A 72,089-nucleotide genomic window follows, 5' to 3' on the forward strand; every position below is an offset into this window, starting at 1 on the left:
ATCACTCAAGCTAACAGACAAAATCTCCTGGGGCTGGCTGAAGTATGCTTACCAACCTCCCCCTGGCCCAGCCGCTCGAGGGAAACAAAGGCCTGCACTTTCCTAGAAGTGGGTCGGAGGGTGTAGCCCTCTGTTAATTAATGAGGGAGAAGGATTAATGCATCTCTAGCGGCTGGGGGTCTGTAGTGCTGGCACCCAGGAGCACAGAGTTCGGTCAGTTTATTCCCTGCTTCCAGGAGAATTCTCCTGGTCATGGACCTGGCATAACAGGAGCAATCGGAAGGGAAACAACAGATAGAGCCAAACCAGAAAGCAGCACATCCTGTTCCCATTTCAAACCGGATTGTTTTCAAATTTATCTCCTGGCTTCTGCAAGGGAAAAACTGGACCGTCAGAGAGCGTGGAACCAGGCAACTCCAGTCCCCCTCATGCAATCAGTTAGGTCATGAGCAAAGGAAACGGGATGAGGTTACACTCTGAACTGCCTTGTACTTTTGGTGGTTATGTGGGGTTGGTATTGAGGGCTGGCCAGCAAAGTGTGGCAGGGAATCCACCTTCCTAGCTGAGCTCCAGATGAAAGGAAGTTTGTTGGAAGGTGGCTGGGATATCTCTCCAGAGCCAGATGTGGCTTTAGGAGAGAGCTAAGTTCTCTTCCTGGCTCTGATATGCTGGGTGACCTTTTACAAGTCAATTTGCCTCTATTTCCCTTCCTATATCTCATCCATTCAAGGGCCTAGGCAGTTTCTCACTAGTGCCTAGTGCGATAGGACCTTGGTCTCGGTTGGGGCGGCTGTAATAGAAAAACTAATAATAATGCTTGATCAAAGGTGTCCAGTTTTCCTTTTAGAAAATCTATTTTGTATATTTGAGAATGAACATTAGTATTTTCCATGCTGACCGCCCGATACTTAGAATGACCTAAGGCTGATCTTCAGAAGAAGAAGTGTGCATCTGATCAGAGTGCAAAATTACCCCAATTGTGTGGTTGCCACCTCAGGAGTTGTGCATGCACACAACTAATTTGTTGCACAGCTGGTCTTTTGCATGTGTGGTTGTTCTGATGGCCTGAGTAATTATAATGGACAAGTATTTGTGCACTTAACCTTCTAAAAATCAGCCCCTCTGTGCCCCTCGTACAGAACGGGTTACAGCAGTGACACAAGGGAAATGGAAGGAGTCTAAATTCTCTTCTCATCTCGCTCAGCAAGGCTGTCTTTTATTCCTGCTCCTTTCAAGGTGATGGAGGGTCACTGGGTTTTGTTAGCATGGAAACTTATGCACCTTCCAGTGCGTAAACAACACACTCCACCTCTCACCAGACATCTTGGAATAACTGTTTTCTGAAGTGATCTCTTAAGAACATGCACTTGGATTGCAAGTGTCCTCTGACTGGCCAGCTCTTCCTTTGTTGGAAAGGCTGTATTATCCTCGCTTCCAGCCAAAACAAACTCAAGTTTATTTTTCTGTCGCTGGGGATTTAGTTACAGTCTTTTGGAAGAATAAACTAAAAAGGGGCTGGGGGGGAGATCTGTTAGTCTTGGAAACTCTCACTAGCTGCGTGAGAGGGGAAGTCCTGCCTGCCTGTTACCACGACAATGAGGAGTGTGTCAGGGTTTCCAGTATAAACATCGTTTTCCCAGGATTGTAACACTGACTGCTGGCCCCCAAAGGGTCGAGGTTCGGTGTGAACAAGTCCCAGTATGTCCGGAGAGCTCCCAAGCATCCATCCTCCCTCCAGCTTCTCTGACTCTTTTCCTCTTTCCCAAACCAACTTCATCTATCTTCATTACTGATTACCCTAGACCTCAGTTCCATCTGTTCCTCTCTAGCCCTCAGCCCCTCCTCTACAGCCAGCCCCACCCACTCCTTAGGGATGTTTCCCCAGGAAACTGTTCCGACGTCAGACACTGTCTTCTCCATTTGTCCCATATCTTCTACGGATAATCCTCTCAGAATACATAGGCCTTGGAACTTGGCAGAGATGAAAAGAGCAGGGAGCTCCCATAGAGATAGCCAGAACAGCTGATATGGATTTACAGACAGAGCAGACGATGGGGAAGGGGCTAGACTGAGGATTAGGAAAAGTGGGGATATTTTATCGTTTTAATTATCTTGGTGGTTTGTATTACGCTAACACTGAGATCAGGATCCCATTGTGCTAGACAATGTGTAGCTCATGAGGGTCACTCCCTGCCCTGAAAGTTCTCAATCTAAGACAGGGAGATTTCTATTTCTATTTTGGCTCTTATACCATGTTCAGTCATCACCGTAGTACTGAGCACTTTCTATTAGCGCATCGACATTGTGATTAAGTAACTCGCTTAAGAGAGTCGGTGGCGGAGCCCACAGAACCCAGGTCTCCTGTGGCCTCATCCAGTGCTTTAACCACAAGATCCCCATCCTGCCTCCCAAATCTTAAAAAGAGGTTCAAGATTTGGACTTGTGCCTTTATTTCATACAATAAAGATCTAATAAATGAGCCACTTCAGGGTTCCCAAACATGAGGGTGATGTTCCATCTGTTCATTTCCCAGCAATTTTTTTAAGAGAGTGGTACAAGAACCAATGACATTTGGAAGCCACTAATCTAGCCTATCTCCCCCAACCAGGATAGGATCATTCCCTAGTGTATGTTTACTAGTGTTTTATCCAGACTGATTTTAAATGAGCCAAGCAGTGGGGCTGCCACTACTTTCCTATCCCGATCCTCAGCTCCCTAGTTTATAGCTTGCCTGTAAAAGTGCACTCGGAGCTGAAACTTGGCAGATGCAGGGGAAAGTTCTTATCTCAATGCCTGGGGAAGTTACACAAGTCAATCCTGTGGCACTCGGATGAGAAAAGCACACCCTAGAGAAATGAATAATTGAAGGCAGACCCTAAATATTAATAAGATACAAGAAGAAGTGGAGACTTTCTTTAGCTCTGCACTTAACCAAGCCGACTGCCTGGATTGTGAGGGAGACACTCACACCCACTAGATGAGCTCTTTAAACCTGTCCTGAAAAATGTGTGCGCTCTCAACAAACACTGCTTCACTAATTTTCTAGTCAAACCTCAACAGCAACGCTGATGCTTGACAGTGAGACGTGATCCCAATCCAAATGGCAGCTCGGGATGCTCTCTGTGTCCCCTGCCGCATACAAAACACAGACCAATCAGTGTTGGTGAAAGAAAACCAGAAACTTTAGCAGAGAGTCTGGGATGTGGCAGCCACAGTGCGAGAAGCAGCGAAAATCAGCCACTTGGTATCTGCAGCAAAGCTGTTTATTGTGGCATCCTTATGCAAAACGCCTGAGTTAATTTGAATAACCAAATTGATGTGGGCTGCACAGATACTGCTGCTGGGTGTAATTAAGAGGGAGCTGAGGGATGCTGTGATTTATTAGTAAGTGCCCACAATTTAACTCCTCCAGTCTCCATCTCTAGAGAGTGTGAAGACAAAATGAATCCAATGGGCCATCTCACGGCATCAGTTTTTAAGCAGGCTTCCCTTTGCAATGGATTGCATGATAGGGCCCAAAGTGTGTGTGTAACCCAGAACTGGGAGAATGCAGGTCTTTTTCCCCCCCAGTGGCTGGTCCACCTAAGTGGTCTAGGTCTCTGCTCCAGGTTCTAGTTTAGGGCACTTATTGTTTTAGCTCAAAAAGGAGCAGTATGTGCTCTTGGTTCTGAAAGCGCAGGGTTCAGATGCCACTGTCAGCCACATCTGGGTTGGTTACATTTACAATGAGCCTGTTGATTGTTAAAACAGGATTTCAAGCTCCCTGCAAAATCAACCAGCCTGAGCCCACTCAAGCTAGTCTGCACCGTAAAAGGGGACACTGTCAAAAGAAAAATCACATGTTGAAACAAACAATTCCTCCTCTGCATTTTAACGGCACTTTAGACCGTTAACATGAAAGAAATCGTTTTATAAAAGCTAATTTTCTATATAATCCCTTTATTCGTTTGTTTCCTATTTGCATTTCACCCTTTTGGTACCACAAGACCAGAAGAGTCAATTTCCTCTCTCACTACATTCAGGCTGACTTCCTATTTAACATCTATTAGCATCTAACATCTATTAGGTCCAACAGACAGAGCACCGAGCTAGGAGTCAGGACATCTGAGGTCTAATCTTGACTCCGCTACTAACCTGCTGTGTGACACTGTGTAAGTCACTTCACTTCTCTTTGCCTCTGTTTCCTCTTCCACCATGTCTCTGCCTTTAGATTGTCCGATCTTCAGGACAGGGACTGTCTCTTACTGTGTGTTTATACGGCACTTGTAAGACAGTGCTGATCTCAGCTGAAGTTTCTATGTATGTTTATAATGCTAATAAGAATTGGAATATAGTGTTCTTGGGGTGGGGTTCCCAGCTTTAGATGGGAATCTTTACTCAGTTAATATAAGAAAGTTTGCCACTGTTATTTTTATTAATATATCTTGCAGTGGACCCTCGCTCTCCCGCTCGGAGGGAGGCCACTCGGCCTCACTACACACCTCTATTCACATCTGCATAAGGAGCTTCCATGAACGGGGGTTACACCTGGAATCTCCAGCTCCAAACCACAAACTTTCACCACATGAACCAAGGGAGTAATTCTATTAGCTGGTAGCAGTAGTAGTTTCTTATCATCTATAGTGACCAAGAACTAGCTGGGGCTTCAACACACTTGGCCAGCGTGTTACATTTATTTTTGTACCATCCTGATACGGGAAGAAAAGAAAAACGATGTTTGTGGCCTAAACAGTGTTGAGTATCACTTTAATAAATAACTCCCTTCAAATTCCCAGCAATGGCCGACAACCTGTAGAGCAGAAAATGTTAAGCCAAGCTGAACCAGGCAGATTCTGCCTCTGCAGAGCCTGACATTTCTGTACACTGATGTGGGCTATAGCTCAGTGAACTAAAACTGGACGTGACCCACGGCCTAATGTTTTGCAGAAGGTCGAGCTTTTTCTTATTAAATTCATACGTTGGGTGTGGAGAGATCAGCAAGTTATGCATTGGCCGCCGCCTCGCAACGTGATTAATCGGAAAGGCCTCGCTCCAGGGGGATCGGTACAGCAGGATTCCAGCTGGAAGAACTGCTGGCAGTTTGCGCAAATCACACTAAACCGAGATCCATCTGCTTAGAGCTGCTCCCTCTGTCAATCAGAGCGGTCAGTGCTACGGGGCTCCTATAACGACAGCGTAGGAGGGATGGCAGTTAGAGAGGGAACAGGCCATGAAGGGCCTGTCCATTACCTAACCCCCTTACTAGGATCTGCCCATCTCCCTACTCATTCACCCCCATTTCCCATAATCCCACAGTCAGTCCCCAATCCCACAAGACCTCTGTCAGAGTCCAAAACGACTGACAACATTGTGGCTTCTGAGGCAGTCAGCGTACTGCCCTTGGTGCTGGTGAGAAGGGAGGGAGTCTGCTGGGGCTATGTGATCTCAAGTCCTTGTTTGTTGAACAGCAGGACTGGGGAGAAACTGGTTACTACCCTGCCCGCCATGCTCCTGGCAGTGGCTCCAACTGCGGCTGCTGAGTCTCTTCAGCATGCTGGGAACATCCCTCCTGGGAGAATTCCAGAGAGAGATTCCGACCAGATGGTGCTCCTGGGAAGGGAATAGCTATTGGTGCATGTGCCCTCAAAGTCCTAGCTCCATAGGTTGATGCAGGTCAGTTAACTCACCACCACCACTCCTCCTAGCAGCTACTACTGCTGAGTCTTGCCTTCCTGGAGGACACCGGGTTGTAACTGATTAGCTAGGTTCATCCAAATCAAACACACAACACCCACCTGTTCAATAACAGTTGAACATACCTATAGACCTGTGTTACATTTCTTCTACCAAGAAGCTAATTCAAGGCTCAAAGCTGCATCTGATCTGTAATTACAACTTGGTTAGTGAACCACATATTCATAAGCAGTACTGCCAACACTCAAAAATCACAAATCAGGCCCCCAGCAATCATGAGATTGCTTTAACAATCATGAGATTATTTTTAAAATAATAATGATTGGACTCTTTTTCTTTGCCTTCCAGTTTCTGAGCCTGTAGGATGCACTTGCTTCAAGTTTTCAAGCTTTTCTCTGCAACTAGGGTTAGAAACTCAGTTTCTCTGTTTGTTTGATAAAAGCTGAGATTATTTTCACACAAGTTCTTGATTTCTGCACCCACAACTTTAAGGAAAACTAAATATCACAAGTCCTGTGATAAAATCAGGAGAGCTGGCAACCTCAGAAGACAAGAAGTTGGTAGGAGCTCACATTTGTTTTCCAACAGACACCCCAGTTACATTTCACATGTACAGTTAGGTTACAGACTTGTAGACATGCATCTGAAGAAGTGAGGTTCTTACCCACGAAAGCTTATGCTCCCAATACTTCTGTTAGTCTTAAAGGTGCCACAGGACCCTCTGTTGCTTTTTACAGACTTGTAGACATGTAGCTCATTAGTTTTACAGCCATGTGCTATACATTTTCTATAAGACTTTCATTCAGCTAACCTCTTCTGCTCCAGAGAGAGGAACAATGGCAGATCTTAGACACTTGGGTGGATAGATAGCTATGTACAGGTTTCACTTCATTCAGCACTGAAAAGCAGCCATCTATGTGGTGGAACATGACAGCTATTTATTGGTAGCAGCACAACAATACACAGTGACCACAAGGGAGCACTTTTATTAGGCAACATACTGTCTTGAGACCACCTTAAAATATCCCCACCCTTACTCTGTTCTGATCTGCTCCCTTGCTATTAAAAGACCATTCCTATTGAGCAATCAATTTTGCTGGGCCCTTGCCTGGTTAGTTAAGACAGTTTATGTGTTATGTACACACACACACACACACACACACAAAGAGTCTTCCTCAGTGTGTGCTGATTGTTTCCACATATATACAGAGGCCTCCTCTGCTGGACCATGATCTTTTTACCACGGCTAGGATCACCTTCTACCTTGTATCTTGTCCAAGCTTGGATGAGCCATTTCCAGTATCCTGCAGAGAACACTTGTGAACCATTAAAGTATCCCACAATTAACATCAGCACTGGTGCAATGTCATTGTGTTAGGCCTTTTGTATCCTGACTGTCAAAGGGTGGACTGGTCAGTTCCCTTTAAGAGGGAATGGTCCAGCCCACCTGTGCCTCATTAATTGCCTTGTGATGGGGCCTGATAGAGGCCAGATGATCTCTATAAAGAGCCAGAGGGGAAGCTGTGGCAGAGTAAGCTATAGAGAGCAGAAGGCTGCAGGAGAGGTTGAGGCTTCATGAACCAAAAGACTCCAGCCAGGGAGGGCAGGGAGTGGCTGGCCAAAAGCAGGGAGGAATCCCTCGGGCAGCTTTTGGTTTGAAGTCTATAAATACATTTAACACAGAAGGGAAATGTTTTAAGGGCTCTGGACTGATGGAATTTATTGAACGAATCCTGAATAGGGACACCTGAGGCAGGGAGCCCCCCAGCCACTGTTACAACAATGGTCCAAGGCCCTGGAGTGAAACCGCATTGTAGTGTGAGAGTAGGTTAGGACATCATGGTCCAGATATACGATGTGGGGCCCAGTCCCACAAACACCCCACTACCCTGCACAATGCTCGCTATCATGAGATTTCAGTGGTATGGTGAAAAGCAGGACATGTCTGTAAGACTGGGCAGCTGGGCCCAGGAGCGCCTGGCGGCGGAAGGTCCCGCCCCGAAATGCCGCCCCCCAAATCGCGGCCGCCTAATGGGTTGCGCCGGCCCTGGCTGGGCCCATAGAGAGGCAGCACACCTAAAAGTTCACTTGGTACTAATGACTGCCAGCAAATCCCCTGAAAGCCGTGTGATCCGTGCACTAGGATTTAAGGGAGTAAAGCACATTTCAACAGCTGACCCACTTTCTTATCAAAGCCCATCTGCGGTTAACATTGAAACAAAGAGTGCCATCTGCTGACTAAATTACTTCATTATCTAGTGCAGACCTAGGCGAGAGTTCTGGCTATTTATAACGGGTGATTCAGAAACCATCGTGCTCTATTGTCACATTTTTTTTAAAGAATTCCATTTGTTAGTTTCATTTCTGGAGTAATTCAAACATCAGAAGGATCTTGGGCTATCGAATATTTAGGGAGTTATAGTGGTAGATTCTTTGCCTTTTTAAGCAAATAAGGAAGGCGTGGCTCACGGATGAGTGAATTGAGACTGCAGATATTTTTCTCTCCTTGGGTTGAGGATGATTTTATGGCTTCATTTTAAACACCTGACGGAAATGCCTGTTATTTAATGGAGTTGGATTGCAAAGACCAACGCTAACTCAGAAAATCAAATCAGTGCATAGGTGCTGCCAAAAACAAATAGTTGTTTATTTTTGTTGTTCTTCTGTAACATGAGTGAGGTGAGTGTTGTCATAAAGTTACAGGTCCTTATATTCTGGGGGGGGGTTTTGCATATACGTGGTTGTAAGTAACACTAGAAAATGGTTTACAAACTCAAACCTTGTCTACACTGGGGTTTAGTCCTGATTTCAGCCATCGGTGATCAGCTACTTGCGTAACTGCTTCAGTTCAGAACCCTAATGTAAGGATAAGACTTCTCTGCCAGAGCCCAGGGGAAGCTGCACCACTGCACATCACAGCGTTCCTTGTCTACACTTGGGTTGTGCCCCAGCTGCCGAAATCTGAGCTAAGCTACACCACAGACAAGGCCAAAAGCCACACTGCTGATTCCGTCAGGTGGGTGAGGAAGCCTGGGACCGTCTTTCAAAAGTAATTCTATCAGCACCTTGCCACAACAGTGCCTGGCTAGACACAGACTGTGTCCCCACAGACATTACTGATGTCTCAATGCAGTCACACAGTATGTCCTTACTGATCCATAGCCTTCTACGTAAGCTCGTTGGTGAACTGCATACATGTAACATAACACTTAGATAGTAAGCTCCTTGTGTTTGTACAGCACCTAGCACCATGGGGTCCTGGTCCATGATAAATAAATAAAAATAATAAGGATCAAAATTGACCTTTGGCTCCAAAAAAAAAAAAAACATAGTCCTTTAACTGAGATAAGGTTGCAGCTCTACTACACTTTTAATAGGGACGCTGACAGCCTGAAGACGAGCTCTGTGTAAGTTTGAAAGCTTGTCTCGCTCACCAACAGAAGTTGGCCCACAAACATATATTACTTCCCCCCAACTTGTCTCTCTAATCTCCGGGGACAGACACAGCTACAACTACCCTGCATGGCCACACTTTTGACATTCCATTCAACAGAGGGGAATGGTGCACATGACCACATACACACACCCACACCCCAGTTCACTGCAATGTCCTAGATATCACCATATCCCAACAGTCAATGAATGTCTTAATTCTTCATTAACATGCGCGTGACGTGACTTTGATTTTTCCCATCTACAATGTTTTGGGTGTTTTTTTTTTCAAAATCCTTAACAATTTTCCCTACAGTTCTTCACTATGCATCTTACAGTCCTGGCCCTTTAAAATTCCTCCCATCTGGCAGGGTGAATTCCACTGAATAACACTGAGTTCCTGTAAAAACAGGAGGCATTTTAAAGAGCCAGGACTGTATTAAACTCTTGCCTCCTGGACTACTATAAAATGAGTCCTTGTTTTTTATGCCAAAGTTTGCAAGAGAGAAATGTCTTGGCTGTTTTTTAGTCTGTGTGCGTCTGCTGCATGCCAAATTTAGAATAATTTTAACAAGCTGGCTAGAAGAAAACAAATGGCTCTCGATCTGAGCAGCCTGCTGTTCTTGCGGGCATCCCCAGAGAAGACGGAAAGCCGAGACGATAGCTCCTTATTTTAATTGTTGCATTAAAATCCTTCCAGGCCAGTACACAACTGTTAATAGGCAACTTAATTAAACATCAACCCAGTTCATTTTTATGCTCTCTAGAGGCTCTTGTTTCATGTTTCTCTTATTACTACAGTAACTTCTATTAAAACCAAAGCCATGGGGAGTTTTGTCCTTATCATGTACAACACGCTTAGGAGCTACCAATGGGCATCTTCATTTAACTACCTCAGCACATTCCCCAGCCTCTTCCTGCCCTGCGAGCAAGGCAATGTGCCTGATTTCATACACAGCACTACACTGTCTTGCCCTTAGACCCTCGTGAAAAAGCCCTGGTCTAGGCTTCCAGAGAGTTGGGTTCAATCTCTGGCTCAGCCGCAGACTCACTGTATGACCCTGGCCAAGTCACCCTGTGCTTCGGTTCCCTGTTTGTAAGATGGAGGTAATACTCTTGGCGGGGGAATTGTGAGGATAAAAATCCATTGATGATTATGAGGTGCTCATGTACTATGGTGAATTGGGCCATGTAAGCACCAACCTAGAATGTGCCACTGCTCGTTATACTGGGTTCATTAGTGTATTTAAATAAAAAAACTGAAACCACCCCGCTCAAGTCTACAGTGCTCCTGTTATCCACTGGTCCCCGCTCTCCCAGTGCCATGGAAACCCTGTGCATCAGCACCTCCTCATTCAACCCCCTGCTAACAACCGACAAGAAGTGGGATGCTTCAAAAACAGTCCCTGTGGTGTGCCCTTTATATGGGAAGCCCCTGACAGCTCCATGTAATTTAGAGAGGGAATTTGCCCCATATGAAAGCAACAAGTTATGATCACCTTTGGGCTAGTCCCTAGGAGAGGTTCAGTAGTCAGTAAAATGGTCAGGCAGAGCAACTGTTGTATATAAAGTGGGGAAGCCAGCTTCTCCATCTTGCCTCAGTTCTCTGGAATGATGCCATTTTGTAGCCCGGCTCTCCAACTGTATAGGGTGTTCTCAGCTAATTTATCTTTTTCAGCCTAAATGCCAAACTCACTTAGGTGGATTTGCCAAGGAGCTCCTAAATCCCACCGTTCTTGGACGCATTTGGCTTTTTGAGGCCTGGTCGGCTTAAATCAAGACTAGGGCCAATTGCTGCCTTGGGGGAAGTGACAGATTTAATAGTCGCGTGAGCAAATATTGGAGTTCCCATTGCAGGTGAGTTATGAGCCATTTAAGCTCCAAAACAACTGAATTTCGCCCCTGCCAGGGACACTTAAGATAAGACTGAGCAGAGGGCAAGATTTCATAGGAGACAGCTACTCAAACACTTACAGGCTGTCGGAGCTCTCTGCCTGTGATAAATGAACACGAAGCTTCCGACTCAAGGAGAAATGGTCTATTTGTCTGAAAAACCTTGGCTAGCAATGGGCATGCTGCCACTACTCAGTGCCCAAGCTCCGGTCATGATTTTTGATTGAGCAGAGACCCCTCTGGGGATTTTCCTAGGTGAAAAATAAGCACCGGCTCCTCTCGTAACATTTTCACTGGAAGGGCAACGAAAAACTTTATGGCCCCCAAATGCAGTTGGAGAATGCCTCCAGCTTGCTAATATTCTTACTACTCCAGTAGCACTACTTGTATACACAGGGCGCCAATGCCTCAGCTGATGTAAAGTGGGATTGTGCCATTGAGATGGTGTTGCCCCAGTTTACACCAGCTGAAGAGCTGGCCCCAAAAGCTTGAGTCGTACGATGCTATCGATGGCTAAGCAAAACTACCCATTGACTTCAATGGGTGTGACACTGAGATGCCCTCAATGCCAAATGGTAGAGGGCTCCCTCCCCCCCGAATACTGTAACTCACATCAGGCCCAACACACTTATAGGGCTTGTCTACATTACCCGCTGGATCGACAGGCAGCGATCGATCCAGTGGGGGTTGATTTATCGCATCTAGTCTAGACGCGATAAAATCGACCGCCGAGCACTCTCCCGTAGACTCCGGTACTCCACCAGAGTGAAAGGAGCAGGCGGAGTCGACGGGGGAGCGTCAGCCATCGACTTACCGCAGTGAAGACACCGCGGTAAGTAGATCTAAGTACATCGACTTCAGCTATGTTATTCACGTAGCTGAAGTTGCGTAACTTAGATCGATTCCCCACCCCCCACCCCCCAGTGTAGACCAGGCCATAGCCCCAACACGCTTTTGCCATAATATGTAGCTCCAAGGTGTCGTGTAAGGTACCATGTGTAAACTGGGGACACGCTGGTCCCAGAAGTCATTGCGTGCTGTATGTACTTGTTGTGTACAAAGAGCTACAGATGTGTGCTGGAAATATGTTTGAAAAATGCGTTTGGGCAGCAGTGCATAAAGCCAGCCGACCCTAGACAAAGGAATGTGTATTTACCTGTCTGACCAGCTTGACTACTGGCAGAGGATAATGAAAGTGCATTTACATAAAGCCATCAAGCTAAACACACAGGGAAGATGCTGGCTAATATACTGATTATGTATTAGTTATAGTGATGAATCAGAAAAGCCAATTAACACTCCGTAGTTCAGCAGGGTTCTGCCTGGTGATCAGACCCAACAGTATTTGAGTTATGACGAGGACCCTGTGTGCACAAGAGAGACAATCACACTTAGGAAATCGGTTCTGGCCTTGTAATAGTTTTATTAGCACAGGTAGCAAAAGCACAAACATACCAACCCAGAAAAGTAGACAGAGATAATACAGAATGGTCAAAATGTCCCACCTCTGAGCATCCATGTACTCACACCAGCCCTTGTGGAAAAACCTGATGTGTTAGTCATCATTCTCAGCACCACCAGCAGTCGGCATCCTGGCGTCTCCCCAGGCACGCTGGTTAGGACACAGCTTTTATAATGTGTTACACTGACCCCCACTATGCCAAATGTATAGTCAGTCCCTTTGCCCTCTCTGCATTTCATCACCCGACTAGTGTTGGGGTGACCTTCTCCCATAGGTAAGGATACGATTCTGTCATGGAGGTCACGGATTCCATGCCTTTCCAGGCCCTCCGTGACTTCTTCTGGAGCAGGGCGGGAGCAGCTGTCAATCCCGGGGCCGACAGAGCACTGGCCCCAGGGCTGAAGCAGCAGCTGGGGGTGAGTCAGCATTCCTGGGGCTGGAGCAACAGTGGCCAGCCCCTGCCATAGAAGCAGCAGGACTGGAGCAGCTGCAAGCCCCCAGCAGGGCTCTATTTGTCTCCCCCCCCCCCCCCCCCCCCCCCCCCCCCCCGCTTCCCAAGATATTTTTAGTAAAAATCGGGGACAGATTACGGGCTTCTGTGAATTTTTTATTGCCCACGACCTGTCCCTGACTTTTACTAAAAATACCCATGTCAGAATCTTAACCTTACCCAGAGGTTACTGGGCCTTTCACCTCAAGTTTATTAGCATATACAGTAGTTAGTTACTATGTCATGCTTGTGGTCACACATCTGCTGATGTTCCTAACTTAACACAGCTACCGCTGATACCAAATGACAACTTGTGGTTACTGGTCAGCGGTTTAGCAACACTTACTTATAACCTCACACCGTGCTATAGAGTCAAATATGAGTTACTCATGTCAAGTCATTAGGCCTTTGTCCTTAGTTAGTTTGGCTAAGCTATTGTCTTTACAGGCTTGGGACCCATAGGCTTTTTGCATTACTGCCTTAGGGTACGTCTACACTACGAGATTAATTCGAATTTAGATAATTCGAATTTGGGAAACAGATTGTATAAATTCGATTGTGCGCGGCCACACTAAGCACATTAATTCGGTTTTTAACCACATTAATTCGGTGGTGTGCGGCCACACTACCCCATTAATTTTAACCACATTAATTCGGTGGTGTGTGGCCACACTACCCCTAATTCGAATTAACAAAATCGATTTTGGTGCTACTCCGCTCGTCAGGGTGGAGTACAGAAATCGATTTTAAGTGCCCTTTAATTCGAAGTAACTGGCTCCGTTGTGTGGACGGGTTAAGGATTAATTCGGATTAACGCAGCTAAATCCGAATTAAAGTCATAGTGTAGACCAGGCCTTAATCTGTACCTATATCTTACCTATTTATACCTAGGTTTAAGTGAGTTTAACACTCACTCTAGGGGACAGAATCTGCACCCTAGGAAGCCTTCCTGACTCTTGCAGCAGAGACACTGGATTTTGGGTAATATAAGGAGAGCAAAAGGACCTTTTAGTTATACAGCACTGAGGGGACACTGAGTCTATGAAAGTTGGATCTCCTAGACTGGCAGGCTAGGGCTACTGGTAACTTGATGTCAGTAAGAAAACTGCTTAGGCAAAGATTGTAACTTGCTAAGATAAAATTTTAATCACTAGAGAGTGTGCTTTGGTTGATTTTTAACCATACCTGTCTTTTATTCTTGCTTGGTATCACCTAAATCTCTGTTATTTGTTAACAAACTGATTCTTATTTTATTACAAAACCATCTCAGTGTTGTGCATTAGAACATGCGAGTCTTCAGCTAACCTTATAGGCTGATGAGTGCTCTGTCTCTTTGGATGCAGCAAACTTAATCATTTCTGTGCACGTTCAGTGAGAAGGACTGGACGCTGCAGGGAGACATCTCTGGGGAACTCTGGCTCACTGATTATTACCGGCAAGGCCAGGTTTAGACTGACAGAGTCTTGAAGAGTTTGCTGGCAAGGCAGATAGGCTGGTGTGTCAGGGAGCTGACACAGAGTTTAGCAGCAACAAAGTGCTCCCTTGAGATGGTAGAGGGGTAACATAGTGGCTCTCACAGTTCTGGGTGTCCTGAGCATGACGTCACAGCGGGGAGTCAACATGGAGATATACCTATCTCATAGAACTGGAAGGGACCTCGAAAGGTCATTGAGTCAAGCCCCCCTGCCTTCACTAGCAGGACCAAGTACTGATTTTGCCCCAGATCCCTAAGGGGCCCCTCTCAAGGACTGAACTCACAACTCTGGGTTTAGCAGGCCAATGCTCAAACCACTGAGCAATCCCTCCCCCATATATAATGATATCATCAGAACAGCAGGTTTCTTCCTGCCATAACTCTTGCAGTAACATGCTGGACTAGAACAGAAGTTGGCCTTGTGGCACCATCTTAAATGATCATATGCCCAACGTGGTAGAAAATGCATTCAGAAATAGAGCTGGTTGAAAATTTGCCATCAAATTTTTCTACCAAAATTAGCCTTTTTCCCACCTCCCCATGGAAAATTTTCCAATGAAATAAAAATTTCCATTTGAAATTTTCATTTTTGGGAAGGTTTTTTGATAGACAAACAAAAAAACTGTTTTTAATTGTTTTTCAGAGTTTGGGGGAGGGCTCTTGCCTTTTCTCTTCTTTCCCTCTGTTTCCCACTCCCTGCTCTTCCTTTTTTCATTGTGACACTGGCAAGGGGAGGAGAGGCAGAAACTGACAAGCAAAAACCAGAAAAATTTTCACTTTTGAGTTTTCTCTGAAAAGTTGGGGGGAAATTGTGGGAACTTTAAGGAAAAAACCCTAGTGTTTAAAAATTTCTCCATGAAAAGCCAATTGGCATTTTTCTACCAGCTCCAGCTAGAAGACTTCACTTCTCCCTGCTGTCACCTACTTTTGGTATCTAACAGAGACCCATGTGGGTCACGCAAGAGGGACAATTTCCCATCAATGCAGGACAGGGGACATGCCTCACTCTTGGCTACTATATTTAACCTGTGGTAGTCTGCTATCAGTGTCTGTCTTTCTACTCATGGAGCAGAAGAGACAAAGTAAAGAAGAATGTGATCAACTGAAGCCAAGGAGTTGGCAGGAAGTAGCTAATGCAGATTGGAATCTGAGCAGGACTCCAAGGCCTTGAAAAGCCTTATTTTTGGGAGGTTTAGCAATTACAAGTGCTTAGGATCTTCATTTTACATCTCAGTCTTTAGTCCTTCAGCAGCAGCCTGTCTCCATACTGGCTCAGTGTATGATACCTAATTCAGCTATCAAGGTCATTGCTTTCTACCGCTGGGATTTCCCTAAAAGTGTCTCATCCAACTATTGACCCTGCTTAGTTTCTGGGATCAGACAAGATCACAACCTGAGGCAGTACGGCTGCTGGCATGGAACTGGTCCCTCTCTGATCATTCATTCCCAGCTGTCCACAAGTTAATTTGGATGGCAATTAACACAGATTCATCTCCACGTGATGATTTGTTGAGAAAGCACTTGTACGAACATTGAGCATGTCCTATCACATGTCAGGTATTTGGCAAAGAAGCACCCAGTAAAGGGAAGCAAGACATTTCTCACCCAGGATTATAACTACACTAAAACTGTGCACACAAGAAAAAAAATAACACTGATTTGCACTGAAATATTATCACAACCTTACAGGGACACAATCAAGATAAAAGAAATACTTCGAAAAAAACCACTCATCTGAGTTTTTATGCCTTGGATAAAGTGAATTTAAAAATCTGCGTGGCCGGCTTTTTCAATGTTTGTTTTTCACTTTTGTTTTTTTCCTCAGCTTGGATTGTGTAATGATGAGACTGGTTGGTTTCATTGCCTATTTCTAGTCAGTTTCACTTGCAGGTTCTCAGGCACCTGCACCGCATTTCGGTTTCCAGCACTGCTGGGGAATATTTAAACAAGCTTTATGCCATTTAGTGTGGCTTAATTACTGTTTTCACCTTCAAAAACATTACAGAAATACATTTGAGTTACGAGGGCTTGGCAGCATCTCGTCAGCATCAGACATACTGCCTGGCTGGAAAAACTCTTGGTTTTCCTGCAGTTTCTAAGGGAGGTTTCAGAATTTTTGTTTCCATCAAGAGGCTGAACTGTTACTTCAAGTGCTTTAGTGAATACTTTGTCACAATATCATTACACATTATGGGCCTAACTCTGATTTCATTTCAAAAAACGCTGAGCACCGGGATTTTACATGGGCGATCTACAAGTGGGTTGTGGAGGATGGAACTTTTTTCTCCATCATGGAGGCAGGGTGCAGGGCACTTGTGCATAATTATGTTTATTTGCAGTCTATTGTTTAGCCACTAGATGTCTCTGTGTGTTGTACTGAGATCCAGACAGAGTAAGTCCCTGGTAAACAAAGGCAGACTGAGCTGGAACTTGAGCTATGAACACAACGTATTGTGAATGCCTGTTTGGTTTGTGTCCACCTTAGCGGTTTGCTTTAAACACCTACCACAGGAAGGGCTATGATTCCATGACCCTGTACTCTCATATACTGCACTGATCGGCGCCATATAAGTAGACAGACCAATACTATAGCCTACGGGCAGGCGGTTCAGCCATGCCCGTTTGCATGCACACACCTCCATAGGGTTTTGTCTGCAATGCTGTGCAGAGATCTGCCACAAAGTAGAATACTCCTATGATGTTTCTTAACACCTCTCCAACTCCGAGTACAGGGAAAGGCGTGTCTATGTATTTCAAGCCAGGTGTGCCCATGGTGGGTGAGGACTGGGCTTGGCTCTGAGTTTAAAGGTTAATTAAATCAGTTACACTACTGACAGAGACCAGACAGACTGAAGGCAACAGAGCAAATCAGGGCTCTGAAGCTTTTATTAGCTGATCAGAAACATAGGCTCATCAGCATAACAGTTAACGTCAGCAGTGTCTTGGCAACTGGAACCCAAGAATTAAAACCACTGGGTTTTCACAGTGATAAACCAAAATGTATAAAACACTCCAGTTATTGTCTCCTCGAATGATTGTTTCAGCAAGGCCCGGACTGCAAAAGCAAAAGACTTCACTTTTGAGATTTGCTCATTATCAGAAAAATTGTTCACAGATGGAATGCTCCTGTCCCCCCACAAAGGAAAACAAAAGCTAAACAAAAAGCCCCCTTCCTTTCACTATTTCCAAATGGTTATCAAAGGCTCTTCCTCAATCCACGTTCATTTTTCAAAACGAGGGGCGGGGGATTAGAGGATTTTAAGGTTGAATGATTCTAACTGTCACCATGTAAAAAGTTATTATTTTTAAAAAAAGTTGGTCTTAATGCATTTTGGTGATGGGCTCCGTCTCCCTGATGAGCCACTGGAGAGCCTCATGTCGTCCTTGGCTCTTCAGTTCTGCCCCGATCACCTCCCTGCATTTCCGGTGGTAATCGTTCACCCAGTCGCACTAGAGAAAGGGACAGGAGCAACGTTTAATGCAAATCAAGAAGCGGGGGAGCGGAGGTTGATCTGTTCATCCTGCACTTTGCATGGGCAACATCGTCAGCTCTCAGTGGGGAACTGACCGGCTCATTAGAGCAGAAGGCAAAAGGGCCAGGCCCATATATTCAGGAATGGCTTGTAATTGTGGGTGTCAAAACTGAGGCACCTAGGGCCTGATTTTCAGAGGTGCTGAGGCTCCTCCCTTTGCCTTCAGTTGGACCCGTGGCTACTTTGGCGTCTCTAAAAATGAGTGTCTCCAACAAAGTCAGTGGCCACTTTTTAATACTTGGGCCTGAGAGCCCTGCAGTCATTACATACACTGCCTTGAATGGGACTATACACCTAGGTAGGGGCTACCATTCTGGGCCCGAAGGCCAATGAAGATACTGCACGGGAAACACATGCAGAAAAGGGAATGTGGGTAGGGCTATTGGTCAGGAGAAGGTAGGAAGGAAGAGTGGAGAGGGCGTGTACTGGAAAAGAGATGGGGGGGGCTATTCTAGGTGTGGGGGGGGCAACATGACAGAAGGGCTGAAGCAAAGGAAACAAAGTGGGGGTAGCAACATGATAGGGCTGCAGGTAGCGTAGGGAGTAAGAGGAGAGTCAAGCAGAGATTAGTTTAGGTGAGCTGCCAAAGTCACATCACCGTCAGAAGGAAGGTAGCCCGACGAGACCAGGATCCTTCGGCCCTTTAGAATGAGTCTGCTCCCCTCCATCTACTACTTCCCTTACCTCTTTGTGTGTCAGTAAAGGGATACTGATCATTTTAGTCTGGATCGGAACCAGGGTTAGTGGCTCGAAAGTCAGGCTCCCTCTGTTACTGAAGTTGTACTGCAGGGGAACGAGGAAAGACATCCTTAGTCATTGGAAACTGCTCCAGCTGCGTAGGAGTGTTCTGTACAACCCCGGTGCTTGGCGTGGCTTACGCACGGTTCAGAAGGGAAAACAGTGGGACGTAAAGCCCACTGAAGTCAATGGAAGTCTCCATTTGGGCTTCAGATCAGACCCCTCAAGCCCAAAACTGAGATCGTCTTGTAGGGGGGCAGCTACCTGGAATTGCTCATTTTGGCATTTCTAGTGACATTTCACCCTAAGACATTTAGCAGACAATTAAATGTTCCTTTTTGAAATCACCTGCGTTTAATGAAAGCATAATCCCCCCAACCAGGCAGGTTTTGGTGTTGAAGCAGAGCTCTACCCCAGCTGGAGACTCTGCCATGCCTAGGAATCTCCAGCTGGTGGGGGGGAACCCATTAGCTTTACAACCCTCCAGTGACACAAAGAGGCTAGACTGCAGAGACTCTAGCCCCGGATCTCCGGAGCAGAGAGAGGACATTTAGGAGGAGTGCTGTGCAGATTTCAACCTTGCCTGACCTTTTCTAGTGAGCGGCGCAGATCACAGCAGCACCAGCATTGTCCTCATTATATCTGTTTACAGGAAGAGACCAGGACTCGGTCTTCGTTACAGAGAAAAGTCCTCCTACGTTTTCCCTGAGTGAAACACTTGCAAGTGCAGTAACCCAGCCCCGTGGGAAAACTCGACCTGTGGGGACAACTACCTGCAATATTGACCTGCTTCCAGTTCCAGGCTTTTCATTCAAAATCCATGAGACGTTTGTGTTTTTACAACCACCAAGTGATAAGGTGCTTCTTGAGCATGCTCAGAAGTCACTCACCTTGGTTTTGGCAGGGATCACGAGTACCACATTTTCTATGCGGATCCCAAAAGACTCATCTTCATAATACCCAGGCTCTGCAGAGACAGACAACAATCAGCCAATCCCTGCCGTGTAGCACAGCCACTTATCACAACAGGTGAATTTCCTCCTGGGGCTTTAGTTCATCTGCATAGCTAAATAGTCTGGACATCTGGCACCCACTGAGGGGAACAAATTTCCCATTCCGTCTAATCTGCATGCACAGCCCGAGCAAGGTGACAGGCTGAGTTCTCTCCGAGAGACAGACTGCCCCAGTTTAGGGAGTCACCTTCCAACCTCAAGAGAAGAATACAAAGTGTGTGTCACGTCTGTTCGAATCACTGGAATTCTGCAAACACTACTAATCCAGTTACCACGGGCCAAAACATCCCACTCTGTTTTAAGGGGTGCCCATTGTACAGAGTGCCCTCCATGTAAGGATCTCAACTTAACAAACTTGAAAGAATTTAGTTTCACAAACCCTCTCACCCCCGTGGGCAGGGTAGCTAAGTATTATTATCCTCATATTTTACCACTGGGGAAACTGAGGCATAGAAAGGTTAAACAACTGCCCCAAGGTCACACAGACAGTCAGTGGATTAGGTCCTACAAGTCCTGCTGCCCATTCCTATGTGGTCACCATAAGACCATCCTTCCCCTGAAGAATGGGAAAATATGTCCGAGGCTCTGGTTTGCCAGCAATAGCTCCATTGACTTTAACAGTTATACTGGTGTACACCAGGAGGAAGTGAGAGCAGAATCAGGCCTGTAGTATCACAATTGAAAGACGGGGTCTTAAGACACCTGACCCCAGGTATAACCGGATGTGGTCTCTCTCTAGATATCTTAAACAAGGAATTACCTGGCAACTGGAAAGGCAAGAAACATCCCTCCACCCCCATTGCTTTTCAGATTTGTTCCCTAAGCAGCTTGTTAACACAGCGGTCCTCATCTGACTACAGAATATAGTCAAGGACACTAAATACCATCAGAAACGATCATGCCAGCTTCCAGGGGTTCATCTGCAAAGGTTTTGTAGCTGATGCCACATGGACCCTCGTGCACATTAAGGAAACACCCAACTCCGTGTCCTGTGCCATGCAGATAATCCAAACCACAGTCCCACAATGCAGAGCGGGCAAAAGAATCCAGAAGGTGACCTGCAAAACGGTGAGAGACATTTAGAGAGGGCCCCAACCAGCTGCGCACAGTCAGTCTTTGACGATCGCACCTGCAGATCTTACTACGGGACACCGGAGCATACATGAAAGAAAGAACCAAGTCACCGGCTTATAAAACAGACCTGTAATGGAGTATAATGGCTCTTTAAGGAAAAGAGGAATGGTGGATGGGGTCCAGGCTATTCCGTTCCAAATACAGTAGTCTCAACCAAACAAAGACCCTGTGGGACAGCAAAGGCCAATGTGAGGAGAGAAGAAATGCTCCTGGAGGAAGACTGAGTCTTGGGGAGAAGAAACGACTATTTATTTAAGAGCCCGAGGTGAGCTTTTACTGGCGGGGTGGGGTAAGGCTCCTCTCTCTCCCAGTCAATCGGTCACCCAATCAATCAAGACAAAAACCCTGGAGAGGGGGACAAAATGCTCCCTGTTCTCATTATGCGGAGGTGACAATACAAAGGGCATGTCTGCCAGTAGACCTTCAATATTGGGAGGAAAAGGGGTGACCCGGAGTGCCCTTCCCAGGCTGGGGAAGATAGCTAGAAACCACCTCCTTGCCCCCAGAAGAGTACTGGGAGGAAGGACTTTTGCAATCAAGGTTTTTTGCATTTGAGGTAATTTCATTGTGAAAGATCTTTGCGGCCAACCTAGGGGGAGCTGGACCAGGTAAATATAAAGGGCTTACTGTGAACTAGTAGAGTGTGTCTCAGGGCAGTGAGACCACCACCCACACCATCAAGGGTAGCAAGCCAAGTCTCTTCCCAACTACAGAATTCCAGGGTCAACATCCCCTGGCCTTTCAGAACAGCGTCTGTCTCATAAAAACAACCCGCAGCAGCCCCCAGCTCTCTCAGTAGAGTATCCAGAGGCTGAATGCCTCTGCAGAACGCTCATCCTCAGAGGTGGTCGCTCCAGGTACACTGGAGGCAGAAGAATTGGGGATGGGATTAAGAGGACAAAATGGCCTTCCCTCACCCTGGTACACACATGCCTGGTACACACAAACCCTGGGGTTTGACTGCCCAATGACAGCATCCAGGTGCGAAAATCTGACCTGTATTTGCATCAGAAATGCAAACTGAGCCCAACTGAAAAAGAGACATCTTTGTTGAGTATCTTATGTGGGACAGAACAACACTGCAAGGAACTGGCTGCTGTGTGTGTGCGCCACTGCCCTCTACTGGATGGAATCAGAATAACTTATTTGTGTGTCATAGGCCCTATACTGCTAACACCTAAAAGAGATTCTCCTTTAGCTTGAGATGAACACCTCTGCCTTTGATGCAGGCGATGTGAGATCTCTGCTTGCTAAGGCTGTGGCCATGTTATACAGTACCCAGACAACTGTAAAGTTCTAGGTGGCCAGTGATTTGTTCCTATGCAACTCAGCAATAAAAATATTACACCCGTGGAACTAGAGAGAGATACAAATTCCCTTCACTCCAATCCAAGAGTTTCATTGCCAAACGGTGTTAAAGGAGCTAGATCAATAAATATGATGCAATGTAAAGGTTATACAAGGAGACACAACTAAAGACAAAACTTCTATGTCTGCCGACTTCACTTGTATCTGTCAAGCATAATATTCTTGTAAATGGTCACATGATTCTCCAAACACATCAGTCGTCTGGGCTCCTATCTGCTCAGAACAATCTGCAGCTGCAGAACGAAGTGAGACAAAGCAAGCGACCAACCTTTGGTTCCGTTAGGGAAGATGGCTGCACTCACAGCTATATGACCCTTCAGGACGTAGGTGAAGCATTCCTGCCAACGAAAAGCACCCGTTGAGTAACGTGAAGATAAAAACCAACTCCCTCTTTGCTTTGAAAACACGATTGCATGTTCTAGGTCAGCAGAGCGTAACAGAAGCTCAGCAAAACGCATAAAGTAGGTGATGCTATAGCAAAGCATGAGAACAAAGATACAGACTGAGAGAATCAATAATGACTAGGGCCCTACCAAATTCATGGTCCGTTTTGGTAAATTGCACGGACATCGCATTTTAAAAATCTTGAATTTCACGGTTTCAGATATTTAAATCTTAAATTTCATGGTGTTGTAACAAAACATGGCAAAATATAAACATGTAAAGCCCTTAAGACTCAGCATTTCTCAAACTGAGGGTCCCAGCCCAAAAGAGAGTCGCAAGACTATTGTGGTGGGGTCACAGTATTGCCGACCTTACTTCTGCGCTACCTTCAGAGCTGGGCAGCTGGAGAACCATGGCGGCTGGATCGGTGCCCAGCTCTGAAGGCAGCGCCACCACCAGCAGCAGCACAGAAGTACGGGTGGTAATACTGTGACCCCCCCCACCACAATAGCCTTGTGACCCCCTTTTGGGTCAAGACCCCCAGTTTCAGAAACACCGTGTACTTTTGTATACTTTTACCCTATGCAAAAGACCGTATTTCATGGGATAAATCAGATTTCACGGTCCGAGACGCATTTTTCACAACCGTGAATTTGGTAGGGCCCTAATAATGACTGGACTAAAGCCTTCCAAACCGAGTGCCAGGTGGACACCAGTCTTACGAACCACCAGTTATACAAACCATTTTTCCCAACAGCAGGCAAAAAAAAAAAATCTCATAACAGAAAATGATGTCAAAGAACAAGTCGACATCCCCTAACAGTCCTATGCCTTCAGCGTGTTGGAAATAGCTTTCCAGTGGTTTGAAAGACAAGAAGTGATGCATTGCACCCATATGGCAATTTATGCACCGTACCCACTGTAATTTTAAGATGTTCTATTTTAGGAACTTTTTGATTATATGACCGCCTGAATAGTTTGTAAACCAGGAGCTCTACTGTAAGTACCCAGACAGACAGGCCTGGTATAAATGCAAAGTTGCATTCATTTTACCTAACGATGGGATTTTAAACAGATTTAGTGGCATCGCTGAAATCCCAGTGTGAATTCTCTGATATCGGTTTAAAACTGGCTTATAACAGCGTACGCCAGTTTTAAACCAATATAAGACCCTCTGCAATGGGGGCCCCAAGCCTCCATGGATGGCAGGAAGGGGTTAATGGGTTCCAGAAAACTTAGTCAGCCCAAATGGAGACATCTGGGGCAGGAGTCAGGCTTCCAGGGAGGGGTTTAGAGCCAGGCTCAGCTGGGGAAGGAACAGGCAGAGAGAGAGCAGATGTGGACAGAAGGCTGGCTAAGGCCAGGGACTTGTACCTAGAGCTGTCTCCAAGGGGACTTGGGTCGGCTTACTGACACCGCTCAGGGGCATGGATTTTTCACACCTCTGAGCGACGTCATTAAATTGACCTAATTTTCTAGTGCAGACCAGGCCTAAATCTCTGCCCCCCAAAAGGCGTTGGAGGCTGGGCGGAGCAGGGGAAGACCAGCTGGGAATGGGAACCTGAGGCTGCGTGGATAGTGTGCCGCACAATGCTGAAAGGGGGTGCTCTGCTGAGGATGTGCTGTAACGGCATGCACACAGAGAGCTGATTTTTAAACCGATTTAAGTGAAACCAGTGGGACTCCTTTGTTAGACAAGCCCTTGATGCCACACCTCACCGTTTGAGCTTTGTTTTTGTAGGGTCAGTTACCCAGCAAGGTGGTTTGAGCTTTCGGCACATTGCCACTGAACTTTTCTGGGGGAAGCCAGATCGTTTCCCAGATGGGAAGTGTGGATTCTGAGATGGGGAAGGTGCTATTCTTTATATTTTATTTTCTTAGGTTAAATTTTGGCACTCTGAATCCTGGCAGCTTCCTTTTTAACCAGGAATTGTTTCCGGGGAGTCCTATGGCCTATACAGGAGGTCAGACGAGATGATCACAATGGTCCTTTCTGGCCTTGGAATCTAAGAATCCTCATCGATTTTATTAGCAAATGGATGGTACAAAATGAGCCACTTTGACTCCACAGTTACTACTTTCATATCATTTTTACCTTTTTTTTCCTTAAAAAGTAATGATCATTTAAATATCTCTAATGCCGTGAGCCTGCTCTCCAAACACAAGATGTCCAATTACCTTTTCGTAAGCCGATGGGGTGCCGAAATGCATTGTCCGGGTCACATCCGTCGTGCCATCCCTTCGAAACAAGAGCAAATGAAGTCACAGAACGCAAGCTCAAATGGAGAGAGTACATCTTACCCCAATAATAAAGCTGTAACGCTAGTCACTTCCAAGCGTTCAACACCCCGATTTATGCAGGAGGTCACACTAGAGGATCATAGTGGTCCTTATCTATGAGTCCCCAAACACACTGATGCCCCGTATGGAACAGTATTGACTGACATTCAAATGTCATCTTTCATCCCAGAGCATTTCGCAAATTATACATCTGGAGTGCCACGAAAATGCAACTAATTCTAGAGTGGACAACTCATGCACAGCATGATGCTCAATAGTGCTGAGAAGGGACCATTACACGTCATTTGTATCAAGGGTGGTTTTGAAGCAGACTAAATCCACAGCTGCATTCTTTAAGAAAAACAGATGCATACATGATAGCTAATGGCTGCAAAAAGACACGTAAATCCCCTTTGACCATGGGATAAATACTTGGCAGCCCCGATCATTACTCACTTCTCAGTTTGAGACCCTCAAACGACCCTGATCTTTCAGAAAGCGCTGAAGTCCTGCTCTCTGAAAATGAGACCCCATAAGGCATCTCAAGTTTGGCATTCAACCCCAAATCACTAGTTATTTCTGAAATGTCAGTTCCTGCGCATACATTTGATCCTGGCCCACACAGGTCGTACTCCTAAAGCATTCAGGATTTAACTTCTCAGCAGCGGCAAACTCGGCATCTCTGCCCCAGTACTGTGCTAAATACCATCAATGTCTAACTCATATTTTATTCAAGGGGCTGCTTTTCACTGTGACACTAAAGGAATGGTTAATTAGTCCGCCGCGGGGGGGAAAAGAACTCGTAAAAATCATATCAAAGTATGTTCAAGCGCTTCCTTTTCAAAGCCCTTTATAAATGACTGTAACAATAGCCAAAGCGCCAAAGAGACAATTCCTCTCAAAGGAGAGATCAGGTCCACCCCGCTCCCTTGCTGAACAAAACGTCTTTAATCTATTTAGTTAGTGCTTGTGAAAGGTCCCGGTGGAACAGCCGCAGAGTCGTAGTCCACCAATTTGATCTATCAAACAAGTACAGCACGCGCTGAGCTTCCCCAGCAGTATGGCTCGTACCTGAGCTATCTCTAGGGAACAGACAGGAATTCAGTCTCCATGACTCCACGGGGCATCAAGAGGCAAACATTAGGTTTCAGAGTGAATGCACAATTGTCCTGGACACGGCCCTCTGTTGGCATCATCTTAACAGTGAGCAGCATGGTTACTTGGCCAACATGCCCTTACTTTGCTGCACAGGATGCCGGCATCACTAGTTGAAGTGTAGGGGCAGGTGGGCGGGGCTGTACCTCCACCCTCCCAGGCATGTGAGTGGGGAACGGACAGGGATTTGCTTCTGCCCCCAGGGCACCAGCTAGCAGAGCTGAGACAGCTTGGAGGGTGAAGTAACCTGCTGCTGGCCAAGAGCATTAGCAGATGACATCCTCGCTGGGCCTACGGGGGAATCAAAGATCAATTGTAACTAGGAGTCACATCTCTCTCCCTGGTCTGCTCCTGAGCTGGCACAGCCAGACTATACTGGCATCTTCTGGGCAGGGAATCCCTCTTTGTCCATTCTTGTGATGGGGTACATAAATCCCACATGGGCTGGGGAGGGTTAACGAGCTGTGGCAAGCACAATCGGCCCAACCTGGACTGCAGGAAGGGGCTGGAAAGGGGAGAGCTCGCTTGGTTGCTGCTGGCTAGGAAAGAGGGCAGACCAGCCGCTCTCACCTGGGGAGAGGAATCTAGCTGAAGCCAATAACGGAGTGGGACAGCTGGGAGTCTAACTCCTTTGGGGAAGGTGACTTTAGACCGTGCTATCCAGGAAGGGGGAGGAGGGTTGAACTTTCACAGTGACCCAGCCAGAGGGCCGAGCCATAAGCCACCAGAGCATCAGGGACACGGAGGCAGAGCGACAGCAGCACCGCGCCCTGCCGTGAGGCGGCGACCTGATGACAGTTCTGTAAACATCATACCAGCGAGCCCTAATAACGATAATGGCCCATTGAATCCTTTGCCCCTTTACGAATGCCAGCAAGGCCACCTGTTCCTTTCACAGCCCAGTGACCCTAGCTAGAGTCACAGTGGTGGCCTAGAAACTATTTTCTTTTTAAACATTATGGTGCAATTTCCCACCAACTGCTACACTCAGGACACAGAGACAAGACCTGCATTACAGGTGTTCTTTAAAAATAACAGCTCGTCAAGTTGTTTAGTCAGCACCAAATCTAGCCCTTTGCAGCCGTCACCAAAGCAATGGAGATTCCCGCCCTGCAGTTTACGCACTAAACGTTTCTTGATTCTAACTGAAACAAGAGTTACAGCGACCCTGCACCACTTACTTGTACTGAGCGCCAGAATCCAGGAGGTAGATCTCATTCCCAGACAAAGCCCTGTTGGTCTCGGGAACCGGCCTATTGAATTAAATGAAAAATGGTTTGTTCCGTAATGTCAACATTTCCAGCCCAAGGCGGCTGTTGAGCGACCATGTCAGGTGCAAGTTCAGATCGGTCGGCTCCAACTTCTTCTCTGAATGCTGGAATTTGCACAGCGCCTGAGCCGTGGGATGTGCCGAGTGAACGGCACATGATCCTCTCTGCCCATTCTTCAACATGCGCCCCCGGCCCCATTTCAGCACAGTTCCCCTGCCTCCCCCACTCCTTCCCCTCTTCAGAAGGAGCAAGTTCCTAGACACTGCAGGTAATCCATCTCCGCGCACTCCTGAGCAGTCAGAATGAACCCCTCCCCTCCCCCCCAAACACACACACCTTCTTCCCTGTCTGTCGTCAGGAGCCATCCCGCTCTGCAAAATAATTAGCAATTTCCTCACAACACAAGGAATCCAAATCATCCACCAGGAGGAGGCAGCCAGAATTGGCCAACTCGCCCTCCCCTCAGAAAAAACTCTGCAGACCAAGGTTTGGCTGATGCTATGGGGGAAGCAGAGGACCTCTTCATTGCCCCAGCACAGCCATGATGACTGATCCATTCCATGGGTTAAATTATCTATTGCCTTCACCTCCAATTCCAACTCAAACACTGGAGTGGAGCCAGCTGGCTAGGCGGAGCCAGCCACCACCTGGGATGGTCCTCTGCTGGCCATGAAGTCCTGGTACAACATTGGCATCAAAGCGCCAGCATCCCAAGTGGTGCGCTGGGATCCGTATCTCCTGGGGAAGGAAGCTGGGCCAATATAAAGCAAAAAAGGTGAGCGACGGGGATATATTTTTCCTTGTCTGAACCAAATAATCTCACTCTTCTGTCCTCGGCTGTAGCTCCGTGGGGAAGCAATGCAGGCTATTGGAAGTGCGTTTGCTGAAGAGCACAGGGGCTGCGCTTCTCTTACTTGTAGTGAATGATGGCGCCGTTCGGACCCGTGCTCGAAATCGTAGCAAAGCTCAAGTCGACAAAACCGTTCTGTTGGCTGAAAGGAAACACCGTGAACACGCACATGTGAGTGAGAGACACGCACCAGAGCAGGTGGGTGTCCCCAGCACAGCTCAGATAACAAACCAGTCTCTAGCTAGCCAGCCAACCTCCTCCCCCCCTCCATTTCACCTCACCCCAAACCCTTCCCCTCCATAAAAAGATCAGGTCAGTCCCGCAGCCATCAGGACAAGCTTAGAGGTGGCTCTACTGTGAGACAGGAGTCAAGTAAGTTCAGCCCCTAGCCTCCCATCTAGCCTTCTCCCAAATCGCCTGGCCTCCGCACCTCCTAGGGAGCCAACATCCTCCCCAGCTCCAAATCTCAGCCTTCAGACGCCACGCCTGCTTCTTACTCATTCTTTATTTTTATAGCACCATCCCTGAAGTATCCAAGCACCTGGCAGACATTAATGGCCCCGATTCTCCACTATGTGCATGTTGCTTACAAGGCACAACTTGGCCTTAGGAGTCAGGAGAATCCAGCCCTAACGAATTTCCCTTCCCGACTCCCCTGTGAATTGGGGAAGTATTATCCTCTCCATCTTGCAAGTTCACAAGAGCCTCCTGCCTCCCCGTGCAAATCTCATGACCCAGCCCGCCTAAGGGAGAGGCCAGTAACCAGCAGCAGAGGAAGGCAGGGAAAGGTGGCGAATGGGATCCAGCAAGGCAGGAGTTGCTCCTCCCGAGAGATGCTAACCCAGCAGACACAAACCCTCTTTTTCTAGTGCCCAAATAAAACCCTGGGAAAGCGACTTGTCCTCAGATAACAGGCACCAGGGAAAGGGTAAATTCACACAGAATAAGAATCCAAAAGCCACCCAGAAAACGTCCGGATTGAGGTTTTGTTTCTTTACCTGCGAAACTCCTCTGCTTTGTCCGCAGCTGATACTTCAGTAACCGATCCCTTTGGAACCTAATGGACAAGATCTTGGCTAAGTTATCAGGCCAACCATAGGCCCCGACTCTGTGGGTGTTCTGGGGCTGGAGCACCCCCAGAAAAAAAACAGTGGGTACTCAGCACCCATCGAAGCCCCGCAGATCAGCTCCTCCTGCTTGCCAGCAGCCACGCCAATCAGTTCATCCCCATCCCTCCCAGCGCTTCCCGCCTGCCACGATCAGCTGTTCAGTGGCATGCAGGAGGCACTGGGGGCAGGAAGGGGAGAAGCAGGGGCAGGAAGAGGCAGGGTGGGGGCGGGGTCTTGGGGGAAGGGGCAGAGCGGGGATCAAGCACCTCCCAGGTACTGGGGAAGTCGGCGCCTCGGAAGCCAACTAGCAAAGGAAACCAGTAAACTATGAAAGAGGCTCCATCTTTAGTCTTTACACAACCTAATCTTACAGGGACATTCACATTTTGGTGTTTTATTTCACTGTCCCCCTGCAGTGATAGAAACCCAAATTCAGCAGCATTGTGCTAAGAGTGCCAGAGCCAGGAAGTGAAACTGACCAGTGCAGAATCAGAGAATTTTAGGCCCCAGTTTGCAAACAGCTTCTACAGCATGTCTTGACTTCAATGAGATTATGCATAGGAATAATGTCACACATGGCAGCAGCTGTTTCTGGGATTGGACACTACGCTGAAATGTACAAATTCAGAACAAATAATGGTGAAAATCAAACTAGATTTAACCAGTTCTTTCCATAATCTGTATTTTTTAGCACTAATACTTATTTGCATCTAAGATACTAATACTACACTTATGGAAATATTATTAAAACATACAATACTTATATATAAAAGCTAGCCATGCTCAGATAGTGCCTTTAGCCACAGATCTCAAAGCACTGCACAAAATATATGGTCACTTTTATTTTAACCATTTTAGTGAGGGGGAAATGGAGACACAGATGCAGTGATTTGCCGAAGGTCACACAGTGGGCAAATGGCAGAGCAGGAGACCAGTCACATGACCTAGGGCCAGGTTTACAAAGGTCTTTAGGCATCTACAGATGCAGAGAGACACCTAGTGGGATTCACAAAAGCACCCAAACAGATTAAGTCAGTGGGACTTAGACACCTAACCTGCCCTAGCTACTGGGCAATACAGATTATCTCGAGAATGTCCCTGTAACACTGCACTGTAACATGCGACACTATTCTACGATCTACTACACTAAGTCAGCAGGCAGACAGTATCTCCGATATTAGACCTGGACAGATCCTTCCTCACCCACTTAGGCGAGTTTGCCTAATCTGCCTTTTGATCACATTTAATAAACGTGAGCATGATTCAAAAAGCTCATTCCACCTTTGATGGAAACCGGAATCAAATCCACAGCCTGAAAATCAGAGAAAAACAGGCGCTTTTTCTTCCTCTCCTAGCAGAACTACTCAAAAGAATATTCATAGTATTGAAAAGCTTATGCTAATGCAAAATGTTGTTATGTAGTAAAATCCCTACATTAAAACATGAGAAATCAATACTATACCTCTTTCTCTAGCCAATTAAAGAGCTCACACAGAGCGACAGCATCTTTAATCTATATTAAAATGGGTAAAAAAGAAAAAGTAATTGAGTGCACGTACGATTTATAAAGCTGCAATGGAAACAGTCTTTTTTATGCAAAGACAATTAGATATTAACGCAGGGTACACTGACAGGGAGATCAGGTATGTGATCTCTAAGCAGTCTGTCTAGCCCGATGCCTGACGGTTATAGATGAGAAGGCGAACTGGAGAAACAAGAGCCCATGATTTTCCAAAGCAGCTCCAGCGATTTTAAGAGCCCAGCATGAGACACCTTAAAGGGGGCCTAGTTTTTTCGAAGGCGGGGAACTCGGCACTTTCAGACAATCAACCAGACGTTTCAGGTGCGTCAACTTGCCAAAAATGGAGGCATCCAAAATGATTAGCCCCTTGTAATGGTCTGGGCCAGAGTATTCAGTACTAGGGTTTAGAGAGTATACTTTTGGTTCCTTATTTCTACCCCACGATATTAGTAGTTCATGGTTGTACAGCAGTAATGCCTTAAGACCCCAGTACAGATCAGAGCCTCATTGCACTGGGCATTGTATAGACATAGCAAAGGGACAATCCATGCTTTGCAGGGCTCACCTGCTAAATATGGGTCTGGAACGCTGTATAGTTCCCACTGAAAACATGTATGGTGACTAGCACTGCTATACATGTTGTTCATAGCTTTAAAGCCTTCACTGGGGCTTTAAACGTGGTGGGAAGGCTTGCGTGTTCCAATTATCCTGAGAGCTCTGCCAGTGGGGATTTCAACACCTGGTAGGGTCCCCCAGGACAAAGGGAAGGGACCAGACAAAAAGCAGTGCACTGCTCTTCCGGGCTGGGGGTTGGGCGATCAGCCAACGCCCGGTCCTTGTAAAAAGTTAGGGGACAGAAATGCACCAAGGCAACCATTGCAGCAAAGAGCAAGATAGAAAGGGATGGCAGAGCCTTGCTTGTGTCCCAAGCAATGTCTGAGAGCACAAGAAGGATTCAGATTCAGAAAGCTTTAAAGAGAGCACCAAATAGGCAGAAGACCAAGTTAATAGCAGCAGGAGTGTGACAGAAGGTTAGGAAAGAAAACATCCAAAGTACTATTTGCTTCTTAATCCCAGACATGAGTCCAACTGAAACACTCCCCCAACCCTGAAAAGGAAATATAATCCCCGGCTCTGGGAGATGATCTGAAACGCACTCGGTGCTTCACTTACATGTGCTCTTCTCATGCCTTCTGTTTCGGCTGTGTTCTTCACGGCTTTCGCGATGCATATGGGGGTATACGGGGTGAGGTAGCGGTGAGCCTAGAGCACAAAGGCAGGGATTACATCCTGATTATTCAAACTGCACGATCTTGCATGTTGAATATCTTGGACTTTAGCACCAGTGCAGTTTGTACTTCTACAATAGCCTTCAGCGAACGGTCTTGTTCTGTGCCGATGGCTGCGGGTTTCCTAAGCGCTGGCCAGAACACGGCAGAGGGCTGGTCCCTGTTCTGAGGAGTTTACCACCTTCATTATAACTCAGAGAAAGAACGAAGAGCCATGACTGCCACATGCAGTACGTCAGAACCGTTAGCTTTGAGCTCCACATGGGAAAACTAAAGCACAAAGAGGCTTAGGCCCAAATTTTCAACGATCGCCTATAATCTTGGGTGCGCCAGTTGAGACACATAGGACCTGATTTTCAGAGGGCTGAGCACTCGCTGCTCTAACTGAAATCTATGGTGAGTTGCATTCCTAAAAATCAGGCCCTAACAGTTCAACTCTCTGGTCTTGTGCCATAAAGTGGCCTTAAAGCAGACAGAGGTGGCCAGTGGAGAATCCCCCCTTGGGCAGAACTTTCCGCTGGCATAAAACTGATGGAGATGGCTCCATCACCTCCTAGCCCAGCTGCCACCCATCCTCAGAGAAGGGGAGAGGCATGTTGAGGGAGACTAGAAGATGGAGAGGGTTAGGGTTGCCAATTTTGGTTGGACGTATTCCTAGAGGTTTCATCACATGACATCATTTTTAATTGAAGATTAATCTTTGATTAAAATAATAATATAATATATGGAGATATACCTATCTCATAGAACTGGAAGGGACCCCAAAAGGTCATTGAGTCCAGCCTCCTGCCTTCACTAGCAGGACCAAGTACTGATTTTGCCCCAGATCCCTAAGTGGTACCCTCAAGGATTGAACTCACAACCCTGGGTTTAGCAGGCCAATGCTCAAACCACTGAGCTATCCCCCCTCCCCCAATGCTCTTCAGGGCAGGGGCTGTCTCTCGCTATACGTTTGCACGGCGCCTCCCACAACGGGGCCCTGATCTCAGCTGAGGCCTCTAGGCGCTAAGATAATGTAAGTTAATAATCAATAATCATCATCCTAAATGACTTATTACGAGCCAGATCCTCAGCTGTATAAACTACCATAACTGCACTGCCTTTGCAACAGGGGGGCTGTCCCCTTTAAGTATAGTACAAATTAGGGTTCAACCAACCCCTGTTCCAAGGCATGTCCCTTTAAGGTTCCTGGGATTTTGGAGTGGACCAAGTCCTATGGAAGGGCAGAGGCAGGTACTGGGAGAGAGGTGGTTTGACCTAGGGGAACAGCTAATGCTAGGGGGAAACCCAGGATACTGTTTCTTTAAGGGACCAGGACCCTTGTAGTGCAAGGTGGGGCAAGGATCCCCTCTCTCCCAGCCAACCAGGACAAGCCCTGGGAAGGAGGGCAGCATATATATGCTGCCTCCTCTCTGATAATAGGGGAGACACCGGCAGGGGAATGAGTGCCGCCTACTGACTGCTCCCAGCCTAGCGAGGAAACGGGGCCAGCTGGTTTAAGGCTGCAGCTGACTGAAATGAGCACAGCCTTGAGAAGGGACGCTGCGGGACACCTCAGCCCGGGAGGAGAAGCCTGCCTGAACAATCAGCCGGACCCCAGAAGGAGGGCTGTGGGACTCCTGATCAAAGGAGAAGAGGGATGGGACTAAAAGGGTTAAAGTCTCTGTATTTGGAAGAGAACGAATGAAGGCCCCACAAAAAGGCCTGCGTACTCTGGCCTGAGTCTCAATCATTGCAAAGAACTAAAGGGGGAAACTGAAGGCAAGCTCCCTGCAGGGCCATGCCAGGCCATGGGGAGGTGCTCTGGGATGGCACCCTGCTACAGATTTCAACTGCGCTATTTCAATTGATCCAAGCTGAGGTTCTGCTCCGCTGTTTGGCAGAAGATATTTTCACTGAAGTCAACAGAGCTACACTGGTTTGCACCAGATGAAGAGTTGACCCCTTGCTTCTAATGCCCAAAATTAATAAACCCAATTATTCTAAGAAGAGGTGCAGGAGTGAGTTTTAGTACTTTGCAGCAGTTTTTCAGGGCAGCAGCGATAGGCACAGAGCAATGTATCTGACGCTGTCGGGAGGCCAGGTTTGACTAAGGAAAGAGGCAGAGAGATTTATCTGGGTTACACATGTTCTACATCCCGATGATTTGTTTTTGTATCAGGCAAAGCACACATGTTTCTTAGGAGTTGGCAGAAAGATACAAAGAGCTCCATCATATATCGAAGAGATTTGTTGCTGTGTAAATGATAAAGCTTTACAATCTCCCCATCTGTACTAACGCACAAAGAGCCAACATACATAATCAAATGTCATTGTTCGAGAAACAATAATACACAATACCTGTTCTCTTGGCCGCGGGAACTGGCATGTTGAACAGGGCAGATATTAGCTTGTCTATATAACTAAATAGACAACAGGCGGATATATAAACAGCCTTTGCAGCTGGAGAGGTTTCTTTCAGAAGACATAAAACCTAGGCTGTTCTTAAAAATCCCATGGCACTTTTTGCAGGAAAAGGGCCCTCAACCCTGGTGTCTCAGCCAAACTGCAACTTTAAGCCCTACCCTGAAAACGCTCACTACACTGTGTAGTCCCTTTAGAGTCACTGGGAACAGCAGAGAGTGGCTGCAGGACAAGAATTAAAAATGACACCCACCCAGAGTGGTGGTTGTTGAGCACAACGGCTCAGCGACACAGTGGTCAACGTAGAGCTGCCTTGTAGATTATCCCGTGGGATTAGTTACAGGAAGGGGATGGCTGGGACCTAGACGTCTACGCGATTCTTTTTTAAAATCAAGTGATTATGTTGGTGAACGATGCCCACCTCAGTGATTCTGAGCATCTCTCTAGCCACACAACAGTGACCGCTTCCCTGTTCCAAGCCTGTTCTGAAGTGCTGGGGAAACGATTGATTTCAACGGGAGTGGAGAGAGGCCAGCACTGAGCACTTCTGAAAATCCCACCCAAGGTTTCACCCAGGCCCTCCACGAGGGACCCTTCCACCCAGCTGATTATTCTGACGGGGACAGGGCCACAGCCTGTCCAAGTGACAGCCTTAATAAGGGAGAGCCTGAGCACAGTCGTTTTAAAGGAACGCAAAGGCTGGGATGGGGTGGCAATGGAGATTTTTCCATTCTTGGTCACTAGCACAAATCCATAAGGGCTCCTCACTGTTGCCATCAGTGGCTGTTTGGTGGCCTACGTGCAGTGAGCTGAGGGTGTCTTCTCGTACTGATGGGCAAGAGCCTACATGGCAAATCGCCCTCCCCATTGGCACCCTTGTTTGCAGACTCAGGAAAGGGGGCCAAGGATTTTGTGGGCCTGTAGAGGACTGAAGTACCCTCTGACAGGTTTAAAGCACCTCCAAAGGTTGGGTGGAGGAAGCTGCCCTAGCTCTATGGATATGTAGGTGCTCAGCCTCTCTGAAGATCCAAGTCCTAGATGTCCTATATTGGTATCTGTCACCATCATGAAAATTACTCTTCTTTAAATCTTCACCCAGTAGTTTAGGTCCCAAAGGTCCCTTACTGTAATTAATCCAACTGAGTAAATCGATAAAAGAGCTTTACACGTCCCATTCTATCCCTGATTCTTGTGTTCTTCCGAGCTTTTTACACCCACTCTTTGTACTGGTTGGTTATGACACCTGTGACAAGGTCTTCAGCTAAGGTCCAGCTGAACTTTCGATTCTCCCACCAAGCACAACCCTCCCCACCCCCTGGGTTCTATCTACACCTGAACAGTTGGGTGTATTTAATCTATGCCATGCATGGGACATTCGCAAGATCCATGCGCAGTGACCCTAATTTATCCAGATCTCCCCAACCCTCTGCCTCCCCTGTTCTTGTCTTACCCTGAATCTGAGAATTCTTTGGGTAAATCGGCTTAACAAGCTGGAATGCTTTCCCTGGGGACAGCTACCCCCGCATTAAACAACCCTCTGATAGTCTGGCATTCTCTTCAAAGCCACCCTCCAGCAGAGAACGAGACCTGCAGCACCCAGCACTGCTGGGAAACTGAGAGCAGGTGCCCTAATTAAAAACACTCATCACAGGACTGGGTTTGAAGGAGGAGTCCTTTTCCCTGCCAGGACACACCAACCTTGGGGATGACCTCGGTCAGGGCATAGCTGGCTTTGTCGCTGAGCCACACTTTCTCCTTGGGGGAGAGACCCACACAGATAGCCTGCAGCTCCGTCAGGACAGATTCATATGGCACCACCTGGATTTTAAACTCAGCCTCCAGGGCGGAATCAAGCAGCAGATGTTCCCTCGTGGACGGGTCTGCCGTGCGGTCACCACTGATAAACAGCCTGCAGAAATGTATCAGCAGAGAGCACGTGGGTGTGACTTGTGCTTCAGCCTGGTGGAAGTGGGAGGGGGTGGAAATCACACTGTTCTAATCACATTTAACAGAGAGGCTATTATTAAGAATAATACTGTGCACTGATCCAGACCATTTTATCCAAGGTTCTCCATTGCACTTTGCACCCTGCGTTGAAATCCAGTCTCACAATCACCCTGAGAGGTAGTTATCCTCAGTTATACAGAGGGGGCATGTCATCACTAAGGCTACAATTTAGTCATGGAGGTCGCAGAAGTCATGGAATCCGTGACTTCCAGCGACCTCTGACTCCAGCCTGCGGCGCTCGGGAGCTGTGGGGTCCCCTGCCGCCTCTGGTGGCCCCCGGAGCTCCAAGTCACCGTAAGCAGTGGGGGTACCCTGCAGCTTCCATCCCCCGCAGGTGGCAGGGGACCCCCAGAGCTGCAGACGGCAGGGGTACCCTACAACCCGCCAGCTGCTGCAGGCGGCAGGGGCCCCGCAGCTCCCAGCCATGGTTGGCGGGGGACCCTGGAGCTCCAACACCCAACCCGCACTGGGGCCTCTGGAACTCCTAGCCACTGCACAGCTGCCCCACTGCAGGTGGGGAGGGGACCCGCAGATCCCCATTTTGTCATAGATATTTTTGGTAAAAGTCAGGGACAGGTCATGGCTTCCGTGAATTTTTCTTTATTGCCCGTGACCTTTACTAAAAATATCCGTGACAAAATCTTAGCCGTAGTCATCACACAGCTGAGAACAGAACCCCCAGGCCTGTGTTCCACCCACTAGCTCACACATGTTTGGCTAGTAGCTTTGTGTGCCTCGATTCTTGTGTCCTACCGAAGCTTGTTGCACCAAACAAAAAGAGAAGGATCTTTGGCACCCAAAGCCCCAAAATCCCAGGGCACAGCAGCAACTGTTACTTGTGGTTTCGGAGGGAATCTTCAGCTAAGTTAACCCCTCGATAAAGTTCTCCAGCACCTGCCCCACTGCTGATGCCAAGTCATCAGCAACTCCTTATAGCACCTTTGGTACAAAGATCTCAAAGCATTTTACATGATCCCAATTTTACAGAGGGGCAAATTGAAGCACAGAGAAGGTGAAAGGACTTGCCCAAGGTCACACAGTAGCAGACCTGGGAACAGAAGCAAAAGCTCTTGACTCCACCACCACAATGATGAGAGGGGAGCAGGGGGAGATAAATGGATTATCGTGGAATATAAAAATGCTAGGAAGGGACATTAATATGGCCGAGGCACACGCAGTTTAAAAGGACACACACAACGCGAGAGCCAGCCAGTCTCTCAGAGGAAACACGCCTGGAACGTCAGTGCAACACTTGGTAACGATAAAGAAGGGGCGCGGTAAAGACCTGATTGTGTCGGTTCCTATGACAGCGTAAGCAAAAAATACTGGATTGTATTCAACGTCTGAGCCTCGGAGGTTAAACAGCCCTAGGAAAGAAAAGAGAGCCCAGAATCAGTGTCTTGTTTCATCATTTAAATTCAACAATATTAGAGAAGAAAAACAAAACCAAATTCAGCTGGCTCGAAAGCAGGTTCACACAAGGGCTTTAAGCCAGAGTCCAGCTGTTGCAATTCCCCAGAGCTTTACTGGCAGTAATTTGCTTTCTCCACTAGATGGCACCAAAACTGTGAGTACTAAATGATGCCAGAAAAATCTCTTCAGGCTCGGGCTCAGTAGCTAGACTACAGTGGAGATACCAGAATGGCAAGGAAGTGATTTTCCCCGTCTCTGCCGTGACCGCAGATCACCCCTCGCTCTCCAGAGAGTGCTCAAGTTTTAGTACTTTGCTCCCACAGAGCCCTGTCAGCCAGGGGACCCACGGGGGAAGGGAGGCACAGAGAAGTTAAGGCCAAAACATTACAAAACGGCCTTTGATTGTCGCTGCTCGGCCTTGCTTGTCAAACGCGCAGGTCGCTCACGACTCAGGGGGATGCCAAGCGGCGCGGCGGGCGCTCGGCCTCTCTGAGCGCCGGGTTTCAGGAGTCAAGCTGAGCCCTCCGAAACCCAGGGACTCACTCCTGGAAACGTTCGCGTGACAGAGCAGCTCCCGGTGACGTGGCGAGCCAGCCGGTGGAGGTGGAAGAGTCTGGGGCTGGGTCCACCGGGCCTTGCAACATCAGGTAGGACACTTGTGGGGTATGTGCATGCTTCCTGGGAAAGACCCTGCTTCTCCCAAGTTACAAAGACCCATACGGGGCTTCCAGGAAGGGGCTGTAGAAATCTGCCAGCTAAGCAAGATTAGGGTCTCCATGCTGTGGAATGGTGCTGGCCTCCTCTTCAACCCTCCCCCCAGATGCCCTTTCAGATTTTAATAGAGCAACATCTAGTGGCCAAACATAAGATGAATGGGTTTTTCCATGTATAGTAAAGGAAAGGGGCACCACATGTACACCTAGCAATAAACATCTCTCACGATCTCTCGCTGTCCTTCGCCCCTCCTCACCCCTTTGTTCATGGGTCACCCCTTGCACTGGTAGGTGTACTCAGACTGTAACCACCTGAGAGCCAGGATCAAGCATTGTTTTACTTGTCTGTAAAGTGGCGCACACGCCGCGGGGTCTGTACAGATAAGGACAGAAAGCCGCCATCTCTGCTAATGCTAATGCAGGTCTCGCTGCTATTGGATGTCTTTATTTCATGAAACAGGAAGCGCTGTGCTTGGTTTCACAATTGTAGGAGCGAATACCGAGGACCCTGACTATGCCACGTGGCTGGCGCCAAGTTACTGATTTCCAAACTGAAGCTGGGAATTTGTCAAGATCATTTACATTCTGGAGCAGGTGATGCAGATTCTACAGCGTATGCTAATCATACACCCAAGCCTGGCCTGCACTCAGATTTCCTGGGACATCTCCTACACAGGCGCAGACCCACTGGTGCAGCAGCAGGAGTGCTAGTGCACACAGGCCTCTGGTGTGGTCAACAATGGGTCATCTGGACCTACTCTGAGGTTTAGAGCAACCCAGATCATATCTATCTTGAGCCCTGGGGCCGTTCCATGAGCTCTGGCCTGACCTCCACCCACCCTGGGAATGCCTACTATGCTGGGGCGGGAGGCCAGAATCACAGGGCTTAGAGCTGGCTACATTGGTTTTGCTACTTGGGAGACTCTCCTGCGGGTTGTTTAAGCTCCCTTGGCTGCCAGTCGAGTGCAAAGGGGAACGGGTGGGGACTAGGATGAGGTCCATTGCAGTCTTGTTTTGCTACGGGAGTTTGCAGACTGTCGGGGAAAGGAGATCGGGGGACTCCTTTTAATAAGTATGAAAACTAGAACCAGGCTTGTGGAAATCACAAGCACATACACACACATGCTTAGAAATCACAAATGTTGCATACGAAATGGTGGTGTGTCTATTTGTGTACCTAGAGCCACATACAGTACTGCTTCAGTGATGGCAAGGTTTCACGGCTTAAAACAGCCTTCCGCTTCCCGGTGGGGAGGTGGGAGGGCATAAGGATATTTTATGCTAGAACATTTTGTCTGTCAGTTCTTTCCTCAAGCTGCCGCGGTTTTATACATCACCTTCCTTTTCCTTCTCTTTGCCTGTTTTTCAAGTGTGGTGATTTGTTGTATACACTGGGCCTAAATCTGCTCTATTGCTCTGGATTTTCACAGATGTAAATGAGAGCAAAATCTGGCTCATAGTAAAGAACGGAGACTGCTCCTGACCCTGTCCCATAGCTGCTTCTGATACAGGTTAATCGACTTATAACAAACCCCTCTGGTGTACCATGTGCCTCTTGGCACGGGTAGATTTCCCATTTCCCAGCCATGAGAGAAAATTCTGTTGTACTGACAGGGAGATCTGATAACCCACCCAGCCAGGATACTTACAAGATACCTCATCCAGGGCTGTAACCACAAGCCAAAGGACTTTTCTCTCAACCATTTTCGCACGCAGAGCTGCAATCTTCTCTTTCCAGCCTATCCCTGTGAAATACAATACATTTGCTGACTGTGGATGGGTTTGGTTCTTTAGTTGCAAATGTTATCACCGCCTAATTTATTGACTAACAGCAGAGACATACAGCCATGAAGCCCTAATGTGATGAGAGTAGAATTTCCTAGAAGCCAAACACGCAATTTCTGGCTTGTCTTCCTTACTGCTCCTTTATGACATACACCACCAGCTTCAAGCTTTTTCTCCTTTTTCCAGAAACATACATCTGTGCATTTATTATAAACCATCGCTGTAGTATCTAGGCACAATCAATGCTTATGTCTGGTTTCCAAAACAAAAAGATCATTGAATAGAATAAACAGAGTCTAATTAGATCCTTAATTTAATCAAACAGCACATCATGCTGGGCTGCAGTTATATTTCTCCTGTCACTTTATAAAGGGAAAGGAAGAGAGAAGAGAGGAGTGAAAATGAATCCACTCAATTCAGGGCCGGATCCCACTAACCTGTGTAACTCAGGTCCAGGGTCATCAGAGGTTTGCAGGGTCGCTGGGGCCTATCCATCCAGATTGCATCGATCAGGTTCTCTTTGACCGGCACGAGAACATGGCCGGCACTTTTCAGTGCTTTAGACATCCTCTTCCACTGATCTGCCAAAGGGGAGAGAGCTAAGAGCACTGGCCACAAATGTCTGAAACACAGGAATTCCCTCTGTGCTAGGGGATGCTGGAAAAGTCTAAGCTTTCTTCTCCACCCCGGCCCCTTCCACGTGGTCAGCAGCAGCAGGAGGAGGAGAAGAAGAAAAGCAACATCCAGATGTAACAAGCCATAGTGACATACTGACAGAGGTATCACAGTCACCAGTGGGAAATGAACCAGAGATCTGGCACCAAAAGCACAGGCCTTAATGCTTGAGCTAAAGAAGAACTCTCTTAGCTGTGTAGCAGTAATAGGCTGTAACATGGAAAGCGAAGAAGGCTCCTCTGCCCATTTGAAACAGCGTGGGGAATTTGGGTAGGCAGAATCTCATCACCCAACCTGGAAAGCATAAAATAAACTAACCAGCTGGAATAATGAAAGGGTCCACTCCAACTTTCGAGCCCTCTGGGAGCACACTCACTAGCCAGTCCTCCTGAGTCGGCGTATCCTTCAGACCTGGATGTGGAAAAGGGGATAAACTGTAGTTCCAAGAGCAAAGAAAAAACCATGCAGAAGAGGTTTCACGCAGACCCTTAAATTACAGCACAAGCTAACATATAAGTCACACTTAAATGCAAGTGCCCTGACATATCTTAAAGCAGCAGCATCTTGTGCAGATGCCGATCCTCCTATTCCTTTTTGATTTTCCTTTTGAAAGGCATTCTCCTGATCTTAGTTCATTCACATGCCCTGGCAATTAATTAACCAGAGTGCATAGAGCACCCCCATACCCTGCTATTTAGTTCTCTGTATATTAGTGGAGCAATATTTTGGACGGCCACCCACCCATCTTCATGAGCGTCCAGTTGCTATCCATTTGCTGTGCTGCCTGCAGGAAGTAGCGTCCGTCCGTCCACATGGCTGCTTTTTGCTCGGTTATAATGACAGTACCTGGCCAGGAGGCAAAAGGGATAAGTCAGTTTGTGGTTCATCGGAACACAGAGGGGCAGATACAGAGGTATTGGATGCATCACAGTTACATGGACTGCATAGGGTTTGGTTGAAATGTACACAGATGCCGGATAGTCCGTATGAAAGCTCAGGTCACAGTTCTAACGTCACTTGGGTATTAATGGAGATACTAATTGTTCCCCACAACTAAGAGGCAAACTCCTTTGCAATTCTGGCCAGGCCATTCTACACCAGGAACCAGGTTTGCTGAACTTGCTTTTAAATCTCCTCAGACTAATTCAGTTTAAACACAGCTCAGCCAGCCAGCCTGGAGGAGCTGAAGCCTGGCTTACAAATTATCATTACTAGAGAAAGAGCCAGAAGCCCCAACTGATACCAGGGCCCCATTGCGCCGGGAACTGCACAACAGAGAGTCAGTCCCTGCCCCAAAGAGTTTACAATCTAAACAGAAAAGACAGAGTGAGAGAAGGGAAGCATTATTATCCCCATTTTACAGTGGGAAACTGAGGCACGCTGGCCCTGGTTCAGCCAGGTATGTAAGCAATGGGAACGGACATCAATGGGACTACTCACATGGTTAAGTTAGGCATGTGCTTACCTAACTTGCTGACTCAAGGCTAGAGGGATCTAATGATTTGCCCAAGGCCACCCAGAGTGTCTGTGCCAGAGCCAAGAATTGAACCCAGATCTCCTGAGTCCCAGCGTCATATCACATGACCTATTTTCTCTCTTACAATGATTGCAGACTGTGACTGCAGCACAGCTCGCAAACTCCGGTTCAGCCTCCTCTCCCCTGGCCAAACACACACTGACATTGTTGGAGCCGGAACCCATTTAAAAACGGAGTTTTCATTCAGCAAACACTGCTTGAGCCCAAGCCTGGGCAAATCCTGCCACGGTCTGACGGTGGAGCCACCGCCCTTCTGACCGCAGGGTGAGGCGCCAGGCTGAAGAAAAGAAGGCCGGGATGCAGGACTCGTGTTCTAGAGCACCGCTGCTCTGCATTTCTGTATAGAGCGTTTTCCACAGGAGGCTCTCAAAGCACTTTACGGAAATTGACCCACGAAGCCTCACAGCATCCTGTGTGGAAGTCAGTATTTGTTATTAACCCTGATTTCCAGCTGGGAGATGGGAGGCATAGGAAGGTTGAGTGACTCGTCCGCAATTTCACAGCAAGTACATTGCAGAGCCTGGGATAGAAGTCTGCCTTCCCAACTTCCAGTCCTATGCTTCAGCCAAAAGAACATCCCGTGCCTCTGTGAGATAAGCAAACTTTTCCATAAACTCAGCTTCACAGTTCAGTATTTTTGGCACTAGCTTCATTCTAAGATGATTGAAAGTGGCTGACAAACATTGTTTACCATTAATCCCAGCTCTGTTGGGCAACGTACAATCTGTTCATAGTGGCCTCCCGTTAGGCAACATAAAAGCAGGCTGCGAGCACTGCATTAAACGGTTAACAGGATTTGGCTTTATGGGAGGTTTGTTCGGGGGTCAATCTTTTGTGAAAGCCCATTACTGCATCGATCTTACATAATTTTCAGCTGGCAGCCAACACGTAATTTTGCAGATGCTGATATGGGAAGGGAACAGTCCAAACATTTTGGTTAGGTTTTCGTCATCCAGCATACATGTTGTGAATCTGATCCCTTCTTTTCAGGGGAAATATGGGTTCAGACAACAAAAGAGGTTCTGGTAATGTACCTGCAGAGCCATCAAATCCAGAGATGAATGCCCGTCTGCAATCACAGGGCGCGATGTACTCACTCTGGAATACAGAAGACGCAGCTAATTATTTACATCAGCAACAACAAACGCAGCTGATGACAAGTATATTGAAAAGCTTCGTTTCTCTTGAAGGACACTGTCAAGAGAAACAGACAAGTTATAAGATTGGGCTCTGCTCCTCTGGAAGTCCTAACAAGTGTTTAAAAATTGTTCCTTTGGGACATTTCAGTATCTGTGATTACTTTGTATTTATATCTGCCTGTTTTTTTAAACCTCCGGCACTTTTCTCCCACCAACTTCTGTAGACAGTAAAGTGCTGCAGTTTGCTGATATTTATTTCACACTCAACCTCCCATTTGGCAACAAACAGATCCTGCCTTTGAAGCTGCAAAGTGAGAAGAAGAGAACACACAAGCATTCCTTGATCTTGGAAACGAAAGTATACGGGCCATTAAATCTTTAAATGCCACTATATTTATTTATGTCCTCCAACTGGAGTTTACAAGAAGCCTTTTTAGAATTTTTCCTCTACAACAATGCCATTAAAAAGGAGAAAGTCAAGGTTGTTAGGCCATAAAACTTTTAAACCTTTAGGAGATTTGTAATTAGGTACCAAGTCTTTTACTTCTACTTTACCTGTTCAAATCCAGCCCAGGTCAGAAGTAACCAGAAGTTATTGGTTACCATTGGATGAGTGCTCACTTCCCTATGTGAAACAAGTGGGAGGGGGAAGGAAGAGAGATGGGTAACTTCTAAAGTGCCCACATCATAAAACTATCTTAATTGGCACCTTTGTTGTCAGTCTCAGCAAAAACCCTAAATAACTGAATAGGCTGGGGACACAGAAACTCCCGACGTCCACCATCTGTTGCCAAAATGGAAGAAGAAAAATTGTTAGCCAAGGTGTTCCTGTGTTTTGAAATGGCCAACACACCCTGTTCTGGGATCTTGTTCAACCAAGGTCGGAGGTCAGGATTGCTAAACTTGCCTCTAATTATCAGCACAATTCAGCAAATCAACTTAATCCTGGCCAGCCTTAAAAGCCTTGGCTCAATAGAGTACCAGGCAAATGATCCAAGACAAAAGTCTGCAAATCAGCATGGGATTATTCCCTGCCTCCTCGATTCTGCTGCAGCACTGAATAGCCAGGAACAAATCAGAAACACTGAAGGGTTACAGTCAAATTAAATCTCATGGGCCCGATCCTCTATTGTGTCTAGCTTCCAGAGCGTGCAGCAGAATGGAAGGCGATCATTGAGCTCCTTGGGGCTCCTTTAATCTCTGCTTGGAATCTGCCCATGTGTTTATTTTTTAAAATCCTGTACCATGTTTCAAACATTAAATATAAAAGATTTTTTAAAAATCTGGATCTATTCCTCTCTATTCATATGGGGCAGCTCCAAAACCACCTGCGTGATTTGGGAGCATAAGTCCCATTGACTTGCAGTGCTCTTAAGTCACGTACACTTCTGAAGATCCCACCCATAGTTTATTTACTTTTCTCTTCCCTCTCTCTCAGCCCCCACAATGAGGAAAGACGTCAGTCTGTTTCACTTACATAGGCAGGTATTATCTAGTTAATTTCACTTTCCGGGTCTTACGCACTAACATAATGCTGAAATGTCTGGGTGACAAACACAACAGGGGGAGATTTAATGGCTTTACAAAACATAACAGTGATTTTTCTAACACCCCTCCCCCAGGGGAATATTTCTATTGGTCTTAGCTTTGGTAAAACCTTATTTAAAAAAAATAAGAATCTTAATTTGAGGAAAAAATCTTCCCTGACAGTGTCCCATACAGGGAAACATGCCGGAACCATTTAAAGGGGGAGAGAGGGGAGAGTTGAAACTAAGCAAAGGGATAGATGGGCCTTAAAGTACAATTAGTGGCTTTGAGCTGCATGGGAAGGAAGATGACTTAAGCAAAAGCCCTTTGTAGCTATCTATCTATTTAGGTTCTTACAGAGCCGCATCATCACCGTATCTGAGCAGCAGTTCATCTCCTGTTCCATACAGCAATCCCTACTGTGCTAAGATTACCCAGTGTTTTGTGATAATCATACCTGTGCTAAAATTAGCACTGTGCACCTGTGAATGCTGCACAGAGCGTGAGCCACTGCACGGTCGAAACAACCCATCTAATTGGAGCTCCGCTTGCAACTGGACTGGATTTCATCCCGGCTCAGACCCTAAAGCGGCTCCCCACCACACCTGCTGGGCTGCTGTCCAAACCTGTGGAATTTTAGGGTCCCATCCTGCAAGCCCTCAGTCAAGTGAGCCGTCTTTGCTCAACTTCTTTGAAGTTAATGGTGTTACTCATCTGAGTAAACGTTTGCACGGTCGGGCCCTTTAACACTCAAATCTATTGTGTTGAGTGCATTCGGCAGCACTGCAGGTGCATTCCAGCTGTAACGTACAGCAGCAATTAGGTGGGTAGCCCATTGGTTTTACAGGGGTGACCTTGATCCTCTGAGCATTTCAAACAAACCCGGCCACTTACTTGGCAGGTGCATCAGGAGCCCCGGCAGTAATAATACCTGCACTGGTCAGAGCTGGAACAGGTCAGGTGGATGCTGTGTAAAATTCCTCTCCTCCATTGCTCTACAATTCTGCCCATTCATCAGTCCTAAACAACCACACCTCATGCTGTTCCAGTCTGGAGCAGAGAGTGGCGATCCAGCCAACCCAAATGTGGGGGTATGAGCTGGGCAGACATTTACTAGCTGTGAGAGACCCGTCTGAAGTGATCACACCTCACTGCGCTACCTTGTTCACAAGAGGCCCTTCCATTCCCTCTGACTTCCTACCACTGGTTTAGAGATACAAGTCAGGCTCAGTGTATAATACACTGTAGGAAATCAATGTAAGGCCTTGGCTACACTGGCGCTGTACAGCGCTGCAACTTGCTACGCTCAGGGGTGTGAAAACGCCCCCCCCGAGCGCAGCGAGTGCAGCGCTGTAAAGCGCCAGTGTAATCAGCGCCGGCAGCGCTGTGAATCCCCAAGTGTAGCCAAGGCCTAAGTAGCACAGCCAGTATTCAGCACTGGCTAAAGCAGACACCAATCCAGGGTATTGGCAGTCTCTGGAAAGGATCTAAATTGGATTCCGAGATTCTAGGAAAAGATGGTTCTGTTTAAGAGCTCTGCAATGCGATGCTTTTGTGAAAAAGGCAAATATCATTCTGGGATGTATTAACAGGAGTATCGTATGTAAAACACAGGAGGTAACTGTGCTCTATTCGGCTCTGGTGAGGCCTCGGCGGGAGTACTGCGTCCAGTTTTGGGCACTACACTTTAAGAAAGAGGTGAGCAAGCTGGAGACAGTCCAAAAGAGCAATAAAATGTTATAACAGGTTTGGAAAATATGACTTACAAGGAAAGAACTGGGCAAGTTTAGTCTAGAGAAGAGAAAGCCGAGGGGAGATCGGATAACTGTCTTCAAGTACGTAAAAGATTCTTATAAAGAGGATGGTGATCAATTGTTCACCAAGTCCACGGCAGGCAGGACAAGAAATAATCAGCTTCGTTTGCTGCAAAGGAGATTTAGGGTCAATATTAGAAAAATCCTTTCTAACTGTAAGAAGAGTTAAGCGCTGGAACAGGTACCTAGGGAGGTTGTGGAATCCCTGGAATTGGAAGATTTTAAGAACAGGTTAGACAAACACATGTCGGAGGTAGTCTAGGGGGACCAGTGCAGGTGGATGGACTAGATGACCCCTTGAGGTTCCTTCCAGCCCTCTGTTTATATGCTTCTGTGCATCTCTGTCTATGGAACTGAAAGGACAAGTAAACCTGGAAAGCTAGGGGATCTGATTAGGTCTATAATACAATGGGGGGGGGGGAAATTATGTTAGCCTTGGTACGGAACCTGACATTAAAAGCACTGCAGGGATCTTAGAGCTTACATGGACAAGTTGCTGCAACCTACTGAGAGACCTCAATTCACACCAAAGCCCAGGAGAGGTAGGGCACTCAGCATGTCACAGTATCAGGGCCCTAAAATGTCAGCAAAATGCAGGTACTTTGAGCAACCAAGCAATGGAATAAAATTCCCCCCGTCTTAGGCCTTGTCCACATTACTGATTTGCTTCTATTTCAGTCGCTGGTGGTGCTGCACAAGTGCGAGTCCCGAATGTAGAAAAGCAAAGCTAGTATTCGCATGGATGCTGTGAACCCCTGCTTGACTCAGGCTATACCGTGCTGTTGGAAACTGCAGCTTAGGGTGGTTTACCTGGTCTGCACTGGGGGTTTGTACTGGTGAAGCTCAACAATGGCTGAAATTGGGGCAATTCCCCACTGCAGACAAGACCTTGCGGAGGCAACCCACCATGACACATGCGAGTCATGAAGCTGTATAATTAGCCGTTTTCATGAATCAGTTCCATTCAGACTGTTTTGTTCTGTGTCGAAACCTGATGAACTTGCCCAGCAGGAAGCAGGGTTGTTTGCATTACTGCATTCACTGTAGCAAAGACCAAAAGAGAAGGGGGAAAAAAAAAAATCAGGAATCCTGCAGGTCACATTCCTTAACTCACGTGACCACAGTTCCAGGGTAGCAAAATGTAACTGGAGTTACATACGGACAGAGAGGTAGCTTCAGGCGCAAAATGTAGCAGCTGCAGGGGAGCCCCTCACCCAGCGCACAGAACTGAGGAGTTGATCTATTTAAAGGGAAACGTATGACGCACGTGTTCCCGGGGCACAGCCACGTTCACCACTGCCTTGCACCTTGTGTCCTCACGTGCATCTGTGCAAAAAGGGTGTGAAACACTCTGATGCGGCAGCATTTCACACCCACTTTGCACAGGGGTAAATTCCAACCCCAGGTATGGGAAGGTGAGCGGTCAGGCCCTCTATCTCCGAAAATGGCTGAGAGAAGAAGATCCCCTTCGCCCCCCAGGAACTCTGATGCTCTCTAAACAGAGCTCGGATGAAGACTGAGGACACCGCATATACACATTTATGCGGGCAAGAGGGGGTTCAACATTTTAAAGTTGCCCTGGGCTAAACAACTACACCAGATCAAGACAATCTTAATATTCTGGAGAGAGCCAAGTATCACCGCAGCCAGGAAAATTAAACACCCAAGCAGCGGGCCCCAGGGTCACCTTCTCCGGCTGGCGCAGAGAGGAGTAACTCTGGGCACACAGAGATCTGGGCACAGATGGGAGAGGACCTGGGCCTCTGCTGCATGCTGCCTTCCCTACTGCTACCCCAGAAGCCCCTCCATGTGAGAGCTCCAGGTTAGGGCTCTCTAGCTCTAGAAAATATACTACAAGGGCCAGGATGGGAGCAGCCATTTCTTTGGTACGCTCCCCTTTGTAGGCCATGGGCTTCCCTGGAGAAAGCAGAACCAGCAAAGTTGACTTCCTACAGAAAAATAAACACTGACCATCAGAAAAAAGACTCTAGAAACTCCATCTACAGCTCCCCTTTGCATCATTCCCCGGCTCACCAAAGCTTTTATATTGGAATTATTGAAACCAGCAAACCGAAAAGTAACCGTGGCCATCTACAGACTTTTACTTTTCCTCTAGAAGGAAACATCCTTACTACTGAAATCTCTACCTGGTGTGCATCTCCAGACGGCACGATATAGGCTTGGATGGGCTCTGCGACGTACCTGGAGCTCTTCATCACCTGTCGCAGCTGCCTGAGCAGCTCTGTGGTAATCTTGGGACTCATAGTCCTACCTGCAATACAAATTAAGCACACTGTCTTAGTACTTCTGCACCAGCCCCTGTGGATTGCAAGGGCCTGATCCATTTCCCATTGAACTCAGTGGCAAAACTTTGGTGTCAACAGGGCAAGGATCAGGCCCCATAATTCCGGTTTCCAGCTTCTTGCCCTCTTGTTTTCCTTGTTGTCTCCCATTTTGGTTCTTTGGCCAATGTTAAGGCTGAGAGATGAGGCTTAATCCTTTAGGGTCAGATCTTGTAAACACTTGTGCAAATGTCTTCTCACATCAGTAAGTTACTCATGTGTAACTGTGCGATACACTGGCCTAGCATGTATCATCTGCACTCCTTCTAGGAGCTGGCACCAGCCCCTATATACCTTCTCCTTTAGCTCCAGTGGTAGAGTTCGGCAGTGCTGATGTCAACGTTTCCAGGTTCAATTCCCAGTGTGGGTCGTGGTGTCTGCACGCAGCCATGGTTTGTTACATATGCAGGAATGAGCTCTTACTCCTTACCTCACCCTGCTGTGCACAGACATTGTAGTTTATATTCTACAGGAGCACGGACTGCCCTGAGTGGCTCTGTCCATTTGCTGCACCCATATGAATCACCTAAGGGTGCAGTTTTCTGGCTTGAGCTGCAGCGCAGTGGTGATAGTCAGAGTTTGTCTGGCATTGGACCGTGAAGGAAACCCTGTCTAGTCTTTCCTTAACCAGAAGCATAGTGGCTGCTATACAGGGTCTCAAATGGGGATAGCAGGACAAGAGAGGGGCAAAGAGGGGGGGAATGGGAGATGATATCTTGCCGGTCCCAATCAAGAAGTAGATGAGGGTACAGACCATTAAATATAAAAAGGTTATCCACCAAGGCACTCACGTTGGTGCGTTATTTACTCTCACACTCTATTTCGTGCAGCCCTATTAAAGGACATTTTAAAAAGAAGATTTATCATCCAAAAAACTAGTAGCTCAGGATTTTTTATATCATGGGCACCCGTCCTTTCTGGCACGGACGGCCCCGTTGCCAACTTGCCATGAGCATTTGTCATGCAGTGAATCCCCACCTGTTGTATTGTGTTAGCAAAAATAAACATAGCGCAGCCAGAAGTTATGGGCTTGAGGCAGAAATTAGTGGGTGAGGTTCCCTGGCCTGTGTTAGGCAAAAGGTGAGACCAGGTGATCATAAGGGTCCTTTCTGGCCTTGAAATCTGTGGGCAGGTCTACACTACAGACGTGCATCGGTGCCGTTGTAGCGCTTCTGGTGAAGAGCTCTCCCGTCAACTTAATAAGTCCACCTCCGTGAGAGGCGGTAGTTATGTGGGCAGGAGGTAGGGTTGCCAACTTTGTAATCACAGAAAACTAAACACCCTTGCCCTGCCCCCTGCCCCACCTCTGCCTCAAGGCCCCACCCTCCGCTCACTCCATCCCCCTCCCTCTCTTGCTCGCTCTCCTGCATCCTCACTCACTCGCTCATTTTCACCAGGTTGGGGCAGGGGATTGGGGTATAGTTGGGGGTGCGGACTCTGGGGTGGGGCCGAGGATGAGGGGTTTGGGGTGTGGGAGGGGGCTCCGGGCTGGAACAGGGGTTTGGAAGAGTGTGAGGGCTCCGGCTGGGAGTGCAGGCTCTGGGGTGGGGCCAGGGATGAGGGGTTTGGGATGCATGAGGGGGCTCTGGGCTGGGGCTGAGGGGTTTGGAGTGTGGGAGGGGACTCAGGGCTGGGGTAGGAGGTTGGGGCACAGTGGCGGGAGGGGTGTGGGCTCCAGGAGGGAATTTGGGTACAGGAGGGGCCTCAGGGCTGGGGCAGGGGGTTAGGAGGGGGCGAGCCCAGCGCTTACCTCAGGTGGCTCCTGGGATGCAGCAACATGTCCCTCTGGCTCAGGGGCGGCCAGGTGGCTCTGCATGCTGCCCCTGCCCACAGGCACCACCCCCCTCAGCTCCCATTGGCCATGGTTCCCAACCAATGGGAGCTGCGGAGCCAGTGCTCGGGGCGGGGGCAGCGCGCAGAACCCCCGTGACCATCCCCAAGCCAGGGATATGTTGCCGTTTCCCAGGAGCTGCGCGGAGCCGGGTAGGGACTCGCCTACCAGCCCCGATGCACCGCCAACCGGACTTTTAACGGGCCAATCAGCAGCACTGACCAGAGCCGCTAGGGTACCTTTTCGGCCGGGTGTTCCGGTCGAAAACCAGACAACGGCAACCCTAGCGGAAGAAGCTCTCCCACCGACATAGCTTTGTCTACACGGAGCAGGGGGGTTAAGGTTGGTATAACTACATGGCTTCAGCATGTGGATTTTTCACTGAGCGAAGCAGTTATACCGAAGTAAGTGGGTAGTGTAGATCTGAGCTATGAAACGGACACAGACGTAGAATTCTGCATAGGTCATTTCTGTCTCTAACTTCAGTTAGTTCATACAGTGCATCTCCCTAGGGCCAGTACAGGTAGTGTCGTGCAGTGCAGGTAGTGGCGTGCCGTGAATCCCTGCTTGAAAATAATGGCACACGAGAGATGGATCTTAGTTAGTCACATTTTTGTCTGCCCAATCTATTTTTAAAAGTCCCAAACACTTATTATTTTAATGTACAGTTTCTACTGCAGTAGCGCTTAGGAACCCCAGCTGAGTTCAAGGCGCCATGCTTGTCACTGCACAAACACATAAGAGGGGCCAGTCCCTGCCCTAAAGAGCTTACAAGCTACTTAGAAAGACAGGGGGAAAAGGGTGGGAGAAATGAAACAGTATTATCTCCATTTTACAGAGAGAACTGAGATTAAGTGATTTGCCAAAGGTCACACCGGAAGTCTGTGGCTGAGTCAGGACTTGCCCCAAGATCTTCTGAACCCACTCCAACACCTTAATCACGTGATCATCCTTCCTCTCCTAACCAATGGGAACAAGCCACACGTGGTGCTTGTGAGCTGTTCTTCTGCCTGTCTGCAGCAAGGCACAGTATTTTTATTCTACAAATACATTTTGGAAGGAAAAAAGAGAAAACAAACCCCAAATGCTAATACGTACCCTGGGTGAAATCCTGGCCCCAACAAAGCCAATGGCAAAAATCCCATTGACTTTCAATGGGGCCGGGATTTCACCCTCTAGCTATTTCCACAGCAAACTTCCAAGGCTATGTACTGTTTGTACGCAATGGTGTACAGTGTCTTATTCTGATCACTCTTTTCTGTCCCATATAATGAGCTGATCATTTCCCTTCACTGAGGATAGATGTCCACAAGAAGACAGAAACAATCTGACGGACAGTTAGAAAAAGAAAGGAAACCCTTCCCTTAACTCTTAAGGACACAGTTCCCTTTCTAGGCATGTGCTTTGTCCCCACAAGCCTGAAATAGAAACTGATGGTGATACACTGACTGCAGAAGCAAAGAACAAGGGTTTGATTAACTGCTAATGAATCCTGCAAGTGACAAGCGAAAGATTCGGAAGAAGGCAGGAAAGACTGTCCCCAAGCACAAGCCTAATAAAAAGTCTGCAGTGCAATATTAGAAACTCAGATCTATTAGCAGTGAAACCCATATGAAGGATGTCATCAGTAACTCCTGCTTTCTAAGTAACCATTTTAAAGTATCCCCAAGGTTTCCAGTAGAATTATTTTCATTGTTTCCTTGGAGGGTCATTTAACCTGGTCAGTCTGTATTTTTAAGAGCATAGCTGACCTTTCCCCTCAGCAGTAAATATCATCATGTGTTAAGTTAAAATCACTTCTCTGTAATTATTTACTCACTCAGTGATTAAAACCAAGCGGCACTGAAATTAAAGTAATTGTCCCACTAGTGAAAGATGCAACCAAATCCTCCACCTTGACGTTTCAAAGCCATCAAATAACCATAGCCACATTACCTGCTCTCTGTAGCTTTCCCCTCAAGTCCTGATTCCTCTGGCCTTTGATGGAACAAATACCAGTTGGCCCTTTGCTCTCCCTTAACAAGCTCAGCCGTGCCTGAGAAAGCAAAGGGCAAATATGAATGGTCTACCAGACTTTGGCCACAATAAACTTTCTTATCCCACAATGCACAGCTTTGAAGGCACGAATGTTACAGTACAGGAAACTTCCACCTAAGATTCTAGACCAGAGATGCTCATACTGTGGCCCATGCACACTGGTGGTCTGCATAGCACTTGATGGTGGTCCATGGACAGCTGGAAACTCAGAAGATGCATCCTCTTTAGATCCATCTTCTATTATACTACAAGAAAAGCAACTAAAAATACATTAAGACTGGGATTTTCAAAGGAGTTTAGTGAAACAAAGACACCCAAAACCACTGAATTTCAGTCTCAGCTTCAACACTTTTTTCATACTCCTTTCCCATGTAAGTAACTGCTGCAGTTATTACTTAGATGTTATATGATTGTGAGGAAGGAAGGAAGTTCACATCCGTGAGACATGAGCTCTATTAAGATGGTCTCGACCCGATGAAAAGTATGACATACCCAGTGTTCGCGATCTCTCTTATACTTCTCTTGTGTTAATCTGTTGTTGGATACACTGTATACTGCTGGTGCAGCATGTAATGTCAGTGACCGCACAGATAATGTATTCAGTCATCAAGCTATAATAATTTAATCCTCGGCATTCACATATAGCTTTACACATTCGAAGCACTGTATAGACATTAAGCTTCACAGCAAGCCCATGAGGTAGATTAGTGTTCCCTTCCCCATTTTACAGTGGAGAAACTGAGGCAGAGTTGCAGTAACATCAGTAGGGCCAATCAGCGAGTCAGTGGCAGTCAGGACTAGATCTCAGGACTTCCTAGTACCCAATGCAGTGTGCATTCTTCTAATTTAAATCATCAAATAGACTCACGTCTCTTTTATCAAAATGCTAAACCTATATCTCTAATCCATGTTCAGCAGCAGATTTCTGCTTTATTAAGCCTGCTCTTGTTTAGAATGTGTGTGTAAACATGCACTGACAGCTTAAACATACAAAGCAAGTTTCTGTGCAGAAAAATGGCAGATCAGGTGCTTGTCCTCTATGGAGGGTTATATCATACAGCTTTATTTGGGAAATAACTCATTTTGGATGAAAGGAACAAAGAAAATTGGGACAAATCATATTTTCCTGTCATAAAAGATTTTAGTCTAATATTATCCTTGGTCAAGTCATCTATAGACTTTTCCTATCTTGACAGAATGGCCTTAACTGACAGCACCAGGAAACCATTCATAAAATAGGAGACAGTAGCCAATGGCTCTATTGTGCAGAGATAACTTATCCTACCACATTAAGCAGGTAATGTTTGGATTGCAATCTTGCATGTCTAGCCCCAATATATGGATCATGTAATAAATCTAATATTATTGGAGATTTGTTTTTAATTTCTATTCAGCAACTCTGATTTATCGAGTATTTTCCGTGTGCAAGACAAAATGTAACAGTATCTGTTTGCACAAATGCACATGATACAGCTGGAAGGTCTGTCGCTATGACTCCAATCCTGTAGACATTTTGTGCACGCTCAACTTTAAACATGTAAAGGGTTGTAGAAGCAGAGGATAAGTTCTCCTGTGTCTACAGAATAGCACATAGGTTAGAGGTGGGCCTAAATTTTCAAAAGTGATAAGTGATTTTGGGGTGCCTTACTTAAGACCCCTTACAGGGGCCAGATTTTCAGAAAGCACTGACCACCAACCCTCTGAAAATCAGGCTTCTTTAAACCATCTCAAGCAGGGGCACTGGAACTAGGGGTCAGCACTTACCTCCACCCTGACGTAATAATAGCAACCAAATGCCAGGCTTTCAAGCACCCCCTCTATAAAAATTGTTCCAGCCCCCCCGATCTCAAGTTGTGCACCCAAAAATTTAGGCAACCCAAAATCACTGGTCACTTTTTAAAATGTACACCACGCAACTTACCTTTTATTATTGTTTTATACCAATGCATCTGAAATTAAAAACAAATAGCCCGCTCTTACCAGTTTAAAAACCATGTATGTTTTTTTTCCTGAGTAGCCATTTTATGTTAATGAAAAGCTGTGAGTAGCTGGGACATGGAAGAGGGTTAGGATTGTTGATAAAACATGATATAATCTGTGTGTTATAAAAAAATGAAATGCACACAATATATTGACATTCAGATTCCAAGGCAGACTTTGTCTAAAAATAATAATTCTGGGACTATTACCATTGTCAGTTCAAATGGTGTATTTATTCCATGCCCTAGATATTCTGTCTTTTTATTCTGTGTACAGCCCTGCTCCATGACTGGGGCTTCTAGGCATTATGGCAATACAAATAGTAAATAAATAAATAATAACAGTAATCATAATTAATCATTCACACCACATTCATCTCCATGATAGCTGAGCCTCAGGGATAGTGTTTGTCACAATCTAAATGAAACGCTTCTATTCTTCCACGGGGCAGGACATACTTGGGATCTGCACTGACTATAGCCCTTTAGAGAAAAATCGATATCTAGCACTAAGCTTACAAAATATATGTATCAGCGATGTGTGATTATTGGTGCCAGATTGCCCAACTATGCCTAACATTTACTTTCATACCGATATGCACATGTGAGGTCTAAAACTTTGGTATTAAAAGGGGCCATATATTAATAAAATGTAGCAATCTCTTTTCAAGGACAAAAATCTAATATCCCTTCTCTGTTCTATAGAACGTTGCTAAACCAAAAAAAGGCTAGAGCTGAAACTGACCAAGTTATCAGCAACTCTTACAACACCTCCCTCCCCTCCCCCACACATAAACCCTATACACAGAGACATAGTCCAGACTTCCCAAGGCACAGCATCTGCTTTCTTAAGCCATACAGGATCCCATACATAAAGACTTCATGCTTCAGCGCCTCTTTCCTGTTACTCAGTGTCTGGGGAAATGAGCCTGAAATGCTGCAGTCTGAAGTAGGCTCTGTTTGGGTAAGACACACAGAAGCTGGATTTATCTAGCCAGCTGTGCAAACATGAAAAGTCGAAAGCACCCCTGGGGCTTTTTGCACACATCTCCCTGCACTGGATCTTGTTTGTAACCTTTGTCACCCTGTTTAGCACCATCAGATTCTCCCCCCAACCCCCTGCAGCCTTCTTAGTGAAGGAGCTCCCCCAATGTGCACCTGGCGGAGGGCTCCAAAAGGTGCCCTGTCTCCCGCGTGCAAAGGATGCCGCTGGGCTCTGCACCCCTCAATTGCCTCACCTGGGATTGTCACTGCTTCCTGGAGGCTGCCATGCAAAATTGACGTCCCCGGCCACGTGGGCAGCCCAGGCTGAAGCAAGGGGTGGGGCTAGCGTCTTCCAGTGACATCACCAGAGCCTCTGCAAGCTTCTGCTGACATCAGTAGCAATCAGGCAGGCTCCCATTCATTCCCTCCATTAAAGATTCAGGCAGGAGACAGGCAGAGGGGCTGGGCTCGTTGCTTGCACAGAGCAGCTTTAGAAAGGCCACACCTAGACTGCAGCTCTTCATGGCTGTGGTCTCTCTCTCCAGCAGCAGTATTTTGAAATCCTCTGCAAATTGTGTCAAGTATCAGAGGGGTAGCCGGGTTAGTCTGGATCTGTAAAAAGCAACAGAGAGTCCTGTGGCACCTTTAAGGCTAACAGATCTTTTGATCTGCAACTGATCTGCAAATTGTGTCTCCTCAAAGGGAGGGACTGTTGATAAAGCAGGAGAAAAGGAGAGAGCTGTTTTAAAAAAAAAAAAAAGCCTAGCTTGGGGGGCTGAGATTTATTTGTGCTGCTATGCAACTAGGAGAGGGAAAACCCAGGCGGAGATAAAAAAGCAGCAGGGCTGTTCCAAAGAGACCTGCTGACTTAGTGCCAGCAGTTGTCCGTATTGTCACTTTACATTATTTTCATGCTTGCAGCTAGTCCTGGGTGGAGAGAAATAGTGGCTGTGAGTTAATCTGGGGTCCCAGCCCCCCCACTCAAATCCAAGAATACCATGAAAATTAATTTTCAGTAAAGATGCCCAGTTCTGCCAAACTTAGTGTTACAGCCATCCACAGAAAAATTGCTATGAGCGATGGTCGCAGGGGTGGATTAAGGTCAAAGCAGTCACCATAATTTGGGGGCTATTAGAAAGACTGGCTGCCCATCCTCCCTGGAAACCCTTCTTTCTACCCCTGGTCTCCTGCTATCTCTTCAGCTTCCTTCCCTCATGCAGCTTCTCCCGCCCTGTGCCTTGAATTTCCCTTGTGCCTACATCCCGTAGATTCTTGGAGCCTGAATGCCCTGTGCTCACTGAACGGCAATGTTCTGTGTGAAGGATTGGGAACTGGGTTTCTAATTGATTTATTGCTGAATTTGGGTCCCTATACGGGCCATACCTCATGTCCAGGTCTCAAAGTTCCTTCCTTAGGCCCTTTGTACTCAATGAGACTATTTATTTGCTTGAGTGCTTTGCTGGATCAGGACCTGAATGCTCTCAGCAGCTTGCAGGATCGAGCACCTATTCACAAAGAGCAAGGGACAAGTCCCCTGAAGTCAATGTGGGTTGAGAACTCAGCATCTTTGTAGACTGAGCCCTAAATTAATCCTGGCCATCCATCTCAGAGTTTCCAGGGCCATCTGGATTTTAACAGAACAATCTAATGCTTGGATCTTCAGCTCACTTATGGAACCTCTGAAGCTCCGTCCTCTCGCTCGGTGTTGTGCATAGAGCACATTACAATGGCTGGGCTTTGTCCCATTAGAGAGTGGGAACTCTCAGGCAAGTGCTGGCTGGAAAGTAAGTGAAGAGTACACGTTCTGGCCTTGATCCTATGCAGTGGATCAGATCAGTAGGGACTGACTGGATCTAGAACCTAGGATTCTAACCTCGGGTTAGCCGAATTCTCCCTCCCCTCAACCTGATCTCCCTAGTGATTGCCTCATGAGGATGAGAATGGCTGGGGAACTCACTGCAGCTGTTGTTAACAAAGGCCACAACAAACAGACAACAGTTCAGCATCTCTTCTTTCCCTTTCACTTGAAGTTCAACACTTACAACCAGTCTTCTTACCAGAAGCACCTCATCCCCGTCCTCTGTGCTTCCCTTTACTTGCACAGTTAGCCTGTTTTTAACCAGACACCTGCAAGCATCTCTGTGCTATACCAGAGGGTTTAACCCCTTGTTTACATACTGCTGAATAAACTGTACCTCATTGCAGAAGCGGCCTGGTGGAATGAGCAGGCACACTTGGGATGGAGAAGGGGTCCTGACTGTGTTGTTGTTTACTGCACACGTACCCTGGAGAGCCAGGAGAATGCTGATACACAGGCTGCCTGGGCCCATAACAGCCACCGCTGACTTCATCATTTCTGAGTCGCAGGAAACAGTGCTTGCTACCTTGTCTGTGGCATCTTTTTGGCAGCCAGATAACAATACCTAGCTCTCATACAGCACTTTCATCAGTAGCTCTCAAAGCACTTTAAACATGCAAGTAATTCCATTGAAGTCAATACCAATAAGTCTCGAGCCCCACTGATTTCATGGGAGGTGTCCCCAGTGCTTTCTGAATAGGCACTCGATCCTGCCAGTTGCTGAGAGCATTCTGGTCAAGATCCAGCAAAGCACCTAGCTTTAACCAATAAGGGGTCAGTATTATTCTCCCCATTTTACAATCAGGGAATCTAAGGCACAGAGAGGCAAGTGACTTGCCCAGGGTCACTCAGTGGGCTAGTGGCAGAGCCAGGAATAGAACCCAGGTCACCAGAAACCCCATCAAGCACTCTACCCACTAGGCCATGCTGCCTCTACTGCACTGACATGCTGGGGCCATTGGCAGCGGCCATGCAGCTCGTTTGACTTTATTAGGTGGGCAGAAGGAAGGGGTGAATGAGAATGAAGAGCCATGGGGAGGGAAGATGAGTAGCAAGAACCTCCTAGTGTGGGGGAAGCAGAGGAGGTAGATTGATGAAATTGGTGCCCACATGGCTGTTCACCCCTCTCTTCTAAAACTCTGTCAGCCCATGACAGGCTACTGTGTCCACTCTCTGCCTTTCCTCTCATCTCCTCCCTCCTCTATTAACAGGGGTAAGACTCACAGGTTAACGAGCTAGGCCAAGGCTTTCTGTTCCAGTCCCCTCACTTAATTAGAACCTTTAAGGGACTTTAACTCACGGTCACTACCACTGAGTCCCCAGCTATTTTGCCTACTGGGCCTGTGAACAGCGCAATGACGGCATTCATGACAAATCAGTTATTTATCCCTCTGGTCTTTTGCTACATTCTCTCCTTCCTCCCATCCACCCTCCTCCTCTTCCTCCCGTCCACCCTCTTCCTCTCGTCTTAACTCATATGCAGAATTGCATTTTGAGAGGCTCAAACTAGAGCTGGTCAGAAGATTTCCAGCTGAATAGTTTTCTGTCAGAAAATGCCAGTTCAACAGAGACACGCAGATTCCCCAGGCAGGGAACCTGGAAGCTCTGATAGTCCAGCTCTGGAAGCCCTGAGAGTCCCAGCTCAAATCAGGGCTGTCAGGGTTTCAATGACAGCCAGTCCCCTGGCAGTGCAGCAGGGATCAAAGCAGGGCTGTTGGGTCTCCAGGCGGGCTGATGAGTCTCATCTGTTTGGGATGTTTTCCTAAACGTGGTTTTGGAACTCCCATTCTGTGTGGCATTTTGAAATCTTGAGTTTTCGTTTCAACACAGAATGACATTTTTTTGACATTTCAACATTTCCAGCAGAACAGGAATGCCGGGTATGGACCAGCCCTAGTTCAAACATTTGAACACTCAAAAATGTTTTACTTTACTAGCATGTGACAATTACAGGGGGAGAGATAGCTCAGTGGTTTGAGCATTGGCCTCCTAAATCCATAGTGGTGAGTTCAATACTTGAGGGGGCCATTTAGGGAACTGGGGCAAAAAATCTATCTGGGGATTAGTCCTGCTTTGAGCAGGGGGTTGGACTAGATGACTTCCTGAGGTCCCTTCCAACCCTGATTTTCTATGTTCCACATCCTGGAACCTCTCAGGAATGTTGCCATTTGCAGTGTCAGGTACCCATTTTTGTGTTCAGCTCAGGGCAAAGGAGACACATGCTGTGTGCTCTTGTAGCCATCCTCCTTAGCTGGAGGGCACAGAAATACCTTCACCACCCTACAGGATCATATCACTTGGCTACACATTAGCAGACTAACCAGAATTATCAGACAAGCCCAGCCTAGGTTCTGGAAACACTGCTGCTAGTATGATGTTGATTTCCTTGATCATTGGCTGCTTGTCAGAGAACGGGGCCTGCAGGAGAGTCAGTCTCCAGGCAACCCAACAAGTGCAGCTAGGGCAGGAATGGAGTGAGACCAGTAGAATAAGGACAGTGGACTTCAAAAAAGCAGACTTTGGCAAACTCAGAAAAATGGTAAGTAAGGGACCATGGGAAGAAAATCTAAGGGAAAAAAGAGTTCAGGAGAGCTGGGAGTTTCTCAAGGAGCCAATGTTAAAGGCACACCTGCATACTGTCCTGGTGCAAAGGAAAGAGGAGAAGAACAGTAAGAGGCCAATATGGCTCCATCGGGAGCTCTTTAATGACCAGAAAATCAAAAAGAAATCCTACAAAAAATCAAAACATGGACAAGTTGCTAAGGAGAAGTACAGACGAATAGCACGGCATGGAAGACAAAATCAGAATGATTAAGGCACAAAATGAGTTACACCTAGCAAGGGATATAACAATTAGAAGAGGTTCTTTAAATACATTAGGAGCAAGAGAAAGATGAGGGAAAGTGTAGGTCCTCGATTCAGGAAGAAAAGAGAGCTACTAGCTGGCGACATCAAGGAGGCTGAGATGTTTAATGCCTGTTTTGCATCTTCTTCACTAAAAAGATTAATGGCGAACAGATACTCAACACAATTAATATTATCAATAAGGGGGAAGGAACTCAAACCAGAATAGGGAAAGAACAGGTTAAAGAATATGTAAATAAGTTGGATGTATTCCCTTGGGCACAGCCTGATGAAATTCATCCTAGGGTACTTAAGGAACTAGCTGAAACAATCTCCAACCCATTAGCAATTATCTTTTGAGAAGGCATGGCGGATGAGTGAGGTCTCAGAGGGCTAAAGAAAGGCAGACAAAGTACCTATCTTTAAAAAGCGGAACAAAGAGGACCCAAGGAATTATAGATCAGTCAGTAACTTCGATACCAGGAAAGATACTGGAAAAAATTATGAATCAATCAATTTGTAGCACCTAGAGCAGTGTTTCCCAAGCTTGGGACGCCACTTGTGTAGGGAAAGCCCCTGGCGGGCCGGGACGGTTTGTTTACCCGACGCATCCGCAGGTCCGGCCAATCGCGGCTCCCACTGGCCGCAGTTCGTTACTCCAGGCCAATGAGAGCTGCTGGAATCGGCAGCCAGTATGTCCTTCGGCCCGCGCCGCTTCCAGCAGCTCCCATTGGCTTGGAGCAGTGAACCACGGCCAGTGGGAGCCGCGATTGGCCGTACCTGCGGACGCGGCAGGTAAACAAACCGGCCCAGCCCGCCAGGGGCTTTCCCTACACAAGCGGCATCCCAAGTTTGGGAAACACTGACCTAGAGGATAATAGGGTTATAAGGAATAGCCAGCCTCATTACTGTGAAGTGGTGCACGACAGGTTGAAAGACCGTGCTCAAAGAGTAGTTATCAATGGTTCACTGTCAAACTGGAAGAGCGTATCTAGTGGGATCCCGCCAGGGCCAGTCCTGGGCCCAGTCCTGTTCAGCACTTCCATTAATCATTTGGATAATGGAATGGAGAGTATGCTTGCAAAATTTGCAGATGATACCAAGCTGGGAGGGGTTGCAAAACTTTGGAGGACAGGATTAGAATTCAAAACAACCTTGATAAATTGGAGAATTCATCTGAAATCAACAGGATGACATTCAATAAAGACAAGTGCAAAGTACTACACTTTGGAAGGAAAAAAATCATATGCACAGCTACAAAATGGTGAATAACTGGCACTGTGGTAGTACTGAAAAGGAATTGGGGGTTATAGTGGATCACATCTAGTGGAATATGAGTCAACAATGTGATGCAGTTGTGAAAAAGGATTGAGAATATCTGGGGTGTATTAACAGGAAAGTCATATGTAAGGCCCCTAAGTAATTGTCCCTCTCTACTCAGCACTGGTGAGACCTCAGCTGAAGTACTGTGTCCAATCTGGGTGCCACACTTTAGGAAAGATGTGGATTAATTGAAGAGAGAGTCCAAGGGAGAGCAACAAAAATGATAAAAGGTTTAGAAAACTGACCTACGAGGAAAGGTTAAAAAAAGAGGCATGTTTAGCCTTGAGAAAAGACTAAGGGGGGACCCGATAAGTCTTCAAATATGTTGACGACTGTTATAAAGAGGATGGGGATCAATTATTCTCTGTGCCCACTGAACGTAGAACAAGAAGTATAGACTTAACCTGCAGCAAGAGAGATCTAGTTTAGATATTAGGAAAAAAACTTTCTAACTGCACGGGTAGTTAAGCTCTGGAATAGACTTCCTAGGGAGGTTGAGGAATCCCCACTATTGAAGGATTTTACGAACAGGTTGGACAAACCCCTGTCAGGGATGGTCTAGGTTTATTTGGTACTGCCTCAGCACAAGGGGCTGGACTTGATGACCTGTGGAGGTCCCTCTTCCTGCCCTACATTTCTATGATTCTATAATAACATGCTCTTCAGGAATGATTTATCTAGGTGTTGCTAAGCAAACTAAAAATGTGCTGTGACATTTAAACTACACAGCCATCTCGCAACTTCTCTGGTCCCCACATTGACGGTATCTTATTCCTATTGCCTGATTACCCCAACTGCCATGGGGACTTTGGGAACACCCACAGAAGATCAACTTCACAGGCTTCTAACTGGAGCTGTGTGAACATTAGGTTGGCTGCCTTTAATGGTTACTAACTTTTAGCCCCATCTCAACGTGCTCTGTATTACTCGTACTCCCCTCTAACCTTGGCCAAGACTGTTACTTCTAAATAATCCTCATTTTCCTACCGGAGATAGCTAAACTGGGATCCAAGCTTCAGTGGAGAAGGGGAGAGAGGAAAAAAATGTAAAAAGACAGAACTGCAGTATAACATTTGAAATCATAGCTACATATAGATGGGTGCATTCAGTTTAGTTGCGGGGGGGAGCTTTACTTTCGTTCTTTCTTTCTAAAATAAGGGTCACTGTCTGAAAGTATCTGTTTGCAACTTGTGTGTGGAGAAACATAATGCAAACTATAGTCTGGGTCCAGATATTGCTAACTACACACACCTTTGAAAACCCCCTTCCTTGCTTGCCCAAGCTGGATCATAATGGTAGAAGTAGCATAGTGTGCCATGTTAGGATGAAAACAGACACCTGAATACAGATAGACAGGGTTTTCATGGTATTCAATATTGCTGTTACATTTTACATCACTATTTCGAGGCCAGATTCTGGCACAACTCAGGGAGCACAAAGGTGGCTCTAAGCCACCTGTATATTGCCCTGATCCCATGGTAATTGGACACTAGGATGGTCTCAGGCACAGGACAGAGCAAGCTCACTACTATTTGTCCTGCTGCCTATCATCCATATGGGCCATTCCAGTAGCTGAGGACTGGCCAGAAGTTCTGATTCCTTCACCTTGCCCCCTTTTCCCTAGCCATGCTGCCTATACTGACCCTCAGCAACTTGGGAATTCATATGCTGGGTAACATCAAGATACATGTTCTCTTGTGGACACGTCCCTTTCCTCCTGACTCCACACTATTCCTCTCAATCCCGATCTCACAATTCCCTGAGGCAAATACAGTGTTTGATTATTACATGAAAAAAGTATTAAGGAGACAAGGTGAAAATAAACTCACTTTCATGCAATAGGAGTGATTGAATCCCACTTCCCTCCTCTGCCATTTTGTATCTCTCCTGTATCCTTCCTCTCAGTCTTCTCATTCATTAGGACTGAGTATCTCTTCGTTACCTGCCGTTTTGTTTGTTCTTATGTCTCTAGGAGTCCGGGTCACCTTGCAATTTGGTCCTGTCCCCCTGTATGTTTCTAACTCCTCTAGTGATGATGTCACCTGAAAATTTGATCATGGCTGAAATTACACAAAAGGAACGTCTCGTGAAGATATGAAAGGACTGTGCAATGTGTCTTTCACTTCTGATGGTCCAAAAAGCCTCTGGTGAACCTAGAAGATCCCTGAGTATGTTACAACTAGCAGGAAACATAATTCCTTGAAGGATGATGTATGCTGCCCCAAGGTGACAGGCAGTTCTAAAGATTACCTGGCACTGCTTTGCAGACCACACCCTGAGGACCTCTGCTTCAGCTTCTATCCCTGGTTCCTTTGGTTCACTTCACTAGGAGCATTCTGAAGCTCTTGATGAGGATTCACAGCAGCCTGTCAAACTGTAGCAAATGGGCCTGAGTCTCCCTTCATTTGCTCTGGTTTTACCCTAGCATAGCTCATTTGACTTTAGCGGTGTTGCTCCCAATTCAAACCAGTGTCAAGTGAGAGGAGAATGAAGCTCCATGTTGTCCCTATGGATGGCAGATGTTTTCGTAGGTTCTGGTGACTTAAATTGATTCCCTCTGTAATGAGGGTCCCTCGTGGAGTTTAGCTGCAGAATGACCTCATTCTTGGACTCTAGCTACCGAAATATGTCACCATTCCATTGCTTCACTTAGTGCCTTCACTTAGTTCATCAGAAAAGTCACGGTCCACTTTTCTGGATAAATTATCAATTTTCAGTTTCAATTTTTTCTGGATTTGTGTAGCATAAAAAGGACAGGATCAATTATTATGAAATCTGATCCCTTTCCCCGGATCGCTCCTGAGTGGAAATTCTGTCTGCCAAGTTACTTTGCCAATAGCAAATTTTTACAGGTGCATTATAACTTAAACCCCAATGAAAATATAGGAGCTTGCTATAGAAATGCTGAGCTGACGGCTGCTATAGAATTGTGAAGAACAAGGCTACAATTTAAGGCAAAAGTTCTGGTTTTCAGTTGCTTCCAGTCTGTAGTAAGTTTGCTGTAGACGGTGTCTCTCCAGGGGACTCCCCAAAGTGGCTCACACAGGGTAATATAATAAAGTGGCCTGTGGCACTTTAACTATCAGGGAACGACACAGTAGATCTACATGTTTTCACTGAGAATGAACTCAGCCTATGAGTAATTTCTGTTCATCGACCCTGGAAGATACAAATACGAGTGAGTATTACGGTTGTGCGAACATAGGGCCTGATCCCAAGCCTCTGAAGTCAGTGGGAGAAGAGGAGTCTTTCTGCTGACCGCTTTGGGTCAAACCTTTAAATTGTATTAAAGAATTAACCTCTACCCTGATATAATGTGACCCAATATAGCACGAATTCAGATATAACGCGGTAAAGCAGTGCTCCGGGGGGGGCGGGGCTGCGCACTCCAGCAGATCAAAGCAAGTTCGATATAACGCGGTTTCACCTATAACGCGGTAAGATTTTTTGGCTCCTGAGGACAGCGTTATATCGGGGTAGAGGTGTATATACATTTGCCTACAAACTGGGTGCCACCCTCAGGCTTTTGGAATGTTGCTCATGAGGTCTTCCTTGTTGCAGAATCTGGGCAACTTTGATGTATTCTTACCTAAAGGCAAATAAGGTTCAACTGATTATATTACATTATAAAACTGTAACGGGCAAGGACCGTGTAAAGGACCATGCACACTGAATCTTTACCGCTGTGAAGATATCTGATCAATACAACCTAAGCCAGTGGTGGGCAACCTGCGGCCTGCGGGCCGGATGCAGCCCGTCAGGGTAATCCACTTGGCGGCCGCGAGACAGTTTGTTTACGTTGACTGTCGGCAGGCACAGCCACCCGCAGCTCCCGCGCCACTTCCTGCAGCTCCCAATGGCAAACCGCGGCCACTGGGAGCTGCGGGCAGCCGTGCCTGCGGACGGTCAATGTAAACAAACTGTCTCGCGGCCCACCAGCAGATTACCCTGCTGGGCCATGTGTGACCCTCCGGCCGCAGATCGCCCACCACTGACCTAAGCTAATAAATATACTTACTGAGCAGCGTTATTGTTTACAGATTTCACAAGGGCAGACTGGAGTATGGAGAGGTGACATGTCGGGCCCAGCGTCACACAGGAAGTTGATGGAGGAGCCAGGAATACAACCCAAAACTCTTGACTGGCAGTGGTATGCGCTAAGAGACACCACTTCCTTCTTAAGTATTGTAATGAATAAGGTGTTACACAAACTAACCAGTTATGAGGCTATAATTTAGGGCAGCACCGTGATTCTAATAACTTTGGGTCATTAAAACGTGTTTCCTGGAGTTATCCTGCATCCCTAGAAAATTCTTTGGATGTGGGTTCTTTTGCATGAACCCGGTGGGGCCGGGGCAGATGCAGCTAGCTATTTACAGCAATGAACTGGCAATGCTGATCTGCGCCAGCAGCTTCAGAGTTCACACTTGCTAATTATCCTTTCCTCTTTTGGAGCAGCCATTCCACATCCTGACTGCAGGCAGATTTGTACTGCATTCCACCAAACCCTGCCATGGGAAAGTGCAGCTCCTCTGTAGCCTCATAAATTAAAGGTGAAAAAGAGAGAAAAGAGTGAGATGCTTGATACCAGCCGCATTGCAAGACTAAGATCTTTCTTCTCTCATTGATCTCCTTGGCTGAAGCTAATTGCTCTCCCCCAGTTATTCTCTCCACAGTTTCCTGTCTTTGCCCGGAAGGAATACGTGTAATTGTAGTGCTCAGAGCTGAACAAGACCTCTTAGATCATCAGGTCTATGTCTCTGCCAGGGTAGTATATAGCTTAATGTATGTGTTCGTATAACAGAGTGTATTACACTCACCATGCAAACTATTTGCTGAGAAGGCTAATTTATTGAAAACATGACAAAACTGAGTGACAAGGGTGCCATTTTTAAAGCACATGTTATGACATTTTAAATGCACTGGAATATTCACTTAACAGCCCTGGAGATAATTTGCTGATGTTGAACTGTGGAACAGAATCCCATCAGCATCTGAAAGCATCAGCTGATCTGCATTGTAAAATGGCCTCTTTCATCTTCCTTTCACTCATAATAATGCAGGGTTAGAGTTGGCATTTAGCCACAGCTCACAGTAAAGGGCTGTTCAGAGTTGCACCTTCCGGAGCTCTGTCGTTGCACTGTGGGGAAGCACACACACAGTCAGAAACGCTTCTTTAAGGGGCTCGTCATACTCCCCCATGTGACTGTGCAGCTCAGCAAATTGACAAGTCCAGCAGGGAGCAGAGCCTTGACTCTGCCTTCTCCCTATCTGCTTTCAGGTGAGTTGTTCCCGGGGAGGGGTATTTTGGTAGCAGTCTCTGTGCTGTGATTCTGACTGACCATTACACAGACTACATAAGGTGGAGTGAGGCTGCTTATTCCCTCCCCCAGGCATAGCATGGCCCCATATCTAGCCCACATTATGTAAAACATACTGGGCATAAAAATATTGTTCTGGTGGGAGTCACTGGATGGCTCTGTTACACGTGGTTATACGAGTTCTTTTTCTGAGCATTTGACCTGTGTCCAGACTTTGAAGAAATGCTGAATTGGTGTTAGTTTTGTAATGCAGATTCTTTTACGGGGAGCTGTTGCAAACATCCAGAGTTTATTTTCTGCCTCTCTCTCTCTAACTGGAATCAATTCATGGGGCATAGGTGCTTCTTGGGATGCAGGTATTGGTGTTCGAGCAGAGATTTCTGAAAGAGGGTTTTGCCTGCATGCTGTTTGTGACCATGTCTGTTCAGGGACTGGTGTTTATAGTGTAAATAAACAAATTGCACCCATAAAATAACCAGGCCCTGCAGCGCTCAGCTTTCCTCCTACAAAAAGTTACTTGCAAAGCCCTGACATCATTGCTTGGCAGAGGGGAGACAATAAAAATGTTCTATTGTTCTAAGAGCATATGGAATGCTAATGATGTATGGCGATTGTTCAAAGCAATGACAGCAACAGAATATTAATATATTTGCTGTGTATCCGACATGGAAATTTAATGAAATGTATAAATATACTATATAATATGGATCCCACTACCACTGTTAATTAGCCATTCTTGGGTAACTGGTGAACAGTGACAGCACATAGGATCAAAATTAACAATGCTTCAGAAAAACAAATACAGAAATAAAGGGGAAAAAATAAAATTTATTTTCCATCTGGAATAGCAGATAGGGGAGCAGCCATAGAATTAAGTAACCAGATTGCTCACTGAGCTAAGGGTACTGGGCTATGCAGAAGGACTGAGAATGAAAATCCTGGAGCTCTGTACCACTGCTTTGATCTCCAGTTCTGCAACTATAAGGGTTAGAATCATGTATTGTATATTATAAATGGAAGTTTAGTTTCTGGAGCACAATTCTGAGGCATGGGGTAGATTCTGCATCAAGTTCTGGGATAGACAGGGCCCCGGTTATCAAATTAATCAACTTAGTTCTATGTTTCCTCTGATATCACATACAAGACAATGAAATAATGAATCTGAGGTACGTGTTCTCATGGATGTGGATGTAATGAAGGGAAAGAGAGCAAATACCTGATAAACTATAAATAACGTGGAAGCAGGCAGAAATCAAACCTAATTATACCTCATTAATTCTTCCAAGTTTGCAAACACTTAGACCCACATCCACAAAAGGACTTAGGCACCTAACTCCAGGAGATAGATGGGGCTTAGGGCGTACCCTCCTCATGAGCATCTCCCATTGGCTGGCTTAGGTGACTCCCCACCTAGCATGCTGGCTTTTTTGGATCTCATACTTAGGTGCATATCTCTCCCCATTAATTGTACAGAGAACCTGGGTGCCTATGCTTTGTAGATTTTTCCAGACGCCTAAAAGTTTGGCACTGTGACACTCAGCTTCGCAACTCCTAAGACCCTTTATGGATCCAGTCCTTAATACCATGCCTGTCACTAAGAAGTATAAGAAGCTATGACAAAAACGGGGAGGAAATATTTTGAGGGTGTAAACACAGCATTTAAGTTGGTCTAGTCTGGATGGTATTGCTGTTTATACAACCTGCAGATCCTGTGGAGCAAAACGATAAGTAATATCAGATTTTAATTAACTAACTTGCTCTATGTTGATTTTTGCTGAGTAAATCGTAATTAATGAGCCTCACGGCAGATATAATATCATCATTTTATTGATATCTCTGTAATTTAAGATGAAAGAAACTAAGCCACCATGGAAAGCATCTTAATACATTGTTTGGTGACCAATATGTGCTCGCATTATTCTTGTGTCTTCCTGTTTAAGGTCTTGATATAATAAAAGAAAAATGTCTGGACTTTCATGCCCCATGAAGCAGCTCAAGGAAGCAGAAGACATAAAAAAATCAATGTTTGTCAAAGTTTCTAAATCCATTCAGGGCTGCATCCACCATTAGGTCCATTATGTCCCAGCTTATCGTCCTAAAATACCACGCCTTGTGCAGGCTTCTATGTCTAAAAGTGAGTTTTAAGTGTTTCTGATGCATTGATTGGTAATGAGGCCAATTTCCTTCCCTGCCCAGTGAAATTAATAATGATAAATTGATGTGGTTCTTTGGTTAGGATCTTGTATGTCATTTCCAGGGGACTCAACTACAGCAAACTGTATTTCATAAGAACATTTATATAAGAATCTGAAAATATTTTGCAAATATTAATAGATTAAGCCTAAAATCATCCATCTGAAGTAGGTAATATTATGCCCTTTTTACAGATTGAGAAACAGAAGAACAATGTGGAGTAATGTGTTTTGCCCAAGACCAAGGCTACGTCCTCACTACAGGGGGGGTTGATTTAAGATACGCAAATTCAGCTATGTGAATAGCGTAGCTGAATTCGACGTATCGGAGCCGACTTACCCCGCTGTGAGGACGGCGGCAAATTGACCTCCGCGGCTCCCCCGTCGACGGCACTTACTCCTACCTGCCCTGGTGGAGTACAAGCGCCGATTCGGGGATCGAATGTCGTGTCCCAACAAGACACGATAATTCGATCCCCGAGAGATCAATTTCTACCCGCCGATTCAGGCGGGTAGTGTAGACGTAGCCCAAACAGGCAATATAACCTAAATCCAGCAGGCCCTGATCCCTAATCCCCTGTTCCAGCCACCGGATGACAATCCCAGTACTGGATGAAGTCATCATTTTTGCCATGCAGAAAACACTTATGCATGTGCTTAAACTTTAAGCAAAGTGACCAATCCCACTGCCATCAATGGATCTACTCACATGGATAAAGCTAACCATGTGCCTAAGTGTTTGCAGAATCAGAGGTTCACTTAGAGCTCACACGTAAGCATCAGGCAAAGGGACATCGGTAGTTGTACAATGATGAACGAGACCCGGGGAGGATTGTTGCTCAAATGGACACACTGGCAGATGGCATTGCTATTTATTTTATTTGAATAATACATGGATAAATTAAATAACAGAAAGTGGGGTTAGACTTCAATTAAATTAGAAATGTTTGATATTGGTTCCTGCGCATTTAGAGCCTTTGCTCATCCTTGAACTGGCCTAATGAACTATCCAGTGTGTATAATGTAAAATACTTAATAATTAATTTATCAAACAGCGCTTTATATGATATTTAATCTTAAATTATTAAAAATATGAAACTGTACTTTTAAGCAATGATTTGATCTTGACTCAAGTGGCTGGGGGGAAGTACCATTGAAAGAGATATGTCGTGAATGTAATCCAAAGTGTGTTGCTTTTTTAGTTTGAGCTGTATTCGTTTGAATTGTCTTTTTTAATTCTTCTTATAAGTGTATCTGATTTTTTTTTTTTAAAGGAGGGGAAGATGTAACAGAAGTCACTGGAATCAGCAGAAACTAATCCCTGTCATGTGACGGGGTTATAAACCTTTCGTTAATCCTCACCCATATCAGATGTTCAGGGCCTGGGAATAAAAAACAGCCTATTATCAACACACCTGCACGTCACACCTTTATTATCACTGTAACTCCCATTTCCCTCACCCTCACTAGTCACATCATCACATTTAAAATGTAGACCTTGATCACACAATCTACTCCTCATGGGTGACCCCTGCACCCGTGCAGAACCCCATTGACTTTTAATGAGATTCCATTCAGATATAAATTTCTGAATGCCTGGTTCAGATTGCAGGGTCAGGGCCTGAGGACAGGTCTTCACTACGGGGGGGGTCGATTTAAGATACGCAAATTCAGCTACGCTATTCGCGTAGCTGAATTCAACGTATCGGAGCCGACTTACCCCGCTGTGAGGACGGCGGCAAAATCGACCTCCGCGGCTCCCAGTCGACGGCGCTTACTCCCACCTCCGCTGGTGGAGTAAGAGCGTCGATTCGGGGATCGATTGTCGCGTCCCGACGAGACGCGATAATTCAATCCCCGAGAGATCGATTTCTACCCGCCGATTCAGGCGGGTAGTGTAGACCTAGACTCTCTGCTCTTTGAGGAAGGTGTTTAATTCTGAATGAGAGTGTCCACATGGGGGTTTAATGCAGTTTAACTAATCCACTTTAAATTCACACCTTTAGCTCATTCAGATTCATTTTCCTGAGTGTCCTTGTGTAGACTAGCCCATAGTTTCAAGTTGTTCAATGCTGAGTGGAACAGAAACTTTAAAAACTTATTTTAAAATAGTAAATTTTTGAGTGATTAATAATAATCTTATGTTTGAAGAAAGAAATATATATATATATATATCACTGCACGTTTTTTGGGGAGCGAGGGGAGTACCAGGCTAAGGAAGAACAAATGTATCTAAAGATCTTGCCACCAGAGTTTTTCTTGAGAGTACAAGCTATTCCAGCCAGCCCTGGAAAC

At 46.5% G+C, this 72,089-nt stretch overlaps 1 protein-coding gene across 1 annotated transcript; it reads right to left on the reverse strand.

Moving 5' to 3' along the window:
* Positions 1 to 15,677: 15,677 nt before the first annotated feature.
* XPNPEP1 (X-prolyl aminopeptidase 1) lies at positions 15,678 to 49,353 on the reverse strand. The gene is made up of 19 exons (XM_029911351.1): positions 49,231 to 49,353; positions 43,638 to 43,701; positions 41,808 to 41,912; positions 41,385 to 41,477; positions 40,829 to 40,972; positions 40,256 to 40,351; positions 37,766 to 37,847; positions 36,172 to 36,382; positions 31,955 to 32,044; positions 30,722 to 30,772; positions 29,149 to 29,207; positions 28,215 to 28,292; positions 27,211 to 27,282; positions 24,773 to 24,833; positions 22,479 to 22,548; positions 20,593 to 20,766; positions 19,586 to 19,662; positions 18,642 to 18,740; positions 15,678 to 17,874 (listed from the first exon to the last, which is right to left on the reverse strand). Exons 1-19 carry the CDS (start codon positions 49,345 to 49,347, stop codon positions 17,746 to 17,748), a joined length of 1,872 nt encoding a protein of 623 aa, XP_029767211.1. The 5' UTR covers positions 49,348 to 49,353; the 3' UTR covers positions 15,678 to 17,745.
* Between the last annotated feature and the right edge of the window lie 22,736 nt (positions 49,354 to 72,089).

This window comes from Terrapene carolina, unplaced genomic scaffold, assembly GCF_002925995.2.
Source record: "Terrapene carolina triunguis isolate 2854851 unplaced genomic scaffold, T_m_triunguis-2.0 Scaffold95, whole genome shotgun sequence".
Lineage (NCBI taxonomy): Eukaryota > Metazoa > Chordata > Testudines > Emydidae > Terrapene > Terrapene triunguis.

Bases quoted from the DNA above. Each gene is read 5' to 3' on its own strand.
- XPNPEP1 (XM_029911351.1), bottom strand. From the start codon at position 49,347: ATGAGTCCCAAGATTACCACAGAGCTGCTCAGGCAGCTGCGACAGGTG. The intron at 41,913-43,637 runs GTACATTACCAG...CCTCCTGGCCAG, and splicing joins TGGATTTGATGGCTCTGCAG to GTACTGTCATTATAACCGAG. The intron at 24,834-27,210 runs GTAAGTGGTGCA...CTTGTTTCGAAG, and splicing joins GATTCTGGCGCTCAGTACAA to GGATGGCACGACGGATGTGA.